The following is a 71,441-nucleotide window of genomic DNA, read 5'->3' as shown; positions in this document are numbered from 1 at the left end:
ATAGGTGGTGTGAGAATGGGGGCATGAGTGAGTGATGCCTTCAGCCTTTCGAGGGCTTCTTGAGCTTCGGGGGTCCACGTGAAGTGCTCGGTTTTCCTCAAGAGTCGATACAGGGGTAAGCCTTTCTCGCCGAGGCGCGAGATGTACCGGCTAAGAGACGCTAGGCATCCCATGACCCTCTGGCTAAGAGACGCTAGGCATCCCATGACCCTCTGTACCCCCTTTAGGTCTCGGATCGGTCCCATCCGAGTGATGGCCGAGACTTTATCAGGGTTGGGTTCGATGCCCCGCTAGGAGACAATGAAGCCCAAGAGCATGCCTCGAGGCACCCCGAACACGCACTTCTCGGGGTTAAGTTTTACCCCTTTGGCACGTAGGCAATCGAACGCGATCCTGAGATCGGCAACCAGGTCGTCCGCCTTCCTGGATTTTACAACGATATCATCGACATACGCCTCTACGCTCCGCCCGAGATGGTCTCCGAAAACGTGGAGCATACACCGTTGGTATGTGGCTCCGGCGTTTCTGAGGCCAAAGGGCATCGTAACGTAGCAGTACATGCCAAAAGGTGTGATAAAAGAAGTCGCGAGCTGGTCGGACTCTTTCATCTTGATTTGGTGGTAACCGGAGTAAGCATCAAGAAAGGATAGGAGTTCACATCCCGCAGTAGTATCTACAATCTGATCAATTCGTGGCAAAGGAAAGGGAACCTTCGGACATGTCTTATTTAAACTAGTGTAATCTACACACATCCTCCAGTTTCCACTCTTTTTCTTCACTAATACTGGATTAGCTAGCCACTTGGGATGGAATACCTCTTTGATGAATCCGGCCGCCAGAAGTTTCTGCAACTCCTCGCCGATCGCCCGGCGCTTGAGCTCGTCGAAGCGTCGCAGGTGCTGCTTCACCGGTTTGGAGTTGGGTCGGACATCAAGGGAGTGCTCGGCGACCTCCCTCGGTATGCCAGGCATGTCGGAGGGGCTCCACGCAAAGATGTTTGCATTGGCGCGGAGGAAATCAACGAGCACCACTTCCTATTTGCCGTCGAGGTTGGCGCTGATCTGCAACGCCTTGTCGTCGGAGTGGTTCGGATCAAGGGGCACCTTCTTGATACCCTCGGCGGGTTCGAAGCTCCCAGCGTGTCGGTGCGTGGAGTCCAAGGCCTCGCTTGCCAATTTGTCGAGGGTGGCTGCGAGGGCCTCGTCCTCCGCTTAAGCCTCCGCGTGCTCAACGCACTCAACGTCGCACTCGTAGCCGTGCTCGAACGAAGAGCCGATGGTGATCATGCCCTTTGGACCCGGCATCTTGAGCTTGAGGTAGGTGTAGTTGGGGATGGCCATGAACTTGGCGTAACAAGGACGACCCAGGATGGCATGGTAGGATCCTCGAAACCCCACCACCTCGAAAGTGAGTACCTCCTTGCGGAAGTTGGCTGCTGTGCCGAAGCACACAGGCAGATCGTTCTGGCCGAGGGGTTGGACTCGCTTCCCCGGCGCGACGCCATGGAATGGCGACTTGCTGGGGCGAAGCTTGTCCAGTCTGATCCCCATGAGCTCCAAGGTAGGGGCGTACATGATGTTGAGGCTGCTGCCTCCGTCCATGAGCACCTTGGAGAAGCAAGTGTTGCCGATGATGGGGTCGACAACGAGCGGATACCGTCCCGGATGCGGGACGTAGTCGGGGTGGTCCTCGCGGCCAAAGGTGATGGTATCCTTCGACCAGTCGAGGTAGGATGGCGTGGCTTTGGTGACGGAAAAGACTTCGCGGCGCTCACGCTTGCGCTGGCGAGAAGTCATATTCGTCGTTGCTCCTCCAAAGATGAAGAAGGCGTTCTCCACTGGGGGGAACTCGTCATCTCCACCTTTATCGCCAGCATCCTTCTTCTTGTCCTCGTCGCGATGTGCGACGCAGTTGTAGTATTTCTTGAGCATTTCTGTGGCAGAACCGCCTAAATTATCCCGGCTCAAGTGCGCAGGCCATCACCATAAAGGCAACATTAGCTTAAACGCACTTCAAATGGAACAATTCTTGGTCTGTCGGGTAACGTCCCGATACAACCACCGATTCTCGGATCGAACAAGCATACCCCGCACGAAGGCGAGTCCAGAGATATTACAACCACAATTTTACAACACAGGCATAGTAACGATTACAAACCAGTTAAAACCAGTATTACAAAGCCAACTTAAGTAAAACAGTTATACAAACCATAATTTAAGTTCAGAGTTTAAGACAGCGGAAGATAAAACACGACGGCTACAACACGTCGCAAAAGGACACCAGGCTAGCCCAAGCATGGTATCACTCGTCATAGTTATTGCTGGTCGCAGACGTATCCCACTCTACGGACCAGCCAGGAGGCAACGAGCAAGGGTAGGTCAAGCTAGCGATCTGATCCTCAAAACTCATACCTGAAAAAGGGTTTCAACAGCAAGGCTGAGTATTCTAAAACTCAGCAAGACTTAACCGTCAATGGGTATAAGTATCCCACTTTAGCTAGACTATGCAAGGTTTTGTGAGGCTCTGGTTTTCCTTTTGCTGAAAAGCAATAAAGAGTATGTCCTTACTTTCAAGTTTTAGCTTTCAAGATTCTAGTTGATTAACCATTCTATGTAAGCAACTACTATTCAATCATTGTAGAACTTTAAGCAAACATCAAGATTGATCATAATATTATTGCTCTTCTTACTTTGTGTGGCAAAGAGATCAAGCAGTCTTATTTCATCGTGAGAGGCGGACGATTCTGAATCGAAATTCAACCTTGCAAGGATAAACCTAGCACACACGTCTGGAACACCGTCGGGTCATTCCCAAACAACCGTTGACCTTTCTTTCCGGCTTGTGGATAGGAACACTCTCCCCGACTACAGGGCTCCAAGGTCCACCCTTGTCCCTTGAAGTCGCAGTGTTGCGCAACATAAAAATAAAACCTATCCCTAAGAGAGAGTGTCAGGTATATCCACTCCCCGGTCCAATCGGCTACTAGGCTTGCCGCGTACCATATTGACGGCATGTGGCTAGTACTTTCAAAGACTTAACCAACGCTACCACACACCGCGACCTTAGCAAGTTCATTAACACAGACAGGGTCTAACATGAAGTTATGATATCGATCACAACCCTGTCCGTCGTCCTTATATTGTTAACAGAAAGTAAACAGGCAATTCCTATAAAGCACTGAAATTTTGAATTCTAGGAATTTTGTCTTTTTCAATGCAAATTCACTTCAAACATAGACTTAAAAGCAAAATTGGATGCCATGCAATAAATGCACTGAAATTTTGCACAAACACCCTCCATAAAAGCTATAAACAGAAATAACTAAAGAAAGGACCTTACATAAAATCATAATTACACATATAGCCTTTTATAATTACAAAAAGACCCTTTTTAAGCAAATCAAGCACATGATGTATAGCAAACATACACAATTACTGTGCAGACACCTTTTTAATTACTGTGCAGACACCCGGGGTGTTACAGCCTTTCCCCCTAAAAGGAATCTCGTCCTGAGATTATAGGAAGAAAAAGGATGCAAAGACTTGGTACTTGGATTGGTTCTAAGAAAGTTGGGAAAGTTTCTTTGGAGAAAATTTTCAGTCTCCCAAGTAGCTTCTTCTACAGTATGCTGATTCCACTGGATTTTGTACATTTTAACTTTCTCCCTTCTAGTACTTCTTTCTTTGGTGTCAAGAATCTTGATTGGATACTCCTTATAAGATAGATCGGATTCAATCTCGATATCTTGTGGTTCAAGGATCTCAGTAGGTACCCTGGTACACTTTCGGAGTTGTGATACATGAAAGACATCATGAATGGCAGCCAACTGAGATGGAAGACGAAGTCGGCAGGCAACGGGTCCACAAGTTTCGATAATTTCAAATGGTCCGATGTATCGGGGTGCTAATTTCCCTTTTACGCCAAAGCGTTGAACACCTTTAGTAGGAGATACTCGCAAATATACGAAGTCCCCTACCTCGAATTGTAAAGGGTCTCTTCTTTTGTCTGCATAACTTTTCTGTCTTGATTGAGCCGCTTTAAGATTAACCTGGATAACTTTGACTTTCTCCTCTGCCTCAGAGACTAAATCTGGCCCAAAAATTTTGCGTTCTCCAGCTTGTGACCAATTCAAAGGAGTTCGACACCTTCGACCGTATAATGCTTCAAATGGTGCCATTTGCAAGCTGGATTGATAACTGTTATTATATGAAAACTCTGCCAGTGTTAGGCACTTAACCCAGTTCTTGCCATATTGAATAGTACATGCCCTCAACATGTCTTCAAGGATTTGATTGATTCGTTCAGTTTGCCCATCTGTTTGTGGATGATAAGCTGAACTACGAATCAGTTTTGTTCCAAGGGATTCTTGCATTTGCTCCCAGAAACGTGCAATAAACTGAGGCCCACGATCAGAAATAATTGTCTTAGGAATTCCATGCAAACGAACAATCTGATCGAGATAAATTTCTGCATATCTCTTGGCAGAATAAGTTGTGTGTACTGGAATAAAATGAGCGGTCTTGGTGAGTCTATCAACGATTACCCAAACAGAATCCTGCTTATGAGGAGTAGTGGGTAGGCCAACGATAAAATCCATACTGATGTCCTCCCATTTCCAGGATGGAATGGGTAAAGGTTGGAGAGTACCAGCTACTTTCAAGTGACTAGCCTTAACTCTTTGACAAACATCACATTCAGAAACATATCTGGCAATCTCTCTTTTCATTCGAGTCCACCAGAAGTTTTGTTTAAGATCGTGGTACATCTTGGTACCACCAGGATGAATCAAAAACTTCGATAGATGTGCTTCATCAAGGATTTGCTTTCTAAGCTGATGATCCTTGGGTACAACCAGTCGAGATTCAAACCATAGAACTCCTCTATGATCCACTCGGAAACATTTGTACTTTGCTTCACCTTGTGATAACTTTTCTTTGATGATCTTGATACCTTCATCATGTAATTGTGCCATGATGATGCTATTATGAAGTGTAGGCTCAAGGGATATATGGTTCAAACTTCCTTGAGGTACCATTTCTAGGTTTAACTTCATCATTTCCTGGCATAGAGTTTCATTGAATGGTTCTACAGATAGACAATGGCATTGTGACTTGTGGCTGAGTGCATCCGCAACCACATTAGCCTTCCTTGGATGATAGTGCACTTCTAGATCATAATCCTTTATCAACTCTAGCCAGCGTCTCTGTCTCATGTTGAGATCAGCTTGAGTGAAGATATATTTGAGGCTCTTATGGTCAGTGTAAATATTATAGTGAGTTCCCATAAGATGATGTCTCCAAATCTTAAGAGCGTGAATGACAGCTGCTAACTCCAGGTCATGTGTTGGATAATTCTTCTCATGATTCCGGAGAGCTCTGGATGCATAAGCAATAACCCGGTTATCTTGCATAAGCACACAACCAAGTCCCGTACCAGAAGCATCACAATAGACATCAAAAGGTTTGGTACTGTCCGGTGTAGCCAATACTGGAGCAGTAGTTAATCGTGCTTTGAGAGTTTGGAAGGCTTCTTCACACTTATCATTCCAAACAAACTTTACTCCCTTCTTCAATAACTCCGTCATAGGCTTGGCTATTCTAGAGAAATCAGTAATGAATCGACGATAATATCCAGCTAAACCAAGAAAACTGTGAATTTGATGAACTGAAATAGGAGATTCCCAATCCATCACTTCTTGTACTTTAGTTGGATCAACAGATATTCCATCACTGGAGATAGTGTGGCCTAAGAATTTCACACTGTCTAACCAAAAGTCACACTTGGAGAATTTGGCATAAAGATGGTGATCTCGTAATCATTGAAGAACGATACGCAAATGCTCAGCATGATCTTTTTCATTCTTGGAGTAGATCAAAATATCGTCAATGAATACCACAACGAATTTATCCAGCTCCGGCATGAAGACAGAATTCATCAAGTACATAAAATATGCTGGGGCGTTGGTAAGACCAAAAGACATGACCAGATACTCATAGAGTCCATATCTGGTCGAGAAAGCAGTCTTTGGAATATCACAAGGCCTGATCTTTATTTGGTGGTAGCCAGAACGAAGATCGATTTTAGAGAAAACCTTGGCCCCAGCTAACTGATCAAACAGTATATCAATGCGGGGAAGAGGATACTTTTTTTAATAGTGACCGCATTGAGTGGTCGATAATTAACACATAGCCTCAAGCTGTTGTCCTTCTTTTTCACAAACAGGGCTGGACATCCCCAGGGTGAAGAACTTGGACGTATAAAGCCCTTGTCAAGAAGGTCTTGGAGTTGGACTTTCAATTCTGCTAACTCATTTGGAGGCATTCGGTACGACCTCTTAGATATAGGGGCGGTACCGGGTTGAAGCTCAATAACAAACTCAATATCTCTATCTGGGGGCATTCCAGGCAAATCATCTGGAAATACATCCGCATACTCCCACACAATAGGGATATCTTCAAGTTTAATTTCTTTTGTGGCATAGGCACAAGAGTTGAAGCACTCTCGTTGTGGTAGATAGAGTATGGTGGCTCCTTGATGTGGTGAATCTATCTCGATAGCTCGAGAAGATATATCTAACAGTACTTTATGCTTAGTCATCCAATCCATGCCCAAAATAACATCCATGCCTTCTAAATTCAACAAAATCAAATCTGTCTTTATCACTTTACTACCCAACTTAAGGGGTACATGTGTAGTGATTTGATTGGAAGCTATCTTCCCACCAGGAGTTGTTATCATAAAAGATCTCTTAGTATGACAAAAGTCCAATCCTATTCTGGCTCCAAATTTGGCACTTATAAAACTATGCGTTGCACCAGAATCAAATAATATGACTGCGGGTTTATTGTGGATAGAGAAAGTACCCGTCATTACTGGTGCTCCTTCTGGAAGGTCTGCAAGAGTAGTGAAGTTAACTCGCCCTTGCCGGACTTGCACCATTTGCGTCTTAACCTTGCCCTTGTTGTTGTTCTGGTTGGAGTTTTGCCCTGGATTATTTCTTCTGGGTTGCGGACAATTCTTGGCAAAGTGAGAAGTACTGCCGCAGTTGAAACATCGATTATTATTATTCCCACTATTGAACTGTGGGACATTCGGCCTTGGGCTAAATTGCTGCTGCTGCTGTTGCTGAGGCATCGGAGGTCTGAATCCTCCTTGTTGCTGAGGCGGCCTAAAGACAAACCTGCCCACTGGGGCATTTCTTTGCGGAGGCCTGGGTGGAGTATTCTGCACTAGACGATACCTCGGTGGCTGGGCACTCGAGGGTCCTGTGGGTGCCTTCCGCTTCTTCTCAGCACGATGGGCAGTAATACAGTCCTCCTGTGTAACGGCCAGGTTGACCAGCTCATTGTAGGTGTTGGGCTGAACAAGGTTCAGGTGTTCCTTGAGCTTGGTATTGAGGCCACGACGGAAACGATCACGTTTCTTGGCATCAGCATCAGCATGATGGCCCGCATACTGGCACAGATGATTGAAGGTCTGTGCATATTGTAGAACAGTGCGGGTTCCCTGATCTAGAGCCAAGAACTCATTCAACTTTCTTTCAATTAGTCCCTCAGGAATATGATGTGATCTGAAGGCAGTTCTGAATTCCTCCCAAGATATAATATGTTCAGCAGGCTGCATTGCACAATAATTATCCCACCATATACGTGCAGGACCACGAAGTTGCTGAGCGGCAAAGTGGGCCTTGTTTGCATCAACACACGGTACTGCTAACAAAGCAAACTTGGAATTGATTGTACGGAGCCAAGCATCGGCGTCCAGTGGGTCATCAGCTTTGCTGAAAAGCGGAGGTTGGGTACCAAAGAATTCCTGGTAACCCGCTGGTTGTGCCTCACGTCCTCCATACTGTTGGCGTGGCTGATTTTGTTGCCCTTGGACTAGTTGGCGAAGTAATTCTGTTTGCATGGCCATTAACTCGGCCAAATTCGACGGGGGTGGCGGTGGCTGCTGAGATCCACTGCCAGCTTCACAACCGAAGCCATCAGGCGTTCCACGAGTATGACATCCATTAGATACATATTTCTTGCTTCCAAAATCAATGGTACATGCAATGATCATATCTTGGATCTCAAAATAAAATCAGCAGAATTTAACTAAATGCGGTGTAGCACAATATGCATAACACATATTTGTGCAACCCATAAAACTCAGAACAGGTCAGCTGTCAGATAGCTTTATGCTCCATCGTATCGATGCTCAACGCTGAGAGCAAAAAGGGTAAAGGAGATAATCTAGCAATTCACTCTTCATCGCTATGTGCTATTCTGCTAATCAACAGAGACCATAGGAGTGATTGGACTAAAAATTTAGTCTCACAAATTCAATAGGCTAAAATTTGATGAGCACACATGCCACAAAACTTGCAACATCTTTAGTATTCATCAAACAGCCTAGAAATGCACAAACGAAGAGAATTGGTGGGTAGGAAGATCATGATTTCCAAACTGGTAGTCGTTACTTATATTACATCCAAAGTAGCATTTTTTTCTTACAACCAAGCATCACTCACCCTTACCACATATAATACAACAAGTGGTACTTCTCCCTAGGGCTATTTTACAACATCTCTTCCCTATGTACATAAGCTACAACAAAAGAAAACACGAACGATCTAGGACTAGTCTAAGGCGCCTAGAAGTCGTCGAGGTTGCCCACAGAAGAGGCACTGCCGGAAGAAGAGTCATCCGGCTGAGGGTTAGGCTCAGCAAGTGCGTGCTCTGAATCTAAATCAGATACTCCCTCAATCTCCTCTGGGTCCTCTTCTACTGCTGCAGGCTCGGCTGGGGCATCTAGTTGCTCCTAGAGCATACCAACATGTGCTAAAGCATCAGCCCAATTTGCTTGGAGCTCATTCACCTGCCCCTGAAGAAAACCAATAACTATGTCGCGCTGCTCTATCTCAGCACCATGCTCCATAGCCTGATGCTCAAACTGTGCAATGGCCTGATCCCTCCCAGCAACGGCATCCTGAAGTCCCTGAATCTGGGTATCTCTCAAACGAAGACCTCGCTGAAAACTCTGGGCCAAGTCTATTACCTGGTCCATGTGTCGCTGCTGAAGTATCTGGTAGTGCGACTGAGCATTCATATATCTGACTACGGCCTCAATAGTCTCATCCGCTACATCTCCAATTAAGTGCCCGAAGTGTGTGACCCTGAACAGCCACTCTGCATTGCCAGCACTGACTGCTGGAAACAAACCAATAGGATATGCAGCTACCTCCTCGGGATGGTGCTCACAAAAAGTAGTAATTGCTTTGAGAGCTGCTGTCTCAAAAGCATCTACCAGACGGTACCCAATCACCTCAATCTCAATCGGTGGCCACTCCAAGGTGGGGTGCTGAGGAATGGTCATTGTAACTCTGTTCTTCTTAATCCCCTCCTCAGAAAACTGGCGTCCCGTGTACTGGGGTGGATCTGGGTAGTGGAAGATACGAAGTGAATCCCAAAGAATCCTTGGGAAACCCTTCCAGTACAGACAGTCGGTATGAGCATTCCCCTTCTCATCCCAAAAGATCTGGGAACAAGTCGCCATCTGAATCAAAAAGGATTCAAATGTGAGTAATGCAATTATCTCAAGACTTCTCAAATAAAGCTTTAAGAAGACTGCGGTAAAACAAATGTGATTCTAATTCAAAGATGATATGGTTCCAAACTCAGAAAATAATAAACCACAATCGGTACTGGTTCATCATTTGAGATTCAAAGGGATGAAAAGATCCTAATAACAACAATATGGGGCTTAGGATGAAGGCCTGACTCAAAATCACCGTTTTCAACCAAGAAAATCTAAGCATCGCAACAAGCATGCTCCTAAATTCAAAATCTAACCCACTTACAGTTTAAGCACACTAACACTTATCTTTTGAGGATTCATACTAGAAATTCCTTAAAAAGATCATGTAACAACTTCAAAGACTAGGAATCAATTAGAACATCAACCAAATATGCATGCACGTCCTGACCGTTCTCACAAGATAAACAATTGCCAACTATGGTTGGGCTTACGTGGTTAGCACGGTGGCATACATAGATACGGCTCTCCCTATATAACTAGTCGATACACTCTAACCGTTCTTAACTTATCAAATCGCGGTTAGTGTACCTGCAGAAGATTGGCAGAACATATATATATATCCAATGAACCTTTCATGCCAGCAGTCATGAAAGCGTCCCCAAACATTACCGCTCACTATAGAAGCGGCAGCCATACAATTCCCGCCGTATGGCCAATGTTATCATACACTACTTAGAGGCGTATTCATAAGTTCCTTTACTCCCAATATAGTCGACCGAGGTCGGTATATTGGCAGCAGCTCAAGTAGGTCACTGCTTGAGCGCAGCGTTCGGTTCGCATCGCCGACGGGAAGGTCAGACTCCCTCAGCTGACTGAGCACCCTTTACTTCCAATATAGTCAACTAATCGTCGATATATTGGAAGCACCTCAAGTAAGCCACTGCTTGAGGGCAGCGTTCGGCTCGCATCACCGACGGGAAGGTCAGACTCCCTCAGCTGACTGAGGATCCTTACCTTCTTACCTCAACGTAGGTGCGTCGTTACAAGAATTAAGAGTTGCTTGTGAGTATGGTTTAACAAAATGTAAAGTGCTGGAAGTCAGATAACATAAACCATACACAACTAGCCACCTAGTAATTCCCGTAAATTCCCTAGGACTTTACGTTCTCGGCACAACCCTTAACGATTCCAACGTAGTTTTCCGAAATACCTTGTTGTTCCAAATTTATACGGAAAGCGATTTTTAGGGTTCCAACACCTCTGGTGTACGCTTGCAGCTCTGATACCAGCTGTGGCAGAACCGCCTAAATTATCCCGGCTCAAGTGCGCAGGCCATCACCATAAAGGCAACATTAGCTTAAACGCACTTCAAACGGAACAATTCTTGGTCTGCCGGGTAACGTCCCGATACAACCACCGATTCTCGGATCGAACAAGCATACCCCGCACGAAGGCGAGTCCAGAGATATTACAACCACAATTTTACAACACAGGCATAGTAACGATTACAAACCAGTTAAAACCAGTATTACAAAGCCAACTTAAGTAAAAAAGTTATACAAACCATAATTTAAGTTCAGAGTTTAAGACAGCGGAAGATAAAACACGACGGCTACAACACGTCGCAAAAGGACACCAGGCTAGCCCAAGCATGGTATCACTCGTCATAGTTATTGTCGGTCGCAGACGTATCCCACTCTACGGACCAGCCAGGAGGCAACGAGCAAGGGTAGGTCAAGCTAGCGATCTGATCCTCAAAACTCATACCTGAAAAAGGGTTTCAACAGCAAGGCTGAGTATTCTAAAACTCAGCAAGACTTAACCGTCAACGGGTATAAGTATCCCACTTTAGCTAGACTATGCAAGGTTTTGTGAGGCTCTAGTTTTCCTTTTGCTGAAAAGCAATAAAGAGTATGTCCTTACTTTCAAGTTTTAGCTTTCAAGATTCTAGTTGATTAACCATTCTATGTAAGCAACTACTATTCAATCATTGTAGAACTTTAAGCAAACATCAAGATTGATCATAATATTATTGCTCTTCTTACTCTGTGTGGCAAAGAGATCAAGCAGTCTCATTTCATCGTGAGAGGCGGACGATTCTGAATCGAAATTCAACCTTGCAAGGATAAACCTAGCACACACGTCTGGAACACCGTCGGGTCATTCCCAAATAACCGTTGACCTTTCTTTCCGGCTTGTGGATAGGAACACTCTCCCCGACTACAGGGCTCCAAGGTCCACCCTTGTCCCTTGAAGTCGCAGTGTTGCGCAACATAAAAATAAAACCTATCCCTAAGAGAGAGTGTCAGGTATATCCACTCCCCGGTACAATCGGCTACTAGGCTTGCCGCGTACCATATTGACGGCATGTGGCTAGTACTTTCAAAGACTTAACCAACGCTACCACACACCGCGACCTTAGCAAGTTCATTAACACAGACGGGGTCTCACATGAAGTTATGATATCGATCACAACCCCGTCCGTCGTCCTTATATTGTTAACAGAAAGTAAACAGGTAATTCCTATAAAGCTCGCGAGTGATAGGCAATCACTCGACTTTTACCGGTCCTATAAGCTTAGCAAGTAGTCGAACTCAAGTCTAGTGTTCAGTACATAGGTTCCTAGGATCATGCATCTAGGGTTTCAATTCAAAACCTAAGAACTGTAAATGCACAAGTAAGTAACAGTAAGTGATAATAATTTGAAATATAGGTCATGTCCGGGGCTTGCCTTCTCGGTAGTTGCTAACTATTTCAGCCCTAGGCTCTTCCGAACTTTGGTCCGGGGCTTCAGTTAGTTCAGCAGTGTTTTCTTGAGCTTCGAGATCACCTCCGTCAGACTCCGGGATCAGCTCGTACGTCCCGTCCGATAAGGCAGTCGTGTCTACATGTAATGCAAGAATAGTATTATAAGCACACATGGGCAATCATTTATAGAGTAGTTAAATAACAAAACTAACTACACAAGGCATCATGATCAACAGCACAAAAGAAGTTGACTAACTTCATAAACAAGTGGGGGTGGTTTTCTTATAACAAACAAAACATAGTTTGCTAACAAATCAACTACTCATAGTACAAACAGTAATAAATTCTGCCAAAATTACACTAAACAGAACATGAACAAAGAAATCTACCCTGTAAAAATCATGCCAAGACATGTAGCCATTTAATCACAACAAATCATTCATTCAGGCAACACATAGAACAAACTTGAATTATACAGGTCAAATTAGAACAAAGCAGAACCTAAAAATTTAACAGGAGGTTCATACAGAAATGAAATAGCAACTGTGAATTTTTCATGATTTTATCTACACAGAAATAAATATGAGAAAATAAACAAAACAGAAAGTAGATTAACAAGATTCATTTTTAGATCCTGTTCTAGTCATGAACTGATGCTCAAACTCCCTGGACAAGCTAAGCTACTCGAAAGAACATACAGAAATATTTTCACGATTTAATATGATCAGAAACTATTTACCATAATTAAAATCTACTAAACAAGGATTAAATCAAATAAATAGTTACAACATAGAACTGATCATGAAATATTTATAGAAAAACAAGTGTTACATGAGTAAACTACCATAAAAGTTTCACTGCAAGACATGGCTTTATTCAGTAGTTAAGAAAAAGATGAAATCAACTAATATTTATGCAATAGAAACACAAATCAAAATCTACAGCAAAAATTTGCAACTAAAGCCTAACATATTATGGTTCTACTGCACAGAGCTCTTCAAGAGGATTCCAAAACATCAAGATTTGCTATTTTACGAATTTTCTACGAATTGATATTGAATTTCAAAGATCACTGAAAATCATCACAAAGAAGTCCCTAAGGCACTATTCATATGTGTCTTGAGCTATTCAAATAACCCCCTGGGGTTTCTCAAATTCTAGCACGGGGTCCTCGCCCATGGGGAAAAGCACAGAGGGAAGATGGCCGGCCAAATCCGGCGATGGTGAGCGCCGGCGGCGAGAGTGGAGGAGCATGGGAGGTTAAGGAGACCAAGGCGCACCTCTGGGTGGCTTTGGAGCTCGAGAGGAGGGCCGGAGATGGCGGGTCGACGGCGAGCGGCAGCTTGCGGGCTCGGAGCACGGCAGCGGGGTGGCTCCGGTGGGGTTCGGGCGAGGGGAAGTGGCCTGGGAGTTGCGCGAGGGCGAGGCGGTGCTTGCTAGGGGGTCAGAGCGGGCGGAGGAGCGGCAGTGAGACGGCTCCGCGGCGGGGTGAGCTCGCTGGGGTTCGGGGTGGTGCGGCGGCGGCGTTCCGAGGCGTGGGCGCGAGGGAAAAGCAAGAGAGCGAGGGGAATGGGTTTCTGGGGTTCCTTTATTGCTCGAGCGCGCGTGAGGAGACGGCGGCGGGCTCTGCCCGGGGCTGTCCACGGCGGCGTCGCGGTGGCGGCCGTCGAGGTGGCTCTGGAAGCTGCGGGGCGCGTGGCACGGCCGGGGAACTCCAGCGCGAGACAACAGGAGGATGAGGAGGAGCGGTGCGACGCGTGGGTGCCAGCGCGAGGCGGAGTAATGGCCGGGAAAGCTTTCCCCGGCGCCGGCGGTGGCGCTGTCGGTGGGCGGCGGCGAGAACAGAGCAGGGAGGTGGGAGATGGAAATAAGGGCGATTTTGCAATTACCAAAAATTCCAGGGACTAAACTATAAGCCAGCGATAACTTTTAAACCAAAGCTCAAATGGAAAAGTGCCCAACATGAAAGTTGTTCAAATTTTCAAGATCTACAACTTTGATGTTGTGCAAAAATTTATTTGACCAAAGATTCAAGAGCTAAAATTAAAAACATTGCAGGGATTTTGAATTCTAGGAATTTTGTCTTTTTCAATGCAAATTCACTTCAAACATAGACTTAAAAGCAAAATTGGATGCCATGCAATAAATGCACTGAAATTTTGCACAAACACCCTCCATAAAAGCTATAAACAGAAATAACTAAAGAAAGGACCTTACATAAAATCATAATTACACATATAGCCTTTTATAATTACAAAAAGACCCTTTTTAAGCAAATCAAGCACATGATGTATAGCAAACATACACAATTACTGTGCAGACACCTTTTTAATTACTGTGCAGACACCCGGGGTGTTACAATTTCGCACTGCTCGAGGGTATGATTGACCGGGCCCTTGTGGTAAGGGCACGGCTTCTTGAGCATGTCGTCGAATTGGCCACCACCGCCTCGAGGGGGGCCTCGAGGTCCTTTGCGGTCCGGGGCGGCAGCGAAGGCCTCGTCGGAGTCCTCTGCCTGCCCCGACCCGCGCTGGTTCGGTGGGACCGGCTTCTTGCCCTTCCTCCCCCGCTTCTGTTTCTTGGCGGGGCGTTGGGCTTGGCGTTGCTGCCCTCCGCGGGCGCATCGTCCTTGCGCTTGCTCGACTTGTCGTCGAAGATGGCACCAACGGCCTCCTCGCCGGCGGCGTAGTTGGTGGCAGCGTCGAACAGCTCATTGGTGTTGACGGGTCGGCTTCTCGCGAGCTCATGCACCAAGTTCCTGCACGTCGTACCCTCGAGGAAAGCGTTGATGACCTCGACGTGGGTGACGCTAGGGAGCTCGGTGCACTGCTTGGAGAAGCACCTCACGTAGTCACGCAGGGACTCGCGGGGCTTCTGGCGACACCCTTTGAGATCCCAGGAGTTCCCAGGGCGCACGTACGTGCCCTGGAAATTGCCCACGAAGATGTGGACCAAGTCGGCCCAGTTGTGGATCTGATCCGCAGGCAGGTGCTCGAGCCACGTTCGTGTGGCGTCAGCAAGATGAAGAGGAAGGTTGCAGATGATGACCGCGTCCTCCGTCGCGCCGCCTAGCTGGCACGCTAGGCGGTAGTCATTGAGCCAGACTGCAGGGTCAGTCTCGCCCGAGTATTTGACGAGGGTGTTGGGTTGTCGAAAGCGCGGGGGAAAAGATGCACTTCGAATCTCCCGGCTGAACACCCGGGTGCCCGTAGGCTCTGGTGACTCACCCCTGTCGTGCTCAGGGTCGAAGCGTCCACCCCGTCGAGGGGTGTACCTCCTGCCGTCGATGACGTTGCGGGCGTCGCCGTCGCCGGCGTGCCCGCGAGTGTCACGGATTCGCTCCCTTACGGGAACTCTCCCGATGCGCTCGTGCACCGAGGGCGCCTTCGCACCGGGCGCTACGGCTGCCTTGCCCTTCCCCGCTGGGGGTGTGTGCATAGAAACCTCGCGGTCCTGATGCGCAGTCCCATCACGCTGCTCCGGGGCCTTCGAGCGCATACAAGACGTAGAACTCTCGGCCTGCTGCACGGCAGCTTGCTCGATGAGCTCCTGTGCCTCGCGGCACAGGTTGCGGCCCGAAGGTGTCGATGGCTCGGGCATAGCTTGGAGTAGGTAAGCCACAGCGACGAGCTTCTCGCCCGCCGTCTTCAGTTCCGGAGATTTGTCGACGTTGTCGTCGGCCAGGATGCGCTCCCGGGCAACACGTCCCGCCGCCTGGGCGTGTGCACCACGCACGGTACGCTGCTGCTCGAGTGCGGCGCGTAGCTCCTGAGTTTGTTGACGCTGCTCGTCGAGCTTGGCTTGAAGCTCGTTGAGCTGCGCCAGTTGAGCTTGTCGCGCCGCTGAACTTGACGAGGAAGGGGCTGCAGGCGGGACCACCGGTTGCTTTGCCCGCACGTCCGCCCCGTCGTCCCCGTCTTTGCTTGGAGCATTGTCGTCCTGCTCGTCCGCAAGGTCCGCCATGAAGCACTCCCGGGAAGGATCGAAATCCCCCTCGCTGGAGTCTTCGGAGCAGGTGAGGCAGTAAGCCATCGCCAGCTGGAACGAGCGAAGAGCGTCGGGGTCGTGAACCCCGGAGTAGTCCTCGGCCTCCTCGGCTGTGAAGTTGTTCATGAAGAAGTCGATGTCGTCGGCGATCGAGCTCGCCGTCTCGGGGTAGAATTCGTCAGGGGACGACACGATGAGGCTGCGAATCGACCGAAGATGATGACCCGGCAGATCCTCATGCTCGATGAAGCTAGCACTGGTTGACGAGGCGTGGGCGGCAGCGTTGCGCATCCCGACGGGGAAGGGCGACGCCGAAGTCGAGTCCCCCCTGGGAGGCACTAGTGCTGCCGCAGGCGATGGTACCGGCGCAGATGACGCCGAGGCACGCGATGACAAAACGGTGGCCCCGTTGGCCGTGATGCTGAGTTGCGACATGCCAGCCTCGACCCACGTGGTGGAGCTGTGGCGTGCCGCACGACGCCGCTCCGCGCGTGCTTGTCGCGAACGCTGACCTGAGCGCCTGTTGCGCCGGGCTGGCGAAGTTGGAGCGATGGGGTTGCGTCCGGGGGAGAGGAGCTGCATGAGGTAACCGTTGCCGGTTGCCCTGAACTCGAGACTCCCGAACGAGATCACGCGTCCCGCTGGGAGTGGATCCAAAACACCCATAGGGTATGGGTTGGATCTGCTCGCCATCCCTGGAGATCAAATGGGAAAAAGAGAGAAAAAAGTCACGCAGCTTCCCCTACCTAGTGCGCCAACTGTCGGTGTCCCGACCTGGGAGCCTGGATCCCAACTAGTAAATGCTGCGTGTTTCCTCGTCCCAGATGATGATACAAGAGGCAATCATAGTAACGCACGGTTTATCCTGGTTCCGGCCGCGGGGCCGTACGTCCAGCAAAGGGGGTGTGCGAGGGCACTATATTATCTTGCACCCGGAGTGCTTGTAGTAGGGGATACAAGCAAGGCGAGAGAGGGAGGGAAGCTCCCAAGTCTCTGCTAGGGGTGGAGTCAGTTGAGATGAATGCTCAGTAGTTCCTGAACGTCCTCTTGGAAAAGAGAAGCCAGAGAGAGAGTCTAACCAGAGCCTAGCAGCCCAGAGGCCCAGAGGGAGTCCGCCCCCTCCTTTTATAGTCACAAGGAGGGGGCGGCGTACACGAGTGTAGGGGCGCGGAAGTCGTCGTTTTCCCCTGAATCGCAGGTACAGTGGTCGAACACTGTAGGAAGTACACTGTGGGAAGGCGGCGCGCGTCGCAGTCGTCCTGGACATTGTCCTTGGTCCTGTGAAGATCGCGCCGGTCGTCCTGCAGTGTCCCCGCATGCGGCGTGGTGGTGGTGTGTAGTGGGCCCTGTGGACTAGCGGTAGTAATGGCGCGCGACGGCCCCGGACCCCCTGGTGGGAGTACGGGCGTGCACACTAGAAGGTCCGTGGGACACGTGGAAGTCCCGGACCCCTTCCCCAGTGGGAGGCGAGCCCGAATGGTCGGCGTCGGCAGAACAGTAATGGGAGCAGTGCCGAGCCTATCTTGTTCTGCGTGCAGGTCCCAATGCACTGCTACAGTATCCGGGATGGCGGAATGGTGACCGGAGTCAGCAGATGGGACCCCGGTCACATCCACTATGGGAATGGCGGCCTGACGCCGCCCGTCCTTTGAGCCGTGGCGGAGTGGCCGGCTTTTAATGCCTTCGTACGGCGAGCAGTTGGGCGGTGAGGTTGTTTGTCCCTTGTGCCGAGAGGTGGCCTCGAGCGAGGCGAAGATGAGCTACCCGCTCGAGGGTATATTCGCTACCCTCGAGCGAGGCGGAGATGCGGAGTGCAGTCGAGGGATCCCGACGGGGAACCTCGAGCGATGCGGAGATGAGTCACCCGCCCGAGGGTAGATCCGCTACCCTCGAGCAAGGCGGAGATTGTCCAGCGGGCCCGATAGGGACCCTCGAGCGAGGCGGAGATCGTTCCGCGGGTTCGAGGGGAATGTGAATGGGCTGCACGCTGGGCTTCTTTGAGTCCCTTCCTTTCTTCCGAATGGGAGGCAGGCCGTGGGCCTTTGTGGCCCAGTTATTTTAACAGGTGTTTTGTGTTTTTAGAGCGATCTTACTATCACGATTAGGGTGTCCCTAATCGTAGTACCCGACAAGACTGAACATTGGATTAACCAAACATAGACTAGCTCATCTAAAGTTCAACAACTCTGTTGCTGAAGTTCCATCCCAACTTGAGGAACAATTCCAGCACCACACGCCATGCTTGTTGCGAAGAAATTTTTCGAACAAATAAATTTTTATTGGTATAACTCGAAACTTATTTGATCCCACTTTGTCTAAATTGATGGTAACTTTTTGATGTTAAAAATTCTTCCTTTTTGCTTGCAAATTCTTTGCCATAAGTAGGTTGGATTACTTGACTAGGCTCAGGCTGTGTAGAACCCGGCCTTTAAAACCGACACACTGCAGACTACCAGGGTTCAACTTACCGACCGCTAACCGGTAACCGCCGGCCTCCGGTTCCGGTATACCGGACCGGTTTGGCCGGTTACCGGTCGGAACCGGACAAATTCAAATTTAAATTCAAACTTCCCCGTTCAACCGGTTCGTACCGGTATACCGGCCGGTTAGACTGGTTTACCGGCCGGTTTGACCGGTATACCGGCCGGTTTGACTGGTAACCGGCCGCGGATTGACCGGTAACCAGTCAAATTCAATTTTTTTTCTTTTTTGGTTTAAATTCAAATGCCCGCAAAGTATACTAAATAAATGTTTGTATAACATATTTTAGTCTAAATGAACCCTCCAACCCTCTTTTGTACTACTTTTACATTGTATTTGTATACTTTTGTATGCACGTTTTTTTTGTTTAACTTTAAATCCCCGCAAACTATACTAAATGAACGAATTTTTGAGAAAATTTGACACCATTAAATTTGTCGCATCTTGAAGTATTTTTAGGAATTTTTTAAGAATTTTTCATTTTTTTTGAATTCAAATTTAAATTTTGAATTTGGACCGGTTTATACCGGATCAAACCGGAACCGGTCCGGACCGGTTTGACCGGTTACCGGTCAAACCGGACCGGTTACCGACGGTTAGGGAACCATGCAGACTACACGACACGCACCTCCTTCCCAACGCCGAAAAAAATCTCCAAAACCAAACCAAACCAAAGCCTCACTCCCCACCGCTCTCCTCCCTAATCCGCCATGCTCCAGCACCGCCGCCTCGTCCTCCTCCTCGCCGTCGCCGCCGCGGCCGCGGCAGGCGGCGGCGCCTCGGCGAAGCCCACCGCCTACGAGGCCCTCGCGGACTACGACTTCCCGCCGGGGATCCTCCCCAAGGGCGTGGTCGCCTACACTCTCGACAACTCCACGGGCGCCTTCACGGCCACGCTCGACGCCTCCGCGTCCGGCGCGGGCAAATCCGTCTGCGAGTTCTCCATCCAGGGGTCCTACTCGCTCCGCTACCAGACCAAGATCACCGGCAAGATCAAGCCCGACCACCTCTACAACCTCCAGGGCGTCTCCGTCAAGGTCCTCTTCTTGTGGATCAACATCGTCGAGGTCACCCGCCGCGGCGACAACCTCGAGTTCTCCGTCGGCATCGCCTCCGCCGACTTCGGGATCGAAAACTTCCTCGAGTGCCCCAACTGCGGCTGCGGGTTCGACTGCAACGACCTCCTCATGCTGAAGCCGGGGGCTGCCACCGCCAAGCTGCGCCTGCGAGGTGCGTTCTAGGATCCCACTTCTGCAGATTGAATGTGCTGCTGCTGTAAGCTACTACCGCTAGCGATGTATGTCTTAGACTCTTAGTAGATGCGTTAATAAAGAGAGGAAAGATGAAAGGTCCCAGCTTTTAGATGTGGGATGGAATAGCAAGTTCAGTACTCGAGTTCATGTTTCGCCAATGTGTCAAGACAGTTTAGGGACAAAGCAATTAAGACCTTTCAAATCTTTTTATCTATAAGTCTATGGAAATTATGATCTTTCCCTTGTGATGTCTGCGGCATGTGAATGAGTTTCTAAGTTGTGGTTATTGAATCTGATGGTTATGGATGCTGTGCTTCAGTTAACTGTTGTGATTAGTTCATTGTAAACTTGGTTAGTTTACCATTTCCATGGAGTCTTTGTTTCCAGACTTGAGAAAGCTTAAATCAGTAATCTTTTACTTTACAAGAACAACACTTTATTGGTACCATGATTCCAGAAGGAATGAGATTATTACAAGTGGGTTCAAATTTTCCCCTTAAAAAAGAGAGGAGAGTTGCCACTCGCTACAAATTTTGTATTGCAACGATGTATCAAGTTACTTAAAGGTTTATTTGTTTCTAGATGGAAACCAATGATTGCTCGCTACAGTTTTCTTCAGTAAGCTAGGAAAATTGCAGTATAAAGCACTATTACCTTTGAGATGGAATTTCTGCTGCACTCTAGCTAGTTTGTCATTGTCAATTGGTAATGTTTCTAATTCCTTGTCAGTTCCTTCTGGACTTCTCAGATAATGTCAGATTGTGTGATTTAGATCAATGCCATAGTTTTAGGAGGTTCAGTGTGAACCTTCATGTTTTGATGTTCAGAAGCATCAATTAATATGAAGCTTCGATTCCTTTCAGGATTAAGATTGCTATGTTTTCATCTTGTCAGTTTACTTAAAAATGCTGTGGTTGGTTTTGTATTCATTTTTTAAGGCTTACAGCTGAGAGGTCATGGCCTGATGTAACTGAAAATAAGGTGTCTGCCATGCTAGTTGGGGTGTTGGACTAGCCACTGGCTGGCGTGTGTTTGTGTTTTTGCACAAAACATTAGAAGAAAGTGGATTTCATGGTATATGAATGCACGGGTAGAAACATTAGTAAGAGAATTGGTCATTTACTGATAAGATGTAGTGGGCTTAAGACTGAATCTATTTGGTTAATACAGAAGTAAGTAACTGAAGATGTAGTGTTCCAGAATCCAGATTGCTCAGAAGATAGGAAAGTCTCTGATTATATTGTAATCATCTGAGTGCTTTGATTCCAAACCTGGTCACAATTACTCGGTAGGAAGCTTAATCCAGATGTTTGCAATCTGTTCAAACATTACAAGTTTACCTGGAAGGCTACCAAGTACTGCTGTCATAATCCCAAAGAAATCAAAGAGTAGAAGGGTCAGTCAGATACAAGATCATCTTGGTTAAGATTTTAAATTGAGATTTCAATGATTTCTGACGCAACATCTTTGAATTAAAGCAAATATGCATAACAAATTGAACGTTCATGTATTTCGACTAAACAGCTTTTGTCAGTACAACATAGATAAATGTCTATGAACTTCCATTTTTCAGAAAATGGAGTCATCATTCTGTCTGGGAACTGGTACAAGTAAAAGGAATTCTGTTTCAGTTATATTGTAAACAGTGGCTTGTTGCATTAGTGAATCTAAAATATCAATGGATATTTACTTCGTACTCGTGTCGATAAATCAGGTCGTGTCTGGTAGGGTTTCTCCGGTGGCTTTTGAGGAAGCCCTGTCAACGGATAAAAAGAAAACAGCTTTACATAAAAAGCCCCCGCGAAACTCCAAAACAGCTCATACACTGAAATGAAAGAACCGATAAAAGTGCCTTTTCACGGGCTTTTCCTCGTTCCCTGGGTATTAATTGTTCATAAGTCATTTTACAAATACTATTTTACTAAATGACTCCAGCTCCATTGAAAAAGCTGCTGAACAAGCCCTACTATCGCAGCGAGTTGTTTGTTGGCCCATAAACACACCTAACTAGCATTAATATTCCTTGTACGGGAGTGTAACACCCGGTTTACAAAAAGACATAAACCAAGCAATCATATACGTGCCAGGATTAAGTCACACGTATATACAACAGAATGAACAGTATATCACAGCACATATCATACGTATATACAACAGAATGAACAGTATATCACAGCACATATCACGTAAAAAGGTATAATAAAGCGAGTACGAATGTTATTTATTACATAAATAAATGACAAAATGTCTGATATAAAGTATGCGGAAGCGTAAAACAGGTACGGAACTCTCGGAAGCTGGGTGCCACAGGGACGTCGACTGGGAGACGACCGTCTAGAAATTCTCGTACTCCTGATAGCTCCGGGTGAATTCCTCCGCATCGCCGGAAACTGAGCAGCAGTAGGGTATTCCCAAAGAGAACAAGAGGAAAAGAGTAGAGTAGGCAAGAACGAGTACACAACTTGTACTCAACAAGTATAACACAAACTATGAGACTCTAAGGTTGGCTGACTTAACTGCATTAGCTTTTAATCTTGACAAAATTTTATTAAAGCTATATACTACAAGTTGATGAGTTACCATACCCCAATTACATAGTAATTAATCAGATTAATTATGATACTACTGAGAACCATACCAAACCAAACCACCCAGGGAACCCCCTTAATCAAAAGGAGATAACCCCACTAATCAAAAGGAGGACCTGGGCCGCTCATAACCGTGAGCACAGCTAGTATACCAGTTTTACACTCTGCAGAGGTTGCACATCTTTACCCACAAGTCGTGAGCTACGCTAGTTGTTCATCACACTTCCGTAGGTGAGATGATTAGTAAACTCACTACGAGGCCGTTACAAAGAATCTCGTTGGTAAGGAGTAACCGCGAGAGTTGGATCGGCGACTATGAAGCAAGTCTAGTGGGCGTCAAGACACAAAGCACAGACGAGGCCACTCAGTACGAGGGCCATAGAAGCTTACCACCCTTGCCCCGCAGGTAAGTTACTCCAAACCAAAAAGACTTAATTAGTAAGCCAAGACCGTCCCATTCCAGTCTTGTGGTAGCGCTGTTGTCCCAGGTTGTCGCTCTATGAACCGGTTCTTAGGGAGAGTGGCCAACCAATCACTAAGCACCGTGCTGGCCCCCAAAACCATGTTTCTAGAAAAACCAATTTTTAACGAGACATGAGCCACACAAGCACAGAACACAGAGGGTCACTCTCAGAATTAAGTTGCATATACTATTAATCAAATTAATTAAAAAGGACCAAGTGTGTTATAGCGCGGCACCTAGCACAACTAACCAAAATGCAACCCAAGCAATATATATATATATATATATATATATATATATATATATATATATATATATATATATATAAAGTGGCTAGGGAAGTCCTTATAGGCATATAATATTAAAATACAGTATGAAATTGTATTTAAAGGTGATAGGATGTTCATGTTATACTTCCCTTCCTCAAACTGCTCCTGCTGCTCGAAGTGTCCCGCGGAGGGTGGCTCCTAGTACTCCTCCGACTGCTCAACGTCTACTCACGATCGCAACGCCAAAACAAAATCCAGCACATACACATACATGCAAACAAAAGCAAAACCTAAGAAATAGTACAACAATATATAAAAACAGCAAACAAAACTAAGCTAAGACTATTCTACGCATTACAACGATCGCGTGGACATAAAGAATACCTAAAACGGAGCTAGAATGCGAAAACTAGGTTTAAAACAAGATCTAGGGGCTAAACTGCAAGAAAAACAGAGTTTACAGGGGTTTCTGCGCAAAAACCAGGGACTAAAACATAATTAACGGATAGATCCAGGGGCTAACGCGCAAAAACGCACGGGCTAGACTGCGGGCGCTATTTCTGGAAAGCTCAGGGGTCTAAACATTAAAAACTGGACCTAACTGGAATTACCTTTGAACTGGACAGGACGGCGGGTTGATTCTAGGAAAGATCAGGGTCTCTTTAGTAAAAAGACCAGGCCGATGCGGTATCTAAGGATCTAGGCCGTTGGATCTGGATCTGAGGGTTAGGATTTGATGGGCTTTAGATCTAATATCGGACGCAGGTTTCAGATCGGGCGGCCAGGATGCATCTGGGCGCTGGGCAGTGGCGCTCGGTCGACGGCGACCTCACTCCGCGGCGGCGCGGTGCCGAACTTCGCCGGAGTCCATCGAAACCGATGCTCCAGGGTCTAATTCGACCGGGGGTTGGGTCAGAAAGGTACAATGTGAGATGCGTGATCCACCAGTGCAGTTTATGTTGGGCTTCGGGGTGCGGGATGGCTTGCACAGCGGCTGAGGCGGGGCTGCACGACGGGGCATCGCTGGCGAGCATGCGTTCACGCGTTCCCGACATGGGTTCTGGGCGTGCTCGAGCCAGTGTGTGCGTGGGGTGCAAGAGCAAGTAAAAAAAGGGCACGCGCGGCATAGTGCGACGCTACAGAGAGCCCGCCATGGCGGAGCAATGGCGTGCGCGGCGGCGGAGCGGCGTTCCGGGGGCTAGGGTGGGTTACGGTCTACGATAGCTAGCGCAATAGGAAGAGAGAGTCGGGGTGTTGCTCACCGAGGGCTCGGGTCAGGCGGGAACGGCATGCAGGGTTGTCGGCGTCGTTGACCGGCGGCGGAGGTGGGGTGGAGCTCGCGGAGGAGGTCGATGCAGTGCGTCGCCTGGTGTCTGAAGTCCGTGGATCGACGCGGAAGGATGCTGTGATGATGCAGCGGGGGTCAGGATGACCGGAGCAGCACCGGCGGCGAGCAATTTCACCGGCTGAGCAACTCACCGGCGACGGATCTCGGGTCGAATTCCGGCGCTGGCAAAGCTCGGACCGGGGAAAGTGAGCTCGGTGAGCCTCCTGGTGCTCAGACGGAGCTCCAGCGGGGGTTATTGGCGGCCGTGGTGCAGTAGAGCGGCGAGGGCACGGCGGCGCAGGGGGTGCTGCGCGGCGGAGCTGGGCGAGCGTGGTGCGCTAGGGTTCTGGGCGGCGGGGATGGAAGGTGCGGGTGCAATGGGAAGGCCGGGGGTGTTTAAAGGAGGAAACCGAGGATCTCGGGGAGGCGTGCCGTGGAGGGCGAGATCACCGGCTTCTGTTAGCACGCGGAGAAAGGAGGAAGGGGATGACCGGTGGGCCAGGCTGGTCAGCGAGCGACGGCAACGGCGCGCGCGGCCTGAGCGGGGAGGGCGCGGCTGACACGTGGGCCAGCCTTGCCAGCGAGCGAACGGCGGGCTGAGGAGGGAAGGTGCTGCGCGCTGGGCTGCTGGCTGTTGGGCCGATCCGGATGGGCCGAGCGCGGGGAGGGGAGGGAGAGGGATCGGGCCGCGTGCGGGATTTGCTGTGCCGGGGAAAAGAAGGAAGCCGGGTTGGGCTGGGCTCGGCTGGGCTGAAAACTGGTTTTCCTTTCTCTTTTCCTTTTTCAAACCAACTCAAATCTATTTGAATTCAAACTAAATTTGAATTCAAACCCTATGCACTCAACCAAATAAAAATATGCACCAGCATGAATGCACAAACAAGTTTAAACCTAGAAAAATTTTAATTACTTGTGAAAGAAAAAAAATACAAGGCTAAGCATATAAAATTTTAGAAAATTAAATAAAGCTAATTAAATTTATTATTAAATACTGTATTTAAATTAGGGTGTTACAGCGATTGGGTTGGTTTGGGGAACATAATCATTGATGACGTTCAAGACAGTTTTGTAAATTCAGTCCACATTATTATTGGCAAGGATGAAAATTTTCTAGCTTACATAGTTGACACACCAAATTAGATGGCAATCTAACCGAACTACTTCCACACATAAGAGTCTGGTTATGCTGAACAGCTTAACATCCAACAAAAGATACCACTCCACTCTCATGGATGAAAACCAAACAACTCCAAACACCTTTTCTTGTAGAGAAGATGGAGTTGCGCTCTCTTGTGGTTGTGGAAAGTTTCACTTTCCAACCATGAATGCAACGGGGTAGTAGTGGATCCAAAGGTCCGTCGTGTGATGTTATTAGTGTTTGGTATTCTGTGCTCTCACTGTTGCTGTTGGTATGATGCGCTATTCAAATTCGTTATTGGAACATCTGTCCTGCTGCAAGCCTGCAACATCAGCATGTGCCCATCACAACAAAATTATGTATGAAAAAATCGCACTGCAACATTATTGCTGCGGTTGGGGCATCTGATTTTTTGTTGGAGCATCGGACGCCCTATCCCAAACATTACCAAAATAAATTACGGATTAGAATTCTCATCATTTTTGTCGAATGGTCTCATGATTCCCCACGCATCGACGATGCACCTCTGCCATGTTATCTAGTCGTCCGACTAATCGCGATTAGTCGCGATTAGTCAGGCTTATCGGTCCGGTGACCCCGATAAAGGACAGGACGACTAGTTTTCTAGTCGTCCGACTAGTCATCGACTAGTCGCGATTAGTCGCACGATCAGGTTGGAAAACGATCAGACTTGAGATTGTTTTGTGGGCTGTTTGAGTTGTGGGCCTCGGCCAGTGATGGGCTGGCAATGTGGACCATTAGGTTTTTGGTATATAGAGGCTGGGAGACAGGAATATGAACTATGGGACAGGAATACAGAGTTCTGGACAATTCACAAATCCTCTCACAAATAAGTGAAAAATCGACTATTATTGTTGCATTCATTCTTGCTTTTTATTAAGTAATATGTAGTACATATATCATATCGGTCTTGGGACACATAGGACGACTAGGCAGACGACTAGAACCAACTAAGCTCGACTAATCGGCCTGATCGACGACTAATCGCGACTAGTCGTCTGATCGGTCCCATGGCGACTAGGTTCGACTAGACGATTTGAAAACATGGCACCTCTGAATCATAGCTTTGAGATCTTGTGAAGTGTAGCAAGGCAGGTTTTGAAGCCAGGAATCCTCCATTAACTGAGCAAGAGCCAGATTAATTACTTCCTACATCAATCAATTACACGAGATTCCTCCCAAATGGGCCCTAAATAAAGGTGGCTAATAATAGGCAGCCATCTTCACCGGGTAATCTTCAGGGACAGACCGTGCCTGCACCAAGCCGAATGGCACTAGGGATTGTTGCTTCAGTCCTGTAGCATCCTCTGCTTGAGCATCTCGGCGCGCAGGTCGGCGGCGTCCACCTCCTTGGTGCCGGTCACCGGCCGGTAGTACCCGGTCTCAGGGTCCGGCTCCCAGAACGCCGTCTTCTCCTCTGTCGTGGTCGCCATGGCGCTGGCGATGTCCTTGGCCACCGTGCCCAGCTTCACCGCCTTCTCCTCCACCTTCTTCACGGACTCCTCGGCGACCGTCATCCACTGGCGTAGCTAATGGGCTGCACGGGTATGGCTTGGCATACCCTAAGCCCAGCCCAACAAGCAGATTATGAAAAAAAAATCCCTTCCAGGTTCCAGCCAGAACCAGTACGTCCACTCCCCTCGCGAGGCCGCGCGAGCGCTCGGCCAGCGGCGGCGCTCTGCGCCTTGGCTGCTCGGCTCCGGCCTCCGGCGGCCCCGTCCCCGACTCCCCGGCGCCGCGGCGCACCCCATCCCCGGCAGCACTGCTACATCCTCCAGGCCCCGCATCGCCTATTCGCCTCGGGCCCTCGCCCCTCGGCTCCCACAGGCCGCAGCTCGCACAGTCGCAGGGCGCAGCGGCGCAGCCACTGGCTCCAAGCCGGCCACGCCCGGTGCGGAGGCGCCCAATCCTAGTCAAATCTCGACCCAGATTCTTGGTGAGAGCTTTTTCCCTCCATTCTCTTCTCAAATTTTCCCCAAATCCTTAACCCTAACTTTTCTTTACATGTATTATGTGTTTTGGTTGTTGTAGGATTTGTGAAGTATGAAGAGGGATGGAGACATTGCTTCTATGTTCCGAAAGCATGCTGCAAAAAAAACGTGCATCAGTTTCATCTCCTGTGGTGGAAGAGCAAAATCAAGAGCAAGAGCATGAGAGAGTAATTGAAGAAGTTGTTGGTCCTACTCCTACACCACCTCCATCTGTAGAACCAGTTGAGGATACAACACATAAGGCGGATTGGATACAAATTCATTTTATGGTTGGAGCATTTGAGTCCTTTGATTTTGTGTTCAGTTTACACTTAATGTTTGTTATTCTTGGATGTACAAATGAATTATCTGAGTGTTTGCAAAGAAGAGAACAAGATATTATTCATGCAATCCAACTTGTTGGTGTGGCAAAAAATAGAATGCAACATTTGAGGTCTGAAGGATGGAATCAATTCCTTCAAAAGGTCACTTTGTTTTGCAACAAGCATGGTGTCGAAGTTCCTACTATGGAGGGTAATTATGTGACTTTTGGAAGATCACGACGGTTTGTCCAAAATCAAACAAATGATGATCATTTCAGAAGAGAGGTATACATTGGGGTCATTGATAAAATTAGTTAAGAGCTTGATAGTCGGTTTGATGAGGTTAATATGGAGTTGCTTTCTTGTATGTCTGCCCTCAACCCTTCTAATTCATTTGCATCATTTGATGCACAAAAGGTACGCCGACTTGCTGAATTCTACCCCAAAGACATTTTTGGCTCTGATTTGGTTAGTCTAGAATTGCAACTTGATACTTATATTGATGTCATGAGACATGATGATAGATTTAGTGGTCTGGAAAACCTTGTTGATCTCTCGGTTAAGCTAGTGGAAACAAATAGGCACAATGTTTATGATTTGGTTTACTTGCTTCTCAAAATGGTATTCTTCTACCGGTGGCGACGGCAAGTGTTGAGAGGGCATTTTCTGGTATGGATTTTGTCAAAACCAAACGAAGAAATAAAATGAGTGATACTCTCTTGGATGATTGTTCACGTTCATGGAAAGAGATATTTTGAAAGATGTGGATGAAGATGATGTAATCAAGACTTTCATGGCCATTAGAAACCGTAGGCCTAAAAAAAATAAAATAGTGTTGTAATCCTATTTAAGCTTGTATCGTTTATATTCCAAACTATTAGTGTGTTGTTTTAAACTATTTGGATTGTAATTTAAGACTTATTATGCTATTTTGTAGTTGTGTACAAAATTGCTAGGTAGTTTTAATGAAATTTTACCAAATGTCTAAATGAATTTTACCGATTTGCATATAAATATTTTGGCTCGGCATACCCTAAACAAAAATCCTAGCTACGCCATTGCCGTCATCGCCGCAGAGAGGCCCCTCCTGAAGGATGCATGCAAGCCCGGTCCTTACTGCGTCAAAGGGTAGGGTAGTTTTTTTTTTACCTGAACAAATCAAAGGGTAGTGTTGATTTCTCACCGTTGTGCGAGGATGGCTGCACAGCTGGATGCAACTCTTGCCATCTGATCGCAACTGGACGGTCGAGATCTGGCCTTCCCTGTTTTTGGTTCCCGTTGCCTTTTCTTTTTATCGGGGAGAAAGCGACGACGGTCAAGAACTCTGTTATTATAGGAGGAAAAAAAAGATGATGGAGGCAAATAGTGAGCAATGAGAATGGGAGGTTCTCAGAAGTTATCGGAAGACATGTTTTCTGAAATGCATTAAGCAGGGATTGCATGTATTGGTGTAGTTGTGGGCTCTATTTTTAGGTGATAGTCTGATAAAGGCCCATGGCCCATCAGCAGATTTGTCCAGGGAACAAAAAGCCTTGTCTGTCTGTCTTCGTCCTTTATATAGATGAATTTTCTGTTAGAGATATGTGCAAGATTGTGAAGGCCCAAGAAGTTTTTTTTCTCTCTCTGAAAAACCATGTGATTTATTGTTTCAATCTAGTAGTTATATACTCCCTCCATTTCAAATTATAATTCATTTGACTTTTCTGACCTCAAGTTTAACCACTCATCTCATTCAATAATTTGTAAAAATTATGACTTCTTTTGTTGTGCCTTACTTTATTAATAAAAGTTCTTCAAGAATAATTTAAATTAGAATATATTTGTATAATTTTTTGAATAAGATAAGTGGTCAAATTTGAGGTTAAAAAAATCAAACGAATTATAATTTGAAACGGGGGTATACCTTTTCCTCTCCAATTGGAAGTTTTTTTTAGTCTTTGGTGCTTCCAAGTTCTGGTCTTTCTTTCGGGGGCAGATCACAACTATTAATTCATATGCATCCAGAATTTTGTCAGTGATTAGCTCAGAATTTAAATCATCATCAACCTTTGATGTTTTTCTTTTTAGTTATGAACAATTTATCCTTAATTGTCCAAACTTGTAGGCTTGTTTTCAGAGAAACGTAAAACTAGACATAGGCACGTTTCAGGATTATGTTGTCCTTCTGAGGACTTTCTTTGTTCTTCCAACTTTGGGTGTAGTTACCTCATAGGTACGTGTCTCGTTCGTCTTCTATTCGAAAGAGATATCTGGCATTCATGGGCAAAGTAAAACAAAACTAAGAAGTAGAATGTTCTTAGAAAAAGAGCTCCACAGAAAAGCAACAGACATGTAGAAGTCTTGCAGCGAAGCTGGGCAATGATGACGACGCTGCTTTCTTCTCCTTGGTGTGGTGGTGATTCGGTTGTATTGGTTGATCTTCTACGCGCCTCCGCCATTGGTAGATTGTAATCCTGGCTCCGCCACCGTAGGATGCTCTTAGTTATGTTGGCCGCTGTGTTCTGATTTTTACCGGTTTTATTTCCTCCAATAAACTATGAGATTGTGTGATTTTTGGCTCCAGTTTTCCTTTAAATCCAGTAAATTCTATTCTTCTTCTGTGAGCAGCAGGAACCCTCCGCCCTCTTCGAAGAGGTTTCTTCAAAAAAAAAATGTAGAAGTCTCGGAGGCCCAAAATCACATGTGCCGAACCTTTTCATCTAAATTCCAACGCCCGCGCGCACTACCAACTCTTTCCAAAACCTTACCTCTCTAGGCTTCACATGATCCCCAAATGATATATTTAATTCAAAAGCATGTTCTCTAGAGCCTGAAAATGGTCTTACTGTGATATAAAATTTCTAGCCAATTAGATTTTGCAGCGCAGCATATATAGTACAGACTACAAATAAACTACCTAGACTTTAATTACTATATATGCCAATATCTACTGCTTTTCTAAGTCACTACTTTATTTTTCTGAAAAGTCGACGAGGGAAAACGCAAAAGGGCAGCAAGGTGTTGACGCAAAAATCTGGTCACACACTCGAACGCGCTAGAATGCGCAACAAGATCGTCAAAACGATCAACACCAGCAGCCTCCCTGCGCCGACCGGTCAGACCGGTATAGCGGACCGGTCAGACCGGTGCTTCAGGAAGACGGCGAAGACTAGAACCAAGAGCTCGGGAGGGACCCCGTCGGAGCTAATGGAGCTAGGGTTGCTCTGAGGTCGGCAGGGCACTCAGAATGCCATCGAACGCCGTAGAGACGAGCGAAGAACAGAAGATGGGGTTGGAAAAGCTAGAGTTTAGAGGATAAAAGTAGGGTATGATTTGTTGAATCGATTGGGATTACCCTCAATCGGCCGTGGCCCTTCATATATATAGGGTGGGGATGTCTGTACCCATTATGAGTCGAAACCCTAACAAATCTCGTGTCAAAATACAACTCCTAACTCGGATTCTACGTTTCAGACCGGTCTGAGACCGGTCTGACCGCCCCTGGACCGGTCTGACCTGTCAGACCGGGGTGCAGGTCTTTCGGGAGGCATAACTTCCTCATCCGGACTCCAAATTGGATGTTCCATATATGCATTTCGATCGCCTCGACGAGATCTACGCAATGGTGCAGTCCAATTGATGATTTGACAAAATTTTCCTGACCGATCTGACCGGTTTGTACAAGAAGTCTGACCGGTCTGCCCAGATTGTCTAGAAAATCTGAGTCGTGCCAATTTTGAATGTCAACACAAAGAAATTGCTATCCTATTTGCATCACGCTACGCTCAAGATTCAGAGAGAACGTACAAGGAACACTACTCTCTCGCTTCCCCTCTCTTTACACGCACATGCAGATGCAGTCAGATAGGCTCAGGGACGCACCATGCCTGGCCCCAAATGGCCAAAGGAAAAGCCACTTCTCCGGGCCACCCCTCACCTCGCTTCCGTCACCTAGAGATCTAGCATAGATCTGTAGGAGCGTGTGCGCGCACACTGCCCTCTGCCATGATCAGTGCCATGCGTCATGCATAGCTTCTGCTCATCCGATCAGAGCTACAGGCCTGTTCGTCAGGGATCCGAGCAAAAGCAACCGTCCAGTTCCAGGTGATTGAGTGTTGGCGATGACTAAGTGTAACACCCTGCCTCCGGACGGTCCGCTCTGGAGCGGCGGACGGTCCGCCCAGGTAACACCCAGATATTTTACTTTTTTATGGGACCTGCCTGTCATATCCTCTTTTCTCCTCCTCACGTCGACCAGAGACGAGCTCCGCTCGTTCGCTCGCCCCGCCGTCGCCCCCTTCCTTCGATCTCTCTCCTCCGGCCACCATACCTCGATTTCTTGCGCGAGCATCTTTCCCAGCACCTCCTCCACCTTCCCCAACCCCCAGCCAGCTCATTCCCGGCCGGAATCGCCCCGCCACCGCCGGTCACCATTGGAGCCCGCTTGAAGCTTTGCTCCACCGTCGATCCGCTTCTCCGGTCATCCTCCGCCCGAACCGACCGCAAGAATGGATTCGTGGTGAGTTACTTGTGCTCCCTGGCCTTTTTCCCCTCCTGTTGTGCGTCGCCGGCGCCGGTTAACGGCCGCCGCCGCGCTTGCTGCTGCCTGTCGTGCGATGTCAAAGAGACGAACCGCGGATGGTCCGCCTAGGAGGGCCGGACAGTCCGCAGGTCAGGTTAGAAATTTGTGCAGAAACATGGTTGTCTCTGATGGTTTCGCAGAATTGAACCACGGACGGTCCGCTAAGGTGGGCCGGACAGTCCGCCGTTAGGATTAGAAATTTGTCCAGAGACATCGTTGTTTCTGGTGGATTGGCGAAGGTGTATAGCGGACGGTCCGCTAAGGGTGAGCGGACAGTCCGCCAGTCAGTCTAGAAGTTCTCCAGAAACATTGGTGGTTCTGGTGGGTCGGCCGAGTTGTATCGCGGACGGTACTCCACTTGGGCGCGGACAGTCCGCCGGAGAGTTTTGAAATTCGTCCAGAGACTGGGTTCTGGTGGGTTGGTAGAGGTGTATTGCGGACAGTCCGCTCCTGGATTGCGGACAGTCCGCCGTATAGGTGTAATTTTATCTAGAGACGTTGGTAGGTCTGGTAGGTCGGCAAGTTGAGCTGCGGACAGTCCGCTGCTGCATAGCGGACAGTCCGCCAGCTAGTCCATTATGCGTATAGTTCTTTTGTAAGTAGGAAATTTTAGTTGCACTAATTTATATCCAATGCATATGCATTTAATTGGCATTTCATATATATTCATGCATATGTATTATTACACCTCATTTAGGTACACTAGATATACACGTGTGGACGTGGAGCACGCGGTGTTGGAGCCGAACCTTAAGACGGTGTTCGGTGGACATCTCCAGAAGATGGAAGGACCCGCTGACGCAACCGAAGACCCGGCCCAAGGTCGGAAGGGCCTAAGGCCGAAAATAATATTAACACTAACTTAGTGTTACCCTTAGGCAAGCCCCGGTGCATAACCCCTATTTCAAATTATGCAACATTAATTATAGATATATGTATTTCTTGTGCATTAGAGTATATGAGTTGAATGGAACCTTAGATTCATAACCCTTAGGTACCATGCGTTTCTATACTAGTATTTGTCAGACGATAGACGTGCTATGCTAAATTGGGTTTGGTAGAAGTCGAGTAATTTTTGGTTACTCGCGAGATATAGGATATTTTTATGTTTCCATATATGAGTTACTCATCTTGGGATGAAAGTCTTGGAATGAAAGAAAGAATAGAATCCGAGACCGGGCGGGAGAGGTGTAGTTCCGCCTGTGTCGGTTAAGGGCCGAGCCGTTGTTGACCCTGCTGATCATGTTTGAACTGTACTAATCGCATGCCAGGAGTAGGAGGTAGTCGAAACCGGTAAGCCTAGTACTACCTTACTTCGAAAGTACAGGACTCCTTCCCACCCCTTAGGGCGAGTCGAGTAGTCGCGGAGAATCGGGAAACATGTATTTATTTTTGGTGGTCTCTCGTTGAGCTCGACTGACTATACGCTAGTGGGGTGGTCCTGTAGTTCGAGGCGGGGAGGGGAATGGTTGGCTTGTATAGTCCGATGGGGCAAATGCGTGCCGTGTTGGTTAGGTCCACCTTGCAAGGTTAAATCAAATCATTCGCCGTCAGTCGCTCTCGGATATGAGCACCTTGATCACTGCATCGCATCGTAGTGTTATGATGGAATAATGAGTATATTTATATATATATGATAATGAACACATTGAATTATTATGGATTGCACCACTATGTTTGTTATAGTTGGTTTAAGCAAATATTGGACTATAGTTAATTTATATAGAATATGGAGCTAAAATATGAAAATTAAGGAATTACTTTAATCGCTGTTTTCTGCAAAAATAACCACCAGCCAAAAGCCTTCATGTCTAGATATGTGAGCTAAGTTATACCCATGGGTCAGGTAAGTCTTGATGAGTATTAGTTGCTCAGGGTTTGTTGTTTATCCTATTTCAGGTAGAGGAGCTAACTCGGATTCACATCAGTTGGCTCGATGTGGCGTCCTCACGTCTTCATAGTTACCGTTTTATTTCATTTTGTTTCGATTGTTATCTAATGAAAAATTCCCGCAGGTTAGACTCTCTTCCGCTGCTAGTATTTAATATGTGTACTTAAAGTTGAAAAGTCGTTTTGTAAATACTTTACTATTATTTATTAATTTTTGTAAAGTTTTATTCTGCTGGTACCTTCTGCGCTCGCCTTCGTGCGAGACTTCTGGTGTGTTTCGGTCGGCCTGTGGGTTGGAAACAGCCTGTCAAGTTACACTTAATTAAGCTAATGCATCTGATTTGTTTAAATGATGGCGGTTACGCTTAATTAAGCGCTTTACTCGACGGGTCTGTCACACCAAGCAAAGTTCTGCATCACCTAGCCAACAACGCAATGCTGGTGCTGCGGAGAGTCTAGGCCGGCGGCCGGCCGGCTGGCCGGAAAAGCTGCTTGCAGGGAAGTTGCCGGCCGGCCGACGACGTGACTCTTTTCTTCGGAATGGGGGATGGGGCCAACTGATTACGGGCACGGAGTGTATATTGAACATAGTTGGTTGGTTGTTGTCTTGCTAACGATATGAGTCCGACGCAATTGGATATCTGCTAGTTTGTCATGCTTGCGTTGCGTTGCGTTGCGTCCCATGAGACTCGATTGATCGAGCATTTGATTGATTCGACAGCCGTTGACTCTCCACTACCAGAAAACCGAAATTTCATAATCGTGATGTATTTTTGTGGGAGATTTACAGAACCGTCATATTTTTTTTTATTTTCATGAAGGTGCATCAAAACTCGCCACGAAAATGTAATAATTTCGTGAAGGTGTTCGCTACACCATCATGAGAATATAATATTTTTGTTATCGTGTAAACCCTCATAAAAATAAGCTACCCCCTCACAAAAAAAGTTAACTGATTGAGATGAAAAACACAGAAATTGTAGGTCTTTTTCCTTTTAATCTAAAATTAAAACTTGTATATAGTATTTCTCTATCATAAAGAATCCAAATTTGATGGTTCTTTTTCTTTGCAAATTGTTCTAAAATCAAGCTCTTTTGTTCAATAGCTTTTGCTTGTATACAAAATAGAAAAATATATTTTTTTGCATAATAATTGCTAATGTAACTTCATATTTCTAATACTAAGATAAACATAAGGTTGTGCTCAAATTTGAGGAGCATACGAGTTTTAAAATGTCCCAAGATGTGAAAACTATATCATTTGAGTTCATGTATATGAAACTATGAAAGAGATGTGTCCTATATATGAACAATGTATACTCCATTTTTTGTAAAATCTTATGAAACTTTTATGGCAACATTATAGGTAAAAGATGTGTTGTCATGTCAATTTGTAGAATCTTTTGACCAAATTTAGATATTATTTTAATTATTATGTGGTGATTTGGAGATAGAAGTTTGAATTATTCATAGAAAATAAATGTATTTTTTATCTATCTCCAAGACATGAGATGTAATTCAACATATTAGTCTAAATATAATTTTTACATAATTTTTTAAATCATATTGGAGGTTATGTAGTTAAACTTGAAATTACTTTTGATAAGCACGTAGAAAGTCACCTAAACGATGGGAAATATCAAATCTACTCAATAATTATTGAAACTCCTAGATAACAACTTACATATATTGTATTACATATAAAAATTATATTGTATATATACAATATTATTATTTTTATGTGTCACTTCACAAGGTGCAATAAAATAAAAAAAGAAAAATGTTGAGTAAACAAGACCTGTTTCAGTCCAAAAGAGCCCAACTAACTTTGACCGTGAGGTAAACATAGGTGAGGAAGTACTACAAGAAATCATTTAATCAATGACGAAATAAATTCGTCACAAATTTCTAAAAAAACATCATAAAATAGCATCTATGATGATTTCATGACAATTTTGGATAACGTCATGGATTGAGCGTCGCAGATTAAATCGAGTGACGTTTTTCCGTAGTCGTCACACATTTGCACGATCTATGACGTTTATAAATCGTCATAAGAGGAGCATTTCCCATCTCTATTTCCTTTGTTAATTTCTCGTGTATATAAAATTTTGTGCCTTATACTTGATAGATAGTCTAAAAGAACTATGATAATTTTTAATTTATTGATCGTGACGAATTTACTGAAACGTCATTGTCTTATGGGCCGAATCGTGACGAAATCGCTAAAACGTCTCTGAGTTTTGGGCCCAGAACCCACAACTTCAGATCCATGACGAAAACTGGAGAATGGTCATAGATGGTGTGTTATTGTGATGTTTTTTTAAAATGTCATGAAAAAATCATCATAGATCAACAAATTTCTTGTAGTGAAGAAAAATGTAGGTAAAAATATGTCGTAATACAGCGCCAACAACAACCAGTGTTGTTCATTGGTGATGAATATAAGGGAGGGCATCTACAATGCAGATAATATGAAGAATGTATCACCATTTTGTTTTTGTAGTTGGCGTCTTCTTTCTAATGTCACCAAACTGACCAGTTCTGACCAGTGTTTTTAATTGAGGAGTGCATGACAACATGTTGAATGTAATGAGAGTGAGAGATAATGGAAAATCCAAAGGATGTTGCTAACTTACGGCAGGCCGTAATATTGGCCTACCTTATGGCTGCTCCATTATTGGAAAGGAGAAAATGTTCACGGGCTATCTTTCCTTTTCTGACAAAAGAAAAACAGCTGGCACCTGTCTGGAGTCCCTGCTGGAACCAGGCGTGCACGATCGTTGCCTCCTGTTTTGCCTACTTCCGAATGATTCTATCTTCTTAATAATAGTAATTTAACTCAACAATTATAATAAAAATTAACTTTTGGGGACACGGCAAGCTAAGCTTTGAAAAGCTGCAGGCAAATTTGAACATATACAAAGGTATTTTTGGCCATCCAAATTCTAAACATTCACAAAAAAAAGATCTCGGGCATCATCCTCTATCACCAAATTGAAAAAAATAAAAAAGATCTCGGGCATCATCCTCTATCACCAAATTGAAAAAAATGGAACGGCTCCATCATCAAGATTTGTGTGAGCCTGCTATTTCACCTATGCACAAAAGCACCAAACAAAAAGAATTGAATCAATACAAAATAAAAGAGGATTGATAATTAGAATAAAAATGCTCCACTAGAATAAGAAAATGCTAGACTAAAAATGAATTTTTGCTTCCGAAATTGATTAGTTGAACTAAAAGAGCAAAAACTCACCCAAAATTTGAAGAATTGCTATAACCAGAACACATATTATGAATAAATGAACATGCAACAATATCAATTTAAAATAGATGTAAAAGAAATCAAGTTGTTATGGAATTGAAAACCACCTAACAATACTTGCTTTCTCGTTTTTTTTTTCAAATGACTTCCAAGCAACAGATGATAAGGAATAACACAGTAAGCACCATCAATACAGTAAATAACCAGCCAATAAATACATTTACCTATATTTGAAGTCATATTTTTGTAGGAAAAAATAGCTTCTATCATACTGAACAAAGACATAACTAAATCCAACTTAAAATGCTTAGAAGTTTATACCAAAAATTGCCTACCTCGATGACACAAAAGGCATTCATGTATGCAAATCAAATAATTCTTAACCCCAACCTTTTACATGCAAGGTTGGTTGCCTTTGTACACACCATTTGCATCAACATCAATTGTCAACTCTAGTTCATCATGCTCGTGGTCTAGCTATCCAACTCTATAATGCAAAAATGCAAATGACAATGAGCAACTTTTTAAAAACCTATAAATGAATATTTCAAGAAGTATAAGAAAAATAGAGCATAGAAAAAACATGCACTCATAACGTGTGTGCATCCTTTCTTTTCTTCATGATATCATAGATACAATGCCTAAGTAAAAGAAAATATTATTTTTATCTAGGCAAATGAAACATTTCAGTTATTTAAATTACTACCTAACTAAAAATCATGCTTATGGAGTTACGCCTAATTTCAAAATGGGCATGCACTTCTTGCGGTCTTAGGGGCCCTCCAAGTTCACCTCTAGTATGATGAACATTATAAACTAAAATGAATAATTTGCTAGTTGATTTAGCATATGTTGACTACAAGATGGAATATGTGGGCTCACCATGGCAACAAATAGAACAATAAGGACATAGCAAGGAGGTGGGACCCTTAGCTAAAGTGAAGTCCTGATACAAGTAAATCCTCTGGATAGATCCACATGATTAGTCCCTCTAAATAATATCTGTTGTACAAAAATTAATATGAATTGAGTCAATTTGCTAGTGTATCAAAATCATATACATAAGAAACAAGGTTATGATAGCCTAAACAATGCAGGAGGCAATTTGCTGCTATATCCAGGAATAACTTAGCCTACTAAAATGAACTGAAGAACAATGATTTGCCTGACTAACAATAGTATTTTGCCAGACTAATAACACTACTTTGCCTATCTAAGAATATAGGAGTTTGTTAGCTCAGAATAGTACTTTGCTAACAAAGAATAACATTATTTCTAAATGAGAATAATACTTCTAATTATCATATTTGCTCATGCATGACAATGAACAAAAATGCTACTCTGAAACATTGTGTAAAAGGGTGAAAACCAAATAAGCAGAGGAGATATGTAGATTACACTTTATACTAATCACACTATGAAGTAGTCATATTATTTTAAATGCACATATGACATGCCAAAAACATTGGTGGGAACCATATAGGATGATGCACATGCAAGATTTGACGCACTCTAATAAGAGAGAATGTAAAAAATATGAAGGAAAGTACAATGAAACAAAATCTTTGGTCCTAACTGAGATAGTACTTTGCTTAACAAGTAACAGCTAGCAACTCTTACTTGATAGTGTTTTTACATAATTAAGATAGCACTTTACCTATTTAATAGAAGATTATTGCCTATCTAGGATCAGATTATTGCCCATATACAACAAAAAGTATTGCTTAACATAACGATATGGTTAGGAATTCCATGCGTTCAACCAATCACCAGCATTTGCAATGCTTGTTTAATATCATAAGTAACACACCATAAGAATTTGATTAATGTTCAATAGGAATTCTAAATGATATGAATTAAACATTTCATAAGCACCAATAGCCAGCGCATAATGTGACTATGTGAGCAGATGGACTGTGGTAAGATGTGCTCATACCAAAATATTAGCATATGACACCAAATTTGAGACTTGAGGCAGAGCATCGGTAAGCAAAATTTGGATGATTCACCTCAGTGTCACTGAGATCAAAATCGCACCCCAAGAAGTCACCAAGCTATCAAGGAACATGGGCAAAGCCTAAAATACAGACAGAACCATTTCATCACAAGTAATTTATGGGGATGTCTTAAACTCAAACCATTTGGGAATTACTGAAAGTGAAGAGCGAAACCTCCATGGCTGCAGCATTGCAGGTCAGAAGAGTGCATAGCGGAAGGTCCTGGTTCTCACAACAAGCAAAATCTTACCTACAAAATATAATATAGTAAAATGCTTCTAAATTTGACAAAAATGCTCAATAGATATGCACTAAATTGCCTACATTATGCACTAGACCAACCCCCAATTACATATTGTTCATGACCCATGAAAATCATAGCACCGAGCAGAAATGCATATCTGATAGCTTGCAGGCATCAACTAGGAAATGTTAGGCAAAAATGTTAGGGGGGAGTACAGTATTATTGCCTAAATGGACAAGTAAAATTACAAATAAAGTACAATATTACTGTCAATAAAGTACAATATAATTGCCTAATCAGTCCCGAACCCCTTTACCCTCTCGCAGAAGGTTCACGGCGGCGGCGCCTAGAGCATGGATGAGGCAGTAGGTTCCATGGATCTGCATGCCGAAAAAAATGAAGAGAAACATCACAATGAGGGATGGATCTAGAGAAGAAATGGGAAGGATATTAGGAGAACATTGCTTCTCCCTGCACCCTGCCACCGCTCCCGAGGGCCACCATGGTTGCTCGTGTCGCACGTCGCGGCTCCGTGCAGTGCCGCCACCGCTGTAGCCCCGCAACGCCACAGGGAGGGATGGGCGCGCGACGAGAATGGGCGCGACGGGGTCGCACTGCACGCCGGTGCAGCTGCGCCACATGCCGCTGCCACGGCTTCGCGCAGCACCGCAAGGAGGGGAGGGGGCGCTCGAGGAGGGGCGCGCGATGGGTCCGCGCCGCGTGCCGGTGCGGCTGCGTGCAGCGCCGCTGCTGCCGCAGCTCCGCGCAGCACCGCCGGGAGGGAGGGGGCGCGCGATGAGGAGAGCGCGCACTGGAGAAGGCACGACGGGGTTGGGGAGGGGCGGTGCTGGAGATGGCGAGGCGGCGGGGGAAGATCTGTAGGGAGGTGAGGAAGGATGGGGAGAGAGAAAGAGGTGAGGAGGGATGGAGATGAGGGATGGGAGAGAGGCTAACAGGTGGAATTGGTGGGTTGTGGTTGGAGGCTGCCATGCGGACGACCAAAAATACGCCTGATTTAAAGTAGTCTTTACCAAATCCAAATGGATTGTTATATTGATCTCATGAAATAATTGCATAGTAGTTCATTGGACAGGTGTGTTAATATATCATGCACAACTGCTAATGATGTTGTTAACCACCAAATTGATCATTTACCTTTACTTCGACATAATCAATGAAAATTAAAGCACCAATGTAGTTCTACAAATAACATTCACTCTGCAGATTTGTGTATGACTAGCATCACAACTTTGAGCACATTATTACATAATTTACATTATACATAGAACAACAAGACAGCAACTATGTCACACAAATTTTACAAATTACAACCATTCAATATGTGAAACACAACATATTTAAGAGAGTGGGGAGTACATAGGATACCATGCATAATGGCCATATTGGTCTAATAATATGTATAAAGAACCCAGCCATACAAGCGGCTGGTAAGCATGTAGCCCATTATAAATGGTGATATCTTAATCCATATGGTACAACTGCCGATGGGTTCGATTTTTACCTTCTCAAGAGAAAATCATCCACCATTCAGACACATCGGCATTTTCTTCATATAAAGCATTTTCTTTCTTAAGGTCAACCACGATCCTTGTCTTTTTAGCATGTTTTTTACCATTACTCACGTCAATGTCATGATGACAACTAGTGTAGTGGGAGTGAATTTCAAGTTCTTGGAGCTCAGGAAGCACACTCAGCTCAAATTCCACCCTCTCCAATATTTCTACATCAATAACCTTGATCTTCTTCAGACGCTGAAATCTGGATGACGAAAATAAAAGTTTCTTGTCCTTGTACGAGCCCGGATATAATGCAAGGGTGGTAAGGAATGGCAGCTCTGACAGCTTGTTAATAAATTCCTGTGTGACATATGTTTTCTCCAGAGAAAGCATGATGAGATTAGGAAGGCACAAGGCTTCCCTACCATCTAAATCAGATGAATGTAGTAGATCCCCACTTAGAAAAAGAAACTTGACACGTCGGAGGGAGAAGGTGGTGAAAACTTTAAATGGAATAATTTCACCTTGCAAGATAAGGGTCCTAAGGCTCTCAAGCTTCTCCAGAGCAACAGATAGAGCTGCCACATTCACAACTGAGATGTGCCAAATTGACAAGAACTCAAGGTGGATCATCTCTCCTAGCGTCCCATCCAAAGCCAGCACTGAAACTTCAAGATTTATGGAGTCAAGTGTATGTAGTTGCTTCAAGTTGCCAATTTGCTTGGGCAATTCGAGAACAAAACCAAGCACATGCCTTAGCGTCTTAATCATCCAAAAGGCCCTAGGGAGTTTTCGGACATTAGTTTCCCTGACATCCAATGTTTGAAGGCTAGTTAGTCTTCCGATGGACCGCGGGATGTATTTCAATGAACAGGATGTGATGCCAAGGTACTGCAAGTGCACAACATTGCCTATTGCACTGGTCAATGTCTCACCAATCTCAATGCCTTGTAGATTGATGACGCGAAGGAACTCAGATCCATGGAATAGTTCTTTTATGTGAGATCTGATGTCTTTCTTCTTCTTAGAGATAGCTTTTCCATGAGATAGATAGAACATAAGTGGCCTCCTTTTGGACCTACGCCCCAGATCACCTTTAGGCTCTTGCTCATACTGAGAAAAGATGGATCTTAGCTTTGGCAATGGATTTGCAAGGACAGCATATTTGTCAGTGTAGTTTTGCAGAGACAGGCGACGAGCACTAGTTAATGTGGGGATGTCATCACCACTATGGACCTCCACGAAGCTTGCTTCATGTGCTTCAATCTGCAAAAAGTCGTGGACTTTGTTTTGGATTGTGACTGACATACTCCCGAAACTAGAATCGTCATCCATTTTCACTCGATTGACAAGATTTCTATTTATCAACTCAATTAGGTACGTGTAGCCAATCTTCTCCATTGTCTTCCCTCCTTTTGACCTTAGGAATCCCTCAGCAACCCACATAAACACCAAGTTGCGTGCCTCAATTGTGGTGTTGGTTGGCAATGCAGCAAAGTAGAGGAAGCAACATTTCAGCTCATGTGGAAGATCATCAAAGCAAACTGACAGCATAGGTTCAAGCCTCGTTGATTTCTTAGCCTTAAGGTACTCAAAAACCTTCACCCACTCACTCGGGAACTCCTTGGCTTGCACAAGACCTGATAAAAGAACTACTGCCAATGGCAACCCTTGAGTGATTTGGCAAATGTCTTTCTGGTATATTTTGAAGTTTTTATCTTGTAGCTCCTTAGGTAACCTCCTACGAAACAATGACATGGCAGCCTCTTCTTTAAGTTTCTTTAATTGAATGGTGACATGATGGTAGGTGCTTGGTGGCTCTTCAGGTTTACCCTGTGTGATGTGCACTACTCTACTACCCCTAATGCCAATTGGGAGGCTAGTCAGAATGTTCTTCCATTCAGTTCCACTAACTTCACCATCAATCACGAGGAGGTATTTCTTATTTCTCAACCTATCTTCCAACATTTTACGGGCCATTTCTTTGGGGCAATTTGTATCGTCATCTGTTAACTGTTGAACAATTTGTTGTAGGATGTTGGTAGCAGTTAAGTAAGGTGCAAAACTCTCCATGGCTTGAGCTTCAAATTGTTTCTTCTTTTCCATTTTATTGTATATGTGTCTCATAAGAGTTGTCTTGCCAATACCACTTTCTCCAAACATAGTGATCACGACTGGATAGTGTTCTTTGCTCTCTTCTTGTTCACTTAGAATTGCATCCTCTAAACTTTTTTGCTCCTCCACATTTATCACCACATCTGAATCGTGGACATCATCCCTGAGATCGAATAATTTTACATTAAATACTATTAGTCGCTGTAAGTTAATTTGAAGAGTAAACTGGCAATCATATTCACTACATAGTGCCCCAAAAATATATGACCTATCCATTGGCCACAAATACATTTTTCTTGAAAAATGAAAATTTCATTTAATTTTTCCACTTTGTATCAACAACAGAATCAGCTAAAGAATCTTTGTGAACAAATAATATATTAATGCACTGCTCTGTTTTACATGAAAAAGGAATAAAAAGATGTAAATTAGAATGGGACAGCAATTAAAATTACCACACAAAAAGATTGCTAAAGGCAACACTCACCTAGTCAACTTTAGTTGCCCTATTATAAGCTTTCCAAAAGAGCGGAAATCGACAAGCTGACTACAAATGGAAAGTGTGTTGTAGTGATGAAAATATCCTATTTGGGAAATATGATGTAGTCCAAATTAGAACTTATTTTGAATATTTGAGGAATAACCCAAGCTTGTCACAGTGTGGACCGGTTATTGGAGAGTTGAATATAAGTTGTCATGGAAACTCTAGTCTTAGGGAGTCTATAAAACACGTGATCGAGTTTTATTTTTATTGGTTTGAGTAATAAACCCGTCGTTGCTTGATTGGTCGACTTATTGATGCACCATAATACATGTATAACCACTGTTTGCTATGCTGATTGCTTCAATGGGTTCATTTGAACTCCTTCCAGCCGACAAGGTGATCCATTATCTCTGTATTTGTTCCTTTTTGGGGCTGATGATTTGTGTCTGAAAATGAAGTGTCAGCGAATCTAATCACTCCTGTAAAGGTGACACTAAGAGCTTATGGGATTTCTCATCTTCTCTATGCGGATGACATCCTTCTCTTTGTTAAAGATAATGCTAAGAAAGCTTGAGCGGTTAAATTAGCCCTGAGTATCTTCTGTGAGGCCACAGGTCAGCAGTTAAATGCTGAAAAATGCTCCCTCATTTCTACTGAGACATGCAGTCAAACAAGATATCGTGCCATGGCTGGGATACAGGGTACATCACAAACATCATTTGAGCCAAAGTATATGGGACTACCTACACCAGGTAGAATGAAAATGAACGTTTTCAGACATCAAAGACGGCTTGGTAAGAAACTTCTAAGTTACATGGAAAGGGATCTCTCTCTTGGCTTTAAGAAAATTCTAGTTAAATTAGTGTCTCAAACAATTCCCACATATATAATGACTGTGTCCAGGCTCCACGAAGGGGTTTGTGGATGGCAAAATTGGATCTGTGACACCGAAAGATCACCATTTCAGAAATTTACCATCAAAATGTTCGGGTACATATCAATACCAGCGAAATATCCCTCCGTTCCGTTACCTTTTCCGTCTTTTCTTTTTCCTTTATTCCACTGGCCCATGTAAAATGACCATATTGCCCTTTGCTAGATCTGAGTAAGAACCCAAGGACTCCCTTGCTCGTGCGCCTCCAGCAGCTCCCGCCATCGCAGGGAGTGCCTTCGGAGTCACTAACGAACCCCTCGATGATTCCACCATATTGCATTCACAGTGCTCACTCCTAGCGTACCTAGCTTCGTAGCTCGAGCCACCACATGAAGGTTCCTCCAGGACAGTGTTACGTAGCTTTGACCGTGGGTTGCCAGAACCCCTCTTCCACGCAACGGAGCCTTCCTACTATGGGTGGGCATTTAGGTAACCCGAAAATTTCGGGTCGGATTTTTCGGGTTTTTGAAATTTTGGGTTTTGAGAATTGTTACCTAGAATTTGCCTGAAATAATGAAAACCCAACATTTTGAGTACCCGAAAATTAGGATTCGAGTTTGGGTAACCCCGAACTGCCCGATTTCAATGAACTGACTGCCAACAGAACCAAAGCAACAAGATTTCGAAAACAAGGAGTGTGGGCCGTGCAGACACTATCGAGCGGCGGCGGCAGCTCGGCCAGGGCGCCCCGCGGCAGGAGCAGGGCCGACACCGAGAGCGTTGTAGTGGTGGTTGTGTGGAGTCAGACTGACCGGACCGACGATTCGAGCCATGGCGGCGAAGTGGCGCGCCACCGCGACGAGCTCCTGTGCCTCCATGGTGTGGATGGGAAGGCGAGGTGACAATGCGGAGACCGACGGGGCATTGCTGGCTTGCTGCTGCGCCTCCATGGCGCCATGCGTTGTTGGCTTGCTGCTACTGGATTCTTGGAAAAGAGAGGCCATGTGCGTGGGGTGCTGGGTCTGGAATGTGTCGGGAGGGGGCTAGGGTGAGTGGCAGTGGGAATGGGGAAGGATTGGTGGGCTGGGCCGACTGAAATGTTTGGGTTGGGCTATTGTTCGGGTATTGTGGTTTGAAATCCGAATTATCCATAATAATTTCGGGTACTGTGGGTCAAAACCCGAATTATCGTTCATGTTTTTTGGGCTCGGGTTTTTCGAGTTCGGGCTCGAGTTTTTCGGGTTCGGGGTTTGGATATTCTGCCCAGCCATACTTCCTATATAATTGGGGAATGCATTATCAAGGACATTAGAATACGCGTTGGGAGGCCTCGAGCGCGAGGCTAGACCCGACATATGTGCTGATGTGGTGTGTAAGGGTGGTGCCAGCACTACTAGAAAACACTCTGTCCACTCAAGCATTAGTACCAGATCTTCTTGTTGCCGGTATTTTTAAGGTGGATGGAAGCCTACAACTGCCTTTAGTACTGGTTCGAAACACCACCTGGTACTAAAAAAACCTTTTAGTACCGGATGGTAACACTAACGGTACTAAAGAGGCCTCCCACATTTGTACCGGATGATAACATCACCCGGTACTAATGTGGACGTTTTAGTACCGGGCAGTGTTACCACATAGTACTAAAGGGTCCTCCACATATTACTTCATAAGAAAAATATATCCCTCTCAATCACAACTACTGCTATTTAGGTAATAAGGAGGTACGCGTGAGGCAAGTGGTCCCGGGTTCGAATCCTGGCCACCGTACACGCGCGCATTTCGTGTTAAAATTAAAAATCACATGACATGTGACTTAGGCGTGTGTGGGCATCTTCTCGGATTTAGTATATTTTTTTATGCAAAACGCTTTGGTACCGTGTGGAATCTTCACCCGGTACTAAAAGATCCCATTAGTACTTTTTATGTTTTAGTATCGGTCTCGTAGTACCAGATGGAAAACAAGTACTGAAGGTCCTTTTCAATCGGTGCTGATGGAGTGTTTCTAGTAGTACAATGTTGATATTGGCGGCCAAGCCAGACTCTGCGGCAACTCACTACTATGGCCCCGTTTAGATTCACCAAAAACCCCCACAAAAACATCACTTTCCATCACATCTCCATCACATCGAAACATTAAATGTAGCAAATGACCCATGCATGGAGTACTAAATGTAGGTAAATAAAAAAAACTAATTGCATAGTTTTGATGTACGTTGCGAGACGAATCTTTTGAGCCTAGTTAGGTCATGGTAGGACAATATCTACCACAAACAAACGAAAAGTGCTACAGTGTGCTACAATGTTTTTTCCCTGGTGCTACAGTGAATTTCAAAGGAACTAAACACAGCCTATGACTCCAATGGTGTGGGGTTTTGTCGCAGAGCCCAAGGTTGCCGGAGGCATCGGCAAGGAAGTCCATGCTTTCAAAGTTGAACACCCAAGCAGGGCCAAAGTGGAGATGAGACACAGCTCTCCCGTGAAGGCGATAATGAACTCTAGGATCCTGAAATGGATGTGGCCGCCTGAAGTGAGTTCATCGGTGTTGTTGGTGAAGGAAGCCATCTAAAGCTTGTTGGAATCGAAAATTGGTGAAGGAAGCCATCTAAAGCTTGTTGGAACCGAAAATCACGCGAAAGCCCCAACCTAGCGCACCAACTGTTGATACTTCATACCAATGACTTACGAAATTTATATCGCACGTCCAACATAGATGGCTTTGCAATCAAAGCCTCAAGATTTGTATTGGTTCAGACAATTCACCTATCGGACTAAAAGACCGTGTTCCCAAGCTCTAAAGGCTCAAGTATTTGTGCAAGGACTACAAACGAACACTCCTTGGAGGAAAGAGTAGAAAAAGTGTCTAGAGAGAGAGAGTAAAAGAAGCCTAAACCTCTCCTTATATTGTCCGATGAGGAGTTACACAAAAGGAGGTCCCACATGGCACCAGCTCGTTGTGGCTGTGTCACATTGCGGTTGCCACAGTTGAGGTGGACTGCAGTTATCTTGTGTTGTCTTCACTGTTGCCTATCCCGTCAGCGTGTGAACGTAGCATGCCAAGTCGGCGCTTCCCTATCACGCCTCCATGCGGGCTCAGACAGCATGGCTCTCAGAGATGCCTGATGCTATCTCAGTATAATAGGTGCCACTGGCATGGCTCCTGTGGTGGCCGTCCCATCAGTAATACGGTGTTGGCCAGAGAGGGATTGTACATACTTGCAGAGGCAGAGCACCCCATACAGTAGGTTGGGGCAGCCCAGCCTACCCAAGGAGTAACCCCCCCTCTTTCTTCATCAGTGAGAGATCTTGGAGAAGATCATGGCGTCTGAGAAGATCATGGAGTCTGAGGTCACCTCCATCGGTTACGTGGCTATATGGGCTAATTGCCTAATTTGTCTGTTTAGTCTTATTTACATTTTTCAATAGGTCGAATTGGACGAACCGTTAAAGGCCAGCTCTACTTGACACGCCCATCCACTAGACGAGGCATGACGTCGCCCAATCCCCCACTGCTGCTCGATGTCAGCCGTTGGCCGTTGTCCGCCCCTACCCGGCACCAGGCTGTTGAAAGGGTAGTGCAACTTGTCTATCCGCTTCACCATCATCTTCACTGAGCCAAAAACATTTCAGAAGGTATGAGCCCTCTTGTTCTGCTGCAGTAGTGTGCCTCTCAAGTGTTCGTTGAAATGTCAATGGAAACAAGTATAGATTGATTTTGGTGGAATACTGACCAGACCCTTTTGCTCAGTGTGGGAGAAAATGGCAAACTGTGGAATTGAGGAAGAGTAAGCAATTTTAGGTTGACTGTTGATAGTAATGCCTAGGATAAGTTTGATAAAGCAGATATGAGAGTAAACCAATTGTTAGGGTGGGGATTTCAAAGCTTTGATCTGATGGAAACAAAGGATGATGCAGCGTTAGTGGCAGCGGTGGCGATGCAGCGACATGGCATTGACGATCGTGATGCAAGACCAAAGGTGAGGTCTACCCCGGCTAAAATTTCGGACGAGCTCTGCCACTGCATACTTGAGTGCTCTTGGACCCTCATGTGGGCACGAGGCAGGCGTAAGGTGTCTAGGGTCAGCCGGATGTCCCGACTAGGGCACTATTAGTCGAATAAGGTCTTAAGGTTTTCCGCACTCATCATACTCTATTTTCGTCATCTAAAAAAATATTCTATACTAATCATCAAGATTCTCTCCTCTATACTAATTTATTCCACACCCATCATGTCGGTGCTTTACCGTCGGGTTCTCCAAGGGGTATCCCGAAGAGAGTGGTTATGTGTAGGGACTCGCCGAGATCAGAACGCGATGGTGCAAGGAACACAAGGATTTAGATAGGTTCGGGCCACCAGTGCGTAATACCCTATGTCCTGTGTGGTGGTTTGTATTCCCTCTGGTGTTGTTCGATGTTTTGGAGGGGTCCCTGCCCGCCCTTATATAATCCGGGGGAGCAGGGTTACATGAAAAGTCCTAGCCGAGTACGTTTAGAGTCTTACTCCGAGTGGATCGGGTAGCTTCCATGTACGTAGGCTAGTTTTACCACTATACGAGTAGTTACAATTAGAGGTAGGATGTACCTATGCAGTACTCCCTACTCTAGAATATTCCATGCCCGTGAGTAGTCCTGCTGTCCTGGGTCTGACAAGTCCCCGAGCTTTTCTTAGTCGAGTCCCACAGGCGTTGAGTACTCCTGAAGATGTCCATCGAGCGCTTTCGAGTGCTTCTAGAATCCATTGCTTGAGCTTGAAGTCCATTGGGCGTCTCGAGTAGTCTTCCGAGTACTTCTCTGGCTGTGTCGAGGCTATGAGGTGCTCTAGCCCCGAATTTCATCTTCTGATATGGCGCGCGATGTACTCGCGCTCCATATGGAGTAGCCCCCGAGCCTAAGGTTGAGCTGAAGGGTCAGGCTGAGGATGAATTTCGTCTTCAGGGTGTTCTTGAAAAAAGTTTGCCATTTATGACGCATGTCTCACAGCCCCCGAGCCTTGACTTGAAATCCCTCGATTTAGGGTTAAGGTTCCCAAACTGAGGCGTTCTTTGTGACCTTTGGTTTTCCTTGTATTTTTGGGAATGCCATTGTTCTGATTATTTAATCGGTGGTGATCCGGCCTGAGTTTTCATCTGCTCTTATCTCTGACCATCTCCCCAACCTTCTGTCTTCCCTTGATTTCCCAGCCCCCGAGCATATGCGTGAGAAGAGGCTAGTGACCTTCCGGATGGCGCCAAAGAAGTCCAAGCGCCAAATGTCCGAGAAGGAGGTGACTATGGCTGATGGGTGGAAAAAGAGTAAGTTGTCTAAAGCTACGATCTCGTCTCTTGTTAGTCGGCATCTTTTGCAATCCAGAGCTTTGATCTAGTGGCAGCCGGCCGAGGGTCATGGGAGGCCATTTGAAAGAACTTCTGAAATTGTTCTTTTCAAAGCCTTTGTTGAGCGTGGCCTTGCCCTTCCCGCTTGCGACTTTTTGCGGGGTCTTCTTTTCTTCTGGGGGATTCGGCTTCATCATTTAACTATTTTTGTTCATATAGCTATTTTTGTTCAGCTATGTGAGGCGTTTCTTGGGATTATCCCCATTTTGATCTCTTCAAAAGTCTCTTTTCCTTGAATCCGTGCCCCAATTTTAGGAGTATTGCCAGGGTGGGGGGTGCTGATCTCCAATTCCGTTCTGGCATGGCGGAGAAGTACATTCTGTATTTTCTGCGCCGTCAGATTGGGGATTGGAAAGCGGAGTGGTTTTATATCGATAACCATGCTCCTTCTCTTCCAGAGAGGACTCCTGGACCACCGAAGCCGCGTCACGAGTGGTGTGTGCCTGCTGGTAATGCTGATCAGGTGGGAGAGATTCTGAAGCGGATTGCTAGGCTGCGGAGGGAGGGGGTGACTGGGGCTATGGTTGTCTCGTCCTGGCTTAGGAGGCAGATTCAGCCCTTGCAGTGTCGCAGTCATCCTGGTTTCGAGTATACGGGATTGCGCAATCCCTCTCGGTTTTCTTTGAAGAAAACCGGTCGTGATGAGGCTATGGTACTTCTTTATAATCTCTTTGAGGGAGTTACTTCCATGCCTGAGCTTCCAGATTTATTTCGTGTGAGTAATCCTCCGAAGCAGGTAGGGTTCTCTGTCGTCGAGTGCTTTTTCTAAATTATTCTTTGTGCTTTAGCTGATGCTCGGTCTTTTGTAGGATGATTTGCTGGTCTATCGGAGTGATCCTCCGTTGCCAGAGGTTCATCGGCCGAGCCATATGATGCCTAGCGCTCATTTGCGGCCTCATGATTATCGACCGGATTTGGATCCGACTGTTTCGAAGGCTCTGTCAAGTTCTAACTCCGATGATCGTGCTACCCTTGCTGACTTGATGAAGGGTAAGACGGGAAGAGTCGAGCTTTTGGCTCGTGAGGAGAGTCCGGGACCCGAAGCCGGCATTAGTTGTCCCAAGAAGCCGAGGACAACTGTGCGGAAGTGGAGAGCCAGTGACGATGTCAGGTAACCAGTCGGATGGTTTTTGTCTCGCTTTTGGTTTTTGCTGCCTGACATCTTTGTCTGATTTCAGCCCCTGGTCTTGTGCCTAAGCATAGGCGAGTCGTTGAGGAGAGGGCTCCTGCTGCAGCTGCTCCTTCTGATGTGGCGGAGTCTTCGAGGAGGGCTGGCGGGGCGGGGTCGCAGTCTCCGGAGGAGATTCCAGTTGGTGAGCCCATCGTTCCTCCTTACAATGGTTCAAAGGTTCTTTCTGTTGCTCGACTTCTTCATGCGGGTAAGGCAGCAGGTGCCTCGCCCAATGCTGAGGTGGAGGAGTCGAGTGATAGTTTGTTGGAGGAGATTAGGGCATCCCCTCCTCCTTTTGAAAGTTATCATGGCGAGCAGCTTGAGGATGATCCGTAGTTGATAGCTGGAAACATGAAGAAGTTCCAGGCCGTTGTTCAAGAATTCACCAAGTTCTCTCTGGTAAGTACTATTGTCGGGTACTTTTTCCTTTTGTGGTGTTTATCTGTATATTGACTGCGTTGTTGCAGCAAATGGCCAATCGGTCATATTTGAAGTCTCAGAGGCTGAAGGCGACTGAGGCGGGTCGTTAGAAGATCGCTCTGCTAGAGGCGGAGAATGCTGCTTTGAAGAAAGACAAAGCCATGCTCGAGCAGAGAGTTGTGATGCTGAAGGAGGTGATCTAGAAGAATCGAGGTGACCTCTTGATCTGAGTTCTGAGGCTTTCCTTTTTGATTATACTGATGCTTACATCCTTTTTGTTGTGACTGCAGACGGTGCTGAAGAGTACCAGAAGGAGTTGCGAGAGCTTCAGGTGGCGGCTCAGATTGTGGTCGAGTCCATAGGTTCCTCAGAGGAGTCTGAAGGCAGCTTGGCGGACCGGCTGCGGGTGGTTCCTCAGAAATTTGCCGAGTACTTGGTAGGAACCTCTAGGAATTGTGTAGCACAGGCCCTTGGTCTTGTCAAATCGTACGGGCCTTGGGCCAAGATAGGTGTTCTTGGCGATGGCATGTGTTCGACTTGTGATCATGACCAATTTTTCAAGTTTGTAGAGGAGGCGGAGCCTGTGGCCGACCAGATTGTAAAGTTAATAGATAAGTAGGGTATATTGTATCTTCTTTTTGCATGTGAATATGACTTTTTGGTCAATGAATTGACAAGTTCTTTTTGAGAGAACTTTCGTATTGACTATCTTGTGGATGAGTATCCCTTCTTGAGATGTTGTCTCTTTTCAGATCGAGTACCGTAGTAGTCGATAGTTGTCAGCTCATGGATGTGAAAATCCTCTTGGGAGATAGTGAGCATGTCCCATCCGAAATCGAGTACTGCTGTAGTCGAGTAAGTCGTCTTATGGACGAGAAAGATAGGGAGCGTGTCCAATCCGGAGTTCGAGTACGGTAGTAGTCGAACAAGTCTTCTCATGGTTGAGAAAAAAATATGGAACTGGTCCCATCCGGGGTTTGAGTACCGTAGTAGTCGAACAAGTCTTCTCATGGTCGAGAAAAAATAGGGAGCGTGTCCCATCCGGAGTTCGTGTACCGTAGTAGTCGAACAAGTCTTCTCATGGTCGAGAGAAAAAATAGGGAACTTGTCCTGTCCGGAGTTCGAGTACCACAGTAGTCGATTAAGTTGTCGTCACATGGACGAGAGAATTTTGTGGAGTCATGACTCCTGGTGGTTGTTGAGAACTTATCTCTAGGGCCGCAAGGCACATGTCCCTTAGCCCCGACTACTCGATTCGCCGTGCCTTTGACTTTGAGTGAACAAAGAAAAGTTAGTATTCGAGGTAGTCGATGGAGTATCGACTCCTGAAGAAGGTATGGAGCTTGTCTCTAGGGCCGCAAGGCTCATGGCCCTTAGCCCTGACTACTCGATTTGCCTTGCCTTTGACTTTGAGTGAACAAAGAAAGGTTGGTATTTGAGGTAGTCGTAGGAGTATCGACTCCTAAAGAAAGTAGAGAGCTTGTCTCTAGGGCCGCAAGGCTCATGGCCCTTATCCCCGACTACTCGATTCGCCGTGCCTTTGACTTTGAGTGAACAAAGAAAGGTTGGTATTCAAGGTAGTCGAAGGAGTATCGACTCCTGAAGAAGGTAGAGAGCTTGTCTCTAGGGCCGCAAGGCTCATGGCCCTTAGCCCCCACTACTCGATTTTCCCTGCCTTTGACTTTGAGTGAACAAAGAAAGGTTGGTATTCGAAGTAGTCGAAGGAGTATTGACTCCTGAAGAAGGTAGAGAGCTTGTCTCTAGGGCCGCAAGGCTCATGACCCTTAGCCCTGACTACTCGATTCGTCGTGCCTTTGACTTTGAGTGAACAAAGAAAGATTGGTATTTGAGGTAGCCGATGGAGTAACGACTCCTGAAGAAGGTGGAGATCTTGTATCTAGGGCCGCAAGGCTCATGGCCCTTAGCCCCGACTACTCAATTCGCCGTGCCTTTGACTTTGAGTGAACAAAGAAAGGTTGGTATTCGAGGTAGCCGATGGAGTATCGACTCATGAAGCTGTCTTGGGTGCTTGAATTGAACTCCGAATGATCATGTTTCTTTATTGAAGATTGAAATCCTGGAGGTATTCTCTGACAGCTTATGGGTAGAACTTCCTGAGATGCTCGATGTTCCATGAGTTGGGGACTTCTGGTCCGTCCGCGTAGGTTAGTCGTTAGGATCCAGGTCCTGTGATTTTAGTGACGATGAAAGGTCCTCCCCATCTTGAGTTGAGTTTGTGCAGACCCGTTTCATCTTGAATTCTGCGGAGGACCATGTCTCCTACATTGAAAGATCTTCTCTGGATGTTTCGATCGTGATATCTTCGCATGTTTTGGAGATATCGAGTTGATCGTAGCAATGCGTTGCATCTCATCTCATCGAGTGAGTCCAGTTCCAGTTGACGGCTTCCATCGGCTTCTGCTGAGTCATACATCTCTAGACGAGGTGACTTCCACATGATGTCTGTCGGCAGTATTGCTTCGGAGCCGTATACTAGGAAGAAAGGTGTTTGACCGGTGGCCATGCTAGGTTGGGTGCGTAGCCCCCAGATTACCAATGGTAGTTCAGCTAGCCATTTGCCTCCCTTTTTGCTTGTAGAATCTAAGATCCTTTTCTTTAAGCCATCAATTATCAGTCCGTTGATGCGTTCCACCTGGCCGTTGGCTCTTGGGTGTGTGACTGATACATATTTGACGTCAATGCCGGAGTTCTCGCAGTAATCCTAGAATTCTTGCGAAGTGAAGTTTGATCCAAGATCGGTTATGATTGTATTGGGGAAACCAAATCTGTGGAGTATTTCACTGATAAACTCGACTGCACGATCTGATGAGATCTTCTTGATTGGTTTGACTTCGATCCATTTGGTAAACTTGTCGAATGCCACTAGGATGTATGTGAAGCCTCCTGGCGCTGTTGGGAGTGGTCCTATCATGGCAAGGCTCCAGCAAGCGAACGGCCACGATGGAGGTATGGTTATCAAGTTGTGAACAGGCAAGTGACTTCATTTGGCGAAGTACTGGCATCCTGGGCATCGTTTGACGAGTAGTTCTGCGTCTGATAATGCTGTAGGCCAATAAAATCCTGATATGAAGACTTTGCCGACCAGTGTGCGTGAAGCCGCGTGGTTTCCGCATGTGCCTTCATGAGCTTCCTGTAGGATTCCTTTTCCTTCTTCTGTTGTGACGCACTTCATTAGGATTCCTGATCCTGCGCCTCGCTTGTAGAGTTTGTTGTTGACTAGGACATAATTCTTGCTGCGACGCATGATGCGTACTGCTTCTGCGTCGTCTTTTTTGATTCCCGGTGGGAGTACTTTGTCCTTGATGTAGTCGATGAACGTAGTGCGCCAATCAGCTTCGATCATCATTACCTCTCGACTGCTTTCTTGGGGAGCCGGGTCGACTTCCATTGGCGTGGAAATATTGATTGAGGGGTGATGAAGCTCATGGACAAAGATTCCTGGAGGGGCTTCCGCTCGGCCGGAGCCAAGTTTTGAGAGGACGTCTGCGGTCACATTGTTGTCGTGGACAACGTGGTGGATTTCTAATCCCGAAAACTTGTTTTCAAGTTTCCTGATCTCTGCAACGTAGGTGTCCATGGTCTCTTTGTTGATGTCCCATTTCTTGTTTACTTGTTGGACCACAAGGAGGGAGTCCCCGTAGACGAGTAGTCGCTTGATGCCGAGTGAGATGGCCAGTCGGAGGCCGTGTAGGAGAGCTTCATATTCTGCTTCATTGTTGGATATTTCGAAGAGAATTTGGAAGACATATTTGAGTTTCTCGCCTTTTGGAGAGATGAAGAGTACGCCTGCTCCTCCTCCACCCAATTTCAGTGAGCCGTCGGAGTACATGGTCTAGTGATCTGATATGGATGGTGGGATAGGTACTTGGTTTTCTCTCCATTCAGCCAGGAAGTCGACTAGAGCTTGGGACTTGATTGCTGTTCTTGGTGTGAATTTCAGCTCGAGTGCCCCGAGTTCGACTGCCCACTTTGAGATGCGACCAGCTGCGTCTCGATTGTGTAAGATTTCTCCCAGTGGGAAATCCGTGATGACTAATATCTTGTACTCGTCGAAGTAATGTCGCAGCTTCCTTGAGGTGATCAGTATCGCATAGAGTAGTTTCTGGATCGGTGGGTATCGCACCTTTGATTCAGAAAGTACTTCACTTATGAAGTAGACTGGTCTTTGGACACCGTAGGTGTGACCCTCTTCTTTGCATTCTACCACAATTGCCGTGCTGACGACGTGTGTTGTGGCTGCCATATAGAGGAACAGTTCTTCTCCTGGCAATGGAGCCGTGAGGGTGGGAGGAGACTGGAGGTGCTGTTTGAGATCTTCGAGAGCATCAGCTTCTTCTTGAGACCATTTGAATTTGTCTTGTTTCTTGAGCAGCTTAAAGAAAGGAAGGCCTCTTTCTCCGAGTCTTGACAAGAATCTGTTTAAAGCGGCCATGCATCCTGTGAGCTTCTGGACGTCTTTGATGGATGCTCGAGCTTCCATGTTTAGGATGGCGTTAATTTTCTCCGGGTTTGCTTCGATTCCTCTGTGGCTGACAATGAAGCCGAGTAGTTTTCTGGATGGTACACTGAAAATGCACTTGGTCGGGTTCAATTTCCACCTAAAGCTTCGCAAACTGTTGAAGGTTTCTTCTAGGTCGGGGATAAAGGAGTCGGATTCCTTTGTTTTCACGACCACATCATCGACGTAGGCTTCTACGTTGCGATGGAGCTGGTTGGCGAAGCATAGCTGTATGGCGCGCTGATAAGTCGCTCCAGCGTTCTTCAGTCCAAACGACATGGTCTTTTAAGCGTATGCGCCAAACGGAGTGATGAACGCCGTTTTGATCTGGTCCTCTCCCTTGAGAGCTATTTGATGATAGCCCGACTAGCAGTCTAGGAAGGATAGCAGTACGCATCCGGCCGTCGAGTCGATGACTTGGTCGATGCGAGGGAGTCCGAAGGGATCCTTAGGGCAATGCTTGTTGAGGTCAGTGTAGTCGACGCACATCCTCCACTCGTTCTTGTTCTTTTTGAGAACGAGTACTGGATTCGCCAGCCATTCGGGGTGGTAAACTTCTTTGATGAATCCAGCCGCGAGTAGCTTGGCGAGTTCTTTCTTGATGGCTTCTCTTTTCTCTGCCGAGAATCTTCGAAGCCTCTGCTTTTTTGGAGTAGCAGTAGGGTTGACATTCAGGGAGTGCTCGATCAACTCCTTTGGGACACCGGGCATGTCGGCTGGTTTCCATGCAAATACGTCGCAGTTGGGCCTTAGGAAATTGACGAGCGCGCTTTCCTATTTGTCAGAAAGCCCTGTCCCTATCAAGGCTGTTTTCGACGGGTCGTCTTCTTGCAGCTGGATTGCCTTGACTCCGATGTTGTCGGGTGGCTTTGGGGCAGAGCGGCTTATCTTCTTTGTAGGGATCTCTGATCCCAATGTCGAGTACTGTTGGGCTGCTACCAGTACTTCTCCTGCTGTATCTGGGAGTCGATTTGTGGAGGCATAGGTTATAGCTTCCTTTTCACATTCAAAGGATCTTTGAAGGTCTCTGCGGAAAGTGAGGACTCCTGTTTTTCCTAGCATCTTCAGCAGAAGGTAGACGTAGTGGGGGATTGCCATGAATTTGGCCAATGCTGGCCGTCCGAGTATGGCATGATATGAGGACTCGAAGTCTGCTACCTCGAATTTGATGAGTTCTGTTCGGAAGTTACCTGGTGTATTGTAGGTGACAGGGAGCACCACGGTTCCGACTGGGAAAGATGCGTTCCCTGGGACGATGCCGTAGAAGGGTTCCTTGCTTGGTTTCAATTTGTCAGATATATCGAGTCCCATCTTGGTATTTGTACTCATGAAGATGAGGTTTAGTCCACTGCCTCCGTCGATTAGTACCCGAGTGAGAATGGAACCGGCTACCACCGGGTCCAGGACGAGTGGAAATTTTCCAGGTTCTGAAAAGCTGGTCCATTGATCTTCCCTTGAGAAGGTTATGGGTGTTTCGCTGTGCCTTAGTGGTTTCTGGACTGCTGGTTCCATCTTCAGTATTTCATGCCAGACTAGTTTCTGGTTTCTCCTGTTGAAAGAAGAGTCTCCACCATAGATCATGTTGACCCTGTTGGCGGGTTGTTGGAATCCCATGGTTCCATCTTTATCGCCATCTTCGCCGTCTTGTTTATCTTTCTTCTTTTTGTCTTCTTCCAATTGACGTTGTTGGAGAGACTTGCGAAGATTGACGCATTCGGGGATTGTGTGCTTTCCTTTAGGATGTAAAGGGCAAGGTCTATCGAGTAGTTTCTGGAAATCGTCTTGTGGGTTTCCTTTCTTGCCTTTTTGTCCTCGTTCCATTGTAGCCACTGTATCCTTCGGCTTTCGCTTCTTGTCGAAGTTGCGCTGGCCTTTATCTAATCGCGGGTCCCCGTTGCGCTTCTGAATGTTATCTTCGCGGCGGGGGAAGCGATCACATTCTTGTTCTTCTTGGTCAGCCCAAGCGAGCATCATGTCCCGTAGTGCTACAACCGATTGAGGTCTGTTTCTTCCAAAGTCTCAGTACAGTTGTTGTGCGGCGAGGCCATTGTGAAAGCAGTTGATCACATCATCATCTGCTATGTTTGCAATGGTGGCTCGAGTATCAAAGAATCTCTATGTATGATCTCAGGGCTTCGCCTCGCTCCTGTTTGCATAGTCGCAAGTCGTGGCGAGTGGCTGGGCTATGAATGGAGCCTTGGAAGTTATCGATGAAGATCTTCTTTAAGTCCTCCCACGAGTGGATCGAGTCATGTCTTAAGCTCTCGAGCCATGTCAAGGGGGCGGATTCCATGGCCATCGGGAAATATATGACTTTAGTAGAATTTGTGCCTCCTGCTACTTCGATAGCGGTCGAGTAGATCCGTAACCATTGTCTTGGATCCTATTTGCCATCGTACTTATTCAAGTTCTGCATGTTCACTGGGTTGAAACTAGTCGGATACTCGGCGTAATTTATGTTCTGGCTGAAGGCCGGGAAACGGTCGGTTTCATCAACAAGTCGACCATGATGTTTGGTGTTGATGAAGTCCCGTGCATCATTTGGGTAGTGGCTGTGACTTCTCGAAGGACCAGCATGGTAACTTTCATCCTGATACCTAGGCCGGGGTTGTCCACGTGGGTTGTCGCCTTGATTTGCTTCCTAGTGGCCCTTCTGTTTAGCAGGGGTTTGGCTATTGTGGGAAACGGATGGAGCCGAGTTCTGTCTCCCCATCTGACGCAAGGCATCTCTGGTCAAATGCTGAATTTCACGAATTTGTGGAGTGTCCGGCACAGCTTGCATTAATATAGCTGCCTCGGTTAGGTTGATCAAAGGACTGTCGAATGCATTGTCGTCTGCTTCATCCAAGTCCTGTCGCAAGTTTCGCGGTCCGTGCTGAATTGGAGCGCGCTGAGCTCAAGCAGTTGCGTTCCTTCTGCGAGTGGCACGTCGACGGTTGCATCGTCGCCGGTTTTCTTTTTCTTGTTGGGACTCGTCCTGCGGAGCGTTGACTGACAGCTCATCGTCTGAAATTTGGTCGAGACTCTCATTGGCGTACCGATCTGCCTGGGAGCCAAGTGCACTCTCTTCTCCATGAAGCGAGATGTACACCTGTCTGTCCGGGGTCGAGTGAGTCGTGCTGTAGTCGACCAAAGCGGTGTCACTGATTTCTTCTTCTCTGATTGGAGAAAGGGGTTTGCCTGGCTGGTAAGGTAGATCCCGTAGGCAAGCTACTAGTCGGGCGTTGTTGACATCATCTACGGATTCAGAGTCCTTCCAGAAGACGATTCGGCTTTGAGGCGTAGCCAAGATGGTCAGACCTTGGCAATCAGGTGAATCCGAGTCGAGGTCAAAGTCATCGTCCGAGTCCGGGTAAGAGTCGAACAGGGGAGGAGTTCGAGTCCCAGTCCGGTCCCATTGGCGGGAAAGTGCCGAATATGTCATGGCGGAATTCTTCAGTCCGAAAGGAAAGCGAGTTGGCATCGAGTCCGATAAGGACAGGCTCTCGATTTCCTTAGCGATTCCGGGAAGAAGGATCTCGGCGGAAGTGATTTCGCTGAGTTGTTCTCGCTGGGGTGTTTCCGTGCTCGCGGGGTCGATCAGATGGCTTGAGAAACCTCCTAAACTGTTGGCGATGCAGACCCACGAGCCGAAAACGAAGGTGGTTCCGGTGTCGATCGCCGGGAAGCTGAATTCGAAGGATGCCATCAAATTCTTCTGTTGATCTTTGGCAAGAGGCCCCATGGTGGGCGCCAGCTGTCGGTGTTTTACCGTTGGGTTCTACAAGGGGTATCTCGAGGAGAGTGGTTATAAGTAGGGACTCGCCGAGATCAGAACGCGATGGTGCAAGGAACACAAAGATTTAGACAGGTTCGGGCCGCCGGAGCGTAATACCCTACGTCCTATGTTGTGGTTTGTATTCTCTCTGGTGTTGTTCGATGTTTTGGAGGAGTCCCTGCCCGCCCTTATATAATCCGGGGGAGCAGGGTTACATGGAAAGTCCTAGCCGAGTACATTTAGAGTTCTACTCCGAGTGGATCGGGTAGCTTCCATGTACGTAGGCTAGTTTTACCACTATACGAGTAGTTACAATTAGAGGTAGAATGTACCTATGCAGTACTCCCTACTCTAGAATATTCCATGCCCGTGAGCAGTCTTGCTGTCCCAGGTCTGACACGTCATCTTTTATATCTCATCCTCTGTACCAACTAACAGCTGCTGGAGCCCACACGTCATATTTGTTTTACTTTTTCCCCCTCCCTCCCAGTCACTCTCTCTTCCAGTCCTCCCTCCTCTCTTTCCCATCTCCCACAAGTGCTGCCCCTCCCCTTCCTCCTCCACGTCTCCGCCCCCCACCATGGAGTCCGGCCTCATCGCAAGCCACTACCTCCCTGAGTCCCTGTGCCCTCCGGCGCCGCGGGCGCCACACGCAGCCACCTCATCTGCCACCGTCACTCGCTCGCCGCACCAGCGCCCCTCTGCCTACTCCCACCAGCATCGGTGCCCCTCCTCCCTCCCCCTCCCTTCTGCAAGAGGCGTGGCGAGGTGGAGTGGCGCGCTCTGCATGGCGGAGGCAAAGTGGCGTGTGCGAGAGGGCGGTGCGATGCTGCGTGGTGGGCGCAGAGTGGTGCACCCGGTAGAGCAGCGCCGCACAGCGTGGCAGAGGCAGAGCAGTGCGCGTGGGAGGGTGGCGCGATGCGGCATGGCGAGGGCGGCACGTGTAGGAGCGGCGCCGCGCAGCGTGGCGTGATGGGGTGGAGGCAGAGCGGCGTGCATGGAGCAGCGTGGCGGAGGCGGAGCGGCGTGTGTGGGGCGGCGCAGCAGAGGTGGAGCGGCATGCGCAGCGGCACAGCCCTTCCTCCTCCGCATCTCCATCAGCTCCATTCTCTCTTGCCCGGTGCCTCCCTCCCATCTCTCTCTTCCTCTCTTCCTCCATGGTGGTGCAGCAGTAGTGGCGGCGGAGCTTGCACGGGAGGGGCACGTCCATGGCGTGCATGCGCGTCCATGACGTCCACGCGCGCCGGCGGCTCTGCCTCCGTGGCTGGCTCCTCCCTCGATGGCGGGCCTCGTGATGGCAACGCCGCGGAGCAGCACAAACCCGCGATGGCGGGTGGTTGCAGATGGCGCGCGTGGCACCGAGCGGAGGTGAGGTGGGGCCGTCATGGGGCATCGCGGACGGCCTGGAGGTCCACTGGAGTTGGAGGACGGGAGGACGTCCGCTTGGATAGCGGAAGGCAACGTGGTTTAGCGTCCCCCAATGCGGATAGCCTGATGGTCCGAGCTGGGTTGAGGCACAACTGCTTGACAAGAGCTCTAGCATAGATGATCTCCGATATACCTCTGGTCGGGATTCCCGTGGTATGGGTATTTGACACTTACAGTGAGTTTGCATCTTTCTAACTCACGTCTTGACAATTTTCTATTTTATATTTGCTTTGTGTGCTTTTTTATAGATTTATAATTCTTGTATGATGGGCTGTATATTGAAAAACTTGCCTGTGGGTGAGTGGAAACATTAGTGAGATGGAATGTACTAACTAGGTTATCTTTATGCAAACTGGTTTTTAGTTGTCCTAGTTCACTGCTTCCCCTCTCCAGTTTTGGATCCAAGTGGATATAGTCATATCCTCACAATCCAAGCACCACAGTAAGATGTAGTTACCACATAATCAAAATTTTATTGGAGACTTAACAAGTGAAATGGACTGTTCTAACAAATGTAGTTAAGTGCAAAAGGTAATTATATATATACTCACAACTTTCTATGGGTGTAAGGTATAGATGCCGAGATTGAAGGTTTCCATGTCACATCTGTCTTCTTATCCCCATACTCCATCTTGTATTTATCTTTGTTTTCAATGATGTCATCAAGCCTCATGTTGATGGCCTTAATTTTTCTAGACAGGCTGCGTCTCATCCGTACTTGTGTTGTGAATGTTGTCACACATCTCATAGTAGGACGAGCCCACCTTGGGTACCTTCAAAACATATATGTGCACAGTACAAATTAGAGTAAAAACCAAGGGAAACCTTTTTGGAGAACAGAAGAAGCACCTGTTTCATAATACAAAATAATTGTGGAGAAATTACATGGCAAAACGTAACTAAGGATGATGTGTTTGGTCATCTTATTTTCCCAAGTCTATCCACACTTGTTGGACCAACACGCATATGGTTCATGACCAAATAAATAACTTGTGGGTTGCGCCTGCCGGTACCTGGACTTGTCCACCCGGAGATGGTAATGGTCGAGGGCGTCCTCGGCGTCGAAGACAGCGTCCCGCGTCAGTTGCGTCCAGACCCTGGTGATCTCGTCAGAGACGGAGCGGCGCCTGGTGTCGGCCTCGCGGAGGAAGGCCTGCAGCCACATGAGCTTGTCCCGGAGCCTGTGGATGTCAGTGTTCACCCCGACCAGCACCCGGGCCTCGCCGACGGCGACCTCCTGCAGCCTCCCAACCAAAGGGCCGATGATCGCCTCCGCCATCCTGCTGACGCGATCCTTCTCTTCCTCGGTCTATAGCTAGGCGCGCGGGCTGTGTTCTTCTCTAGCAACGTATACAGAAATGTGGCTGGCTTCCAGGAAGGAGGCAATACATTTGTTTGCAGCCGGTGGCGTGCGTGCGTTGAAACTTAATGGTCGCTTCGAGCGGCTGCTCAGGGATCGGCTTCCTCTGCTAATCAGGCGTGAAGGAGCGGCAATGCACAGCAGATGCGTTTCGTTGTTTACCTGTCGGTACTTTCCGTCTGACACAGCATGCGTGCACCGCTGGGCTTCTATATGCTTCGTTAACAACCGAGGAGGAGGATTTAGGCCAGGTTCGGTTTTTAAGTTTGCATGTTTAAACATCAATTAGAAGTATTAAATATAAACTTATTACAAATCTGATTTTATAAGCCGTGACTTAATCACGAGATGAATCTATTAAGACTAACTAATCCATAATTTGCTCGCTAATTGCTACAATAACCATCTGCTAATGATGCATTAATTATACACAATAGATTCGTCTAGATCCCAAATTGCAACTTATGCTGTTATTTTTATATTTAGTTGACATCCAAACACTTGAATTTTGTGATTAAATGAAGGATCAGATCTTGGCGCACGTACTTAGGGTTTGCAGATGAAGATGCCGTGACGATCACCAGCAGTGCAGACGAGGTGACTGTTGATGCTTGCAACAGACTTTTTTTAAGCGTCAATTTAATCAGAAAATTTAGAGAGTTTGCATTTCTTACATGCATACTTGTCCAAAATAATGACAAAACCAAACATGCCTTGGAAAAATATGCAATGCTTGAAATTGAGCAGAAATGAAGCTACAAGTAACCCCACGATCCAAGGCAAGAATTCAGGCTCACATGGATCAAAGGAATCACTAGCAGGTGCAACCGACTTAGGACAAGGCCGTCGCACCCACAACCGTCATAACAGTTAGTCAGCAAAGGCTAAGATCAGTTGGCGACCTAGCTAGGGTGACCACCAGGTGGTCGGCCGAGCCAAACTTGGCTCCACAAACTTACTGTTGACATTTCTTAATGTCGCTACCAGGTTTGTATCCCCGACAATGGTGGCAAAAATGCTTGTTTGTATTTCTTAGCATTCACAAAATAATCCGCAAGCGTACGAAGATACTATTATAGCACTTCACCCATGAGTATTCAAGGGTATCATATTTCCACGAGAAATAGAGGTACTAGCCTTCTAGCTGGTTCGTCCAAGGACAAACAAGAGATAAGTTGGCGAGGATAGAGAGGATTCCTATGGCTTAGAGTTCTGAAAAAGATAGGTTCAACCTCTACTTACTTACTTCCCGCATCGGCTTACTCCTGATCTATCAAGATTGTCAGGCTATTAGCTCTACACCCAACCCTCACGTGGGATGGATGATGATCCCGCAAGGAAATAAAGAATAAAACTTACTTAACCAAGAGACTCACCACTATAGAAGATCACGAATACTTACTTTAGAAAGAATGCATTCGTCGAGGTACAAGGCCATAGAAGAACGTCAACAGGCTTCCCTTACTCTCTGAATTTTTTTTAAATAATATTATTTTAATAGTTAATCGCATAAATAAGTAGCAAAAAAAAGCAAAAATAGGTACCTGTCGGCTTCTGAAGAGCCGACTGGTGACCTATCGGCTTTTCCGCAGCCGACAGGTGGTTGTCGGCTACCCAGCAGCCGACTAGTGCCGCCACCGTGGCACGCACCCAGCCAGCGTGGCCTGTCAAGCTTCGAAGGCCTGTCGGCCCCTCCACAGCCGACAGGTCTGTTAGGACGACAGGGCCACCAGTCGGCCGGTGGGGGGCCAACAGGCTTGTCGGCATATTTACCACCCCCCGGCCCGTCTCTTTCACCGGCGCCCCCTTTCACCGCCGCCACTGCGCCTCCCCCGCCCGCCCGCGCCGCCGCCGGCCCTCCCTGGCCTGCTGCTCCGCCGCCGCGGCCCTCTTTGTCCCGAGAGCGCCGGCGCCGCCCCTCTCCCGCCCGGCTGCGCCGCCACCGCCCCCCAGCGCCGCCCCCCCCCCCCCCCAAGCGCCGCCGCCCATCCCCGCGGGATGTGCAGGGGGGCTTGCGCGGGCTGCAGGGGCCCCCGCGGCTCCCTCGCCGCCGTGGCTGCTGGCGGCTGCGGGGTGCCGAGGGCGCTAGGGCTGCGGCCGGTCTCTCGGCGGCCTCCTCGACTCATCGAGTACAACAACCGCATCACTTAAAGGTGAATTTGTTTAATACAGTTTTATGTAATTACAGTTTTATGTAATTACAGTCTTTTATTTAATTATAGTCTTTGTTTAATACAATATTAATTTCATTATATTGTTACGTTGGTAATTATATTATGATAATAAATTGTTTTTGCATATATATAATGTAATCAGAGTTGTATGTTATAGTACATAGTAAATTGTTTGCGTTCGGTCATATGGAAATATACTAGAAAAGAGATTCATCCAGTATTGTGACTCCCGTAATTAACTTTGTTAAATTGATGTTTCTGAGAGATTTTGAAGGAAGTTTTATAAGTATATTGCAAGCACATGATTGTATGCACCCGTTTGTTCATTGTTTTGATGTTTTGATTATTGTTTTGAACTGATGAAATGACTTTTCCATAACTATTATTAGACATTGGAGTCCATTATTATTATGTGTCGTTATTTGTATTGTGATTATATATAATTATTGCATAGGAATACTGATTTTATTTGAATTACTTATATAACGTCATTCTTTGTTCGCAGTTGGGTTATATAAAAATTGATTAAGGATGTTCTGTCTAACGTACGATCATCCAGTTTTGTGACTCCGGGGTAGATTTGAGTCAGTTTCAGTATGTAGATACAACTGTGACTAATCCGATGCACATGCGACATACGGATCTGTTAAGTTGGGTGCATAATTTTCTGCAAGTGGACCCAAACCACTGGACGACAAAAGTTAGTGGTGTTGTTCCAAGGCATCGTGAGCACGGTTGGCGATGGGAATTATGTGAGTTGAGCAACTCGAAATGGAGGCGCATTTAGGAGGCCCTCCTAACGATCCAACTATATGTGTTACGAATTGCAAGGTCTGGCCGAAAGATGTAGAGCCACCCTATTGCTACTGCCAGATGCGTTGTGTTCCCAACATATCTCGTGAGTACGAGACTTTTGGCCAGAGGTATTGGTCTTGTAAGAATATTGATGAAGTCCAAAAAGCAGGTTCAATATCACAGGTATAGATGTTTTTTTAAATATATCTGTCTAGTTTTTTTATAATTTTTCTAACAATTTTGTTTCGTTTCTTGTTTATGAATGCACGCATCTCAGGAGAAAAATACTCATTTTTGTCATTTCCATGAGTGGATTGACACATCTATCAGTCGTCGTGATCAGAAATATGTGGCGTGGTTGAAGAAGATGGATGATGATGTACGCAAGTCCGAGATTGACAAAGCAAAATGTGGCAATTGTAGTGGCCGTGAATGATGGATGTCGTAGTGGTCCGTTTCATTCTGATCAGTCCTGTTGTCTTCAATAAGTTACGTTCCTTCATGACTAATATGTTGCGTGTTTGTTTCGGAAGTCTCTTCTAGGTCCATATGTAATATTTTTTTCTGCGCTCTTTGTATGTGTACTTGTACTTCTGGAAGTTGTTCTCGTTTGTAATAAAATTGTGCATCGTTTTCTGAATAGCCGGTTGGAGCACGATGGTAACACATAGCACCGTTTCAGCAATAATTAAATTTAAGAAATATATTTTTGATTGACTATCCAAAACAATCGCATTATAAAAATAAATTCATTTACTGGGAAGTTAAAATTTTGCAAATCAGGGACCTGTCGGCTCCCCAGTAGCCGATAGGGGACCTGTCGGCTCCCCAATAGCCGATAGGTCCTTATTGCGCAAATCAGGGACATGTCGGCTCCTCAATAGCCGATAGGTATATTGGGCCTGCGCTGTCGGCCAAAAAAGGCTAGTCGGCTCTTCAGTAGCCGACAGGCCTACTCGGCGCCGACAGGCCCCCGCGTACGCAGTCAAAATGGCCGCGGGGTGCCTTGGTGGCGTGCCACGTTGGAAGTTGGCTAATAAGAGGCTAAGTTGGCTAATAAGAGGCTAATTGGCTACTCAATAGCCGACAGACACCTATTTTTATAATTTTTTTGGTATTTATTTCTATGATTAACTATTAAAATAATATTATTTAAAAAAAATCCTTACTCTCTCCCTATATCTAAGCACTACGGAGGTAGGGCTTCACCTTGGAGTGGAGCTCTTCTCTTGTGGTGTGTCTTGTAGGGGTCCCTGCCTGTTGACGTTATCATTGCTATCAACATCTCCAATTTGTTCTACTGCATCAAAACTGGCATCGGACTCCACATTGAGGCTCGAGAAATTGAAAAAAAAAATCTAGTGTTACAAACCAATGGGGCAAGGTCATTGTGTTGGCTTCCCAAACCGAGTTAGATGAATATAAACACTAGAAGAGAGAGGAATCATACCAAACTAGTTCACTCCATCTGCAGTCCATGGAAAAGGTGTTGACGGCTCGTAAATACTAATTTTAGACCGTCAAAGCTTGCATAAATGCATAAAAGATAAGCATCAACCTAGTGATTGAGATTTATTACTAACCATTTTCACAAGTGTTGGTAAATATTTGTATCCAAGTGTAATAAGGGAGACAACACACCACAAGAGCAAAAAGAAACACACTCCTCAGTCAAGGCAAAAGGTATTGATCAATCAAGAGTGCGCCATTCAGTCTCACATGAATGTTACACAACAAGAAATCATTTAATCTATGATGAAACAAATTTATCATAGATTGCTGAATAAACGTCATAAAACACCATCTGTGACGATTTCGTGATAATGTCATGGATTGAGCATCACAGATTAAATCAAGTGATGTTTTTTCTATAATCATCACAGATTAATACGATCTATGACGTTTCTAAACCGTCACAAAATGACCCGAAATCCACGCCCAGCCCAAGCCCAATATCTATGACGAAAATAAATGTCACAGATGTTGTCACAGATAATGCCACATGCTCAACCATCAATGACATGGATATTGACATGGCATCCTACGTGGCAGCTGACCTGGCATCCGATGTGGCAGCTGACATGGCATCCGAAGTCGCCGATGACATGGCATTTTTAGAAAAATCTAGCCCACTTGTTATTGGGTTCTTTTTGAAACTAGGCCAATAAGATGGTCCATTTTTCAGCCCATTACAATTCCACTCAGATTGACGGTCATTCATAAAGCCCATGGAAAATTTAGCCTATTTATCAAATAATCAATTCAGCCCACAAGACAAAAAAAATTATCATCCAAGTTACCATCACCAGAACAATATTTCAAATCCAGTTTATAATTCTCTAGAGCAACATGGCATTTAAGCCACTCAAGCAACAGAAACTACAAAAGACAAGTTTAGCAAAATATAACAAGATGCAGCCTTGTACTTTCTTGCCCTTGATGCCTTGCTGGATTGATGCTGACTGAGAGCAAAATATTTCTTGAGCCCCTCATGGCCTGTCAGATTGCCGCTTGTTGCTGACCAAGAGCCCCTGACATGCAAATATTAAATCCATGTAAAAGTTCATATTGCATTTTCCATTTCTTTAACTTGGAAACGAACACTATGCAGTGGTGTACCATCTCAAAGTTCATATTGAGCATCACAGGAGATAGGTCAAAATATTTGCAACACTATGCAGTGGTGTACCATATACTGGATGCTCATGCAACATTTCTTTAACTTGGAAATGAACACTTGTATCCTCCAAACAAAAAAGGATCTACTATAATTTTTTCTTTAACTTGGAAATGAACTCCTCGAAAGAAAAAATGATGCACTATAACCTAGAAAGCTAGAAAGCTTGTGCAGCTGATATACACTTTCGAAGATCATAAAAATAATGCAACACTAGTAACCTAGGTGAATGAGCTACAAGCAGACCAATATGTCAAATACAAGTACACTAAAAAAGAAATGTCAAATACTTTCAGTCACCAATATTTGCAATAAAAAGATTTGTGAATCCAATGGGCTACTATCAAATCATAACAAGTAATAGCTCTAAGTTACTACTAGAATTTAAAGTAATAGCTCCAGAAGCTTGCAGGTGTCCAAAGCTCGTGAATTTCAAGTAGTCCACACCATAACTGACAATATAGTTTGTGTTACACAAACTTATGCCCATGGTATATTGGATCAGCAATGTTACATAAGCTTAAATATTAGGCACGACCTGTACAGCAAGGAATCCAATTAGCTTATTGAATCTTCTCCCGAGAATACCACAAAATCCAGTAACAGGAGTGGAAACAGCAAGGCATCACTCACTTGATGCAGTCCATGATTCAGAGTTGCAACTCCACGATTCAGCTCCAGTGCTCCACTGCACCTACACAGTAAAACTCAAAAAAATCAGAATCACGGTAATAGAGATGCGTAAATCAAAAGTGAGCTAGCCGTCAGACAACACCAAACAAGCATAAATAATCTGAGCAGACCACCAACTAAACAGCAGGCTGGTCAAACCAAAGAGAAGGCCATCGACGAGTTTGGGAGCACGCGTTGGTGAAAAGCACCCAGAAATCACATGGAAAAAAGAGCAACCAAAACATTAATTATAGCCAAAACACAGAAAATCAACGAGTTGGAGGCTGTGCATGAAGGAGAGGCCGGAGCAGACGAAACGCTCCTGGCAGTCCGGGCACGCCACGACACGCCTCAAGGATCCGCCGTGGAGAGATCCTACTGCCTCTCACGGAGGTGACCGCCACCCCGCTCGGATCTAGGCAGTCCTCCTGCTTGCGTTACAAAGTCATGGTTGTGAGAGATCGACCTCTTGCGGGACATGGGAAGGGAGTAGATGGGATGAACCTGAGAGGCAAGGCCCGAGGCGCAGCCACCCCCACTGCCTGGACCAGCCTGCAGGTGGAGCACGCCCAAGGAGGAGGAGCTCGGGGCGCGACCTCCCGTCCCGGGCCTGGCTTGGAGAAGTCGGGGACATCGCGCATGAAGCTGTACTCGCCTGGGGTCTCCTCGATGTCCACCCAGTCCTTGAGCGTGTTGTAGATCTGTGCGAATGCCGCCTTGGTGTCGACTGGGAGGGGAGGCTCACCTGCGAGAACCGGGTCGCTGCTGGGCTGCAGGCCGGTCAAAGCAGCAGGCGGCGTTGGTGGCCCGCTCAATCTGAGGACGCGACCTCAGGCGGCGTACGAGCCGGCGGCGGCGGCGAAGGATGCGGAGGGGGAGTAGAAGTGGATCTAAGGAGGACGGACGCGCGGCGGCGTAGGAGTCATGGATGATGTGGTGGGGCAGCTTCGTTGGAGGGCTCATGGCCGGCGCGGCGGGATGGCGGAGGAGGGTTCGTGGCTGCCGCGGTGGGATGGCAGAGGAGAAGATTAGGGTGCGGCGGTGGAGGAGGAGATGGAGGTGCGGAGGCGGATGAGAGTTACGGGAGATGCGGGAGATATGGGTGCGGCGGCATCGGATGAGATAAGATTACCAAGATACCCTTCTAGGGTTTTGCTGGAAGCCTATAGGGTTAGATGAAGCTGGGGTAGTATAGACATTTGTCAATACTTTTGGGCTGCCTCGTTACTGGAAGGAGGAGGCGGAGGAAGCCCAAAATGAATTCAGCCCGCCTGCCTAATTGGTTTTTTCTTTTATTTAGTGAAAATTTGACCCTTTTCATCTCAATTTGAATTACGTGTGCCTCCAATGAGATTTTACAAAATGTAAAAAGATATATTTAGACTCTTATGTTCATTTTTATGCATTTTCCAGTAGATGGGTGGAAAAATCTATTGCTGCTATGGACAATTAAAATTTTTGTATGCAATGAACCACATAAATTATCAACAAAAAATCTAAATGTGACTAAAAAAATCCTAAAAATTGACATGTCAACATATATTTGGGTCATAAGTTTGCCACAAAAAAATTAGATGATTTAGATGAAGTGGTATATACATTGTTCACAAATGGATACATGTCTTATATAGTTTCTTACAACTCTACTCAAACTTTGAGATTTAAGTACCATATAACATTTTACTAACATGTATGAACTTCAAATTTAGATATAACTTTATATTTACCAGAATATTAGAAAACATGAGGTTACATTACCAATTCTTATGCAAAAATATATTTTTGTGTTCTCTTCTAAGTTGGGAGAACTGAAGCCATATTAATACGACTCATGAAATAGTGATGAACATGAAAACAAATACTATTAAAAGAAAGATCGTGTTTTTTTGAAAAATTTAGAAAAAAGAATCGATAAATTTGAAGTTACTATGACTAAGAAATACTACTTTCAAGTTTTTATTACGGATTAAAAAGAAAAATATGATGTATCCAGCAAACCAGACGAGTCACGTGACTCACGGGTCCTGGTCCCCACCTGTGCCTATTTGTGTTTATATATGCA

The 71,441-nt window shown here is 46.1% G+C and overlaps 3 protein-coding genes and 2 long non-coding RNA genes across 5 annotated transcripts; 2 read left to right on the top strand and 3 right to left on the bottom strand.

Moving 5' to 3' along the window:
• The first annotated feature begins 19,357 nt into the window (after window positions 1–19,357).
• LOC120698969 lies at window positions 19,358–20,274 on the top strand. The gene has a single exon (XM_039982783.1). It carries the CDS (start codon window positions 19,446–19,448, stop codon window positions 19,974–19,976), a length of 531 nt encoding a protein of 176 aa, XP_039838717.1. The 5' UTR covers window positions 19,358–19,445; the 3' UTR covers window positions 19,977–20,274.
• Window positions 20,275–27,067: 6,793 nt separating this feature from the next.
• On the bottom strand, window positions 27,068–27,311 carry LOC120698966 (protein SENESCENCE-ASSOCIATED GENE 21, mitochondrial-like). The gene has a single exon (XM_039982782.1). The coding sequence runs from the start codon at window positions 27,309–27,311 to the stop codon at window positions 27,084–27,086; it is 228 nt and encodes a 75-aa protein (XP_039838716.1). The 3' UTR covers window positions 27,068–27,083.
• Window positions 27,312–27,474: 163 nt separating this feature from the next.
• On the top strand, window positions 27,475–29,085 carry LOC120698967. The gene is made up of 2 exons (XR_005685149.1): window positions 27,475–27,730; window positions 27,826–29,085. It is a non-coding gene; the product is annotated as an uncharacterized LOC120698967 (long non-coding RNA).
• A 12,194-nt stretch (window positions 29,086–41,279) lies between these two features.
• LOC120698965 (putative disease resistance RPP13-like protein 2) lies at window positions 41,280–64,650 on the bottom strand. The gene is made up of 3 exons (XM_039982781.1): window positions 62,715–64,650; window positions 62,253–62,474; window positions 41,280–43,842 (listed from the first exon to the last, which is right to left on the bottom strand). Exons 1-3 carry the CDS (start codon window positions 62,978–62,980, stop codon window positions 41,574–41,576), a joined length of 2,757 nt encoding a protein of 918 aa, XP_039838715.1. The 5' UTR covers window positions 62,981–64,650; the 3' UTR covers window positions 41,280–41,573.
• A 3,600-nt stretch (window positions 64,651–68,250) lies between these two features.
• Window positions 68,251–70,461, bottom strand: LOC120698964. The gene is made up of 3 exons (XR_005685147.1): window positions 69,884–70,461; window positions 69,341–69,807; window positions 68,251–69,245 (listed from the first exon to the last, which is right to left on the bottom strand). It is a non-coding gene; the product is annotated as an uncharacterized LOC120698964 (long non-coding RNA).
• Between the last annotated feature and the right edge of the window lie 980 nt (window positions 70,462–71,441).

The sequence above is a fragment of the Panicum virgatum genome, chromosome 3K (assembly GCF_016808335.1).
Source record: "Panicum virgatum strain AP13 chromosome 3K, P.virgatum_v5, whole genome shotgun sequence".
Taxonomy (NCBI): Eukaryota; Viridiplantae; Streptophyta; class Magnoliopsida; order Poales; family Poaceae; genus Panicum; species Panicum virgatum.
This window is presented reverse-complemented; position numbering and strand designations above follow the sequence as displayed.

What these genes read in the sequence shown, in the direction of transcription:
- LOC120698966 (XM_039982782.1), bottom strand. Translation starts at nt 27,311, where the DNA reads ATGACGGTCGCCGAGGAGTCCGTGAAGAAGGTGGAGGAGAAGGCGGTG.
- LOC120698969 (XM_039982783.1), top strand. Translation starts at nt 19,446, where the DNA reads ATGCTCCAGCACCGCCGCCTCGTCCTCCTCCTCGCCGTCGCCGCCGCG.
- LOC120698965 (XM_039982781.1), bottom strand. Translation starts at nt 62,980, where the DNA reads ATGGCGGAGGCGATCATCGGCCCTTTGGTTGGGAGGCTGCAGGAGGTC. An exon ending in CTCCGGGTGGACAAGTCCAG is followed by an intron (nt 62,475 to 62,714) that starts GTACCGGCAGGC and finishes TATGTTTTGAAG; the next exon opens with GTACCCAAGGTGGGCTCGTC. An exon ending in CCTTACACCCATAGAAAGTT is followed by an intron (nt 43,843 to 62,252) that starts GTGAGTATATAT and finishes ATTCGATCTCAG; the next exon opens with GGATGATGTCCACGATTCAG.